Below are 72,089 nucleotides of genomic sequence, written 5' to 3' on the forward strand. Positions count from 1 at the left end.
TGTGGCATGCTCTGCTTTGAACCAAGGTGTCGTAGGTCCCTGGCCACTTCCCCAACCCCTGGGCCATACTTCTTCTTTAGTGAGGAGTCCAGTTTGACCCTGATTCTGCAGACACATGCTTAATGATTTGCAGGATTGGGCATATACCAGGTTGTCTTCTAACACAAATACCAAGAGATGAAGATGTAAGTTCTGATATGTAGGTTGTAGATGGAGGTTGTCCATTGGTCTAAGGAACTACTGTATTGAATGAGCTCATGCTCATATCTACTTATTAATTTAATTATCAATGGACAGAACTGCACATGAGAGAGTATCCCTGTGCTAAATTTATAACTACTGTTAAAGTTAAATAATAAACTACATACAACTGGAATAAAGCTGTTAAAAAGTTTAAAATCCCACTTCTGAAAATTAAAGTTAATTCAATAAGTAGAAATTGACAGCTAGTTAAACATTGCAGCAAAATCTATACTGAACAGCCATTCAGACTGCCAGAGACCAGTTGTTTCTAAAAGGTGATCTTCTGTTAAAGTGAAGCAGAAGTGTATCTTAAGACAAAAGGTTGCTATGAAGAATAGTCTGTTGTGCAGATTTCACTCTAATGTAGAATGCAGGTGAGTTAGAGCCAATAGAAAAAGGTACTATAGAATTTTCAAATAATCCAGTCCATTTATTTCACAAGATAAGGTATCACTGGAAAACATATAGGTTACTACAGTGGATATTCTGCTTTTTGTGCTCTTGGGTCTGTGATTCCAAACAAATTCTCATCATTCAATTTTTCTGAGCTGTTGGAGCATACACAGAGGGTGTCTTGCACACTTTTTTTAAGTTTCTCAGGCTGCACCCCAAATACCAAGGTGAGTTTCTTTCTGACATCTGTCAATAGAGAAGCTTCCCAGGATTTGTCAGCACTTCAGTGGTAAGGGTCTGCTTTGCAGTGATGCTGTACAGCATTTTTTTCCTGCATCTTTTTCCTTGGTCAGGCTTCTAATATTAAAGGCTTATTCTGCAACCAGTACTCACATTGGATAGTACTTGCTCATGTAAGTAGTTTCATGAACTCAATTTAGTGGGACTACTCAATTCAGTGGGACTACTATTGAACAAACATTAGTTGATTTGAGTAAGGAATACACAGTCGGGGGCCTAAAAAAGTAGTTTTGGTCTACAAAAAATTTCTGTGTATGGCTCCTACTTTTTGAGTGGTGCCCAATTACATTACTGACCCTTTTGGAACTTAGTTCCTACATTACTGCTCCATTTAGAGCATAGATGATTTCTGTGCCTTTAGTGCACTGGCCTTTTCTCGTTTCACCCGATTGTCTGGTGTTTCAACAAGGCATTGACTTATTGGCTTTCATGGTGCTGATTACACAATGAGATTAGGCCTCAACACATGGAATACTCAGTACCTTGAGCATCGAGTCATGAATCTCTTCAGCACAAAGATTGTTTCTTTTTAGATTTCAGATATTTCAGTATGCTAAGTGTTCATCTGCTCCCATCCCACAGTTCAACTCTTTAGATCTGAACATCAACACACTTGCTGCCTTATTCTCTTTTTGTCTTGCTGATCTCACTTATAGGATGGAGAAAGGAAGACACTTCAGTGGTTTCAGAAAATGCCCATATTATAATTGTGTTAAATTCTTCGTCAACAGACACAATTACCTCAGCAGGTTCAGCAAAGCCATGACTAACTGGAATGTGTGATTTTATGTCACCTGATGGCAGAAGTTCTAGATAGCATTTAAAAGCCTTCCATGCCCTGTTGAAATGGAAGGGACTTGAAGTCAGAGTTTCTCTTTACAGCAACCAGAAGCCCCAGTATTCTCTCCATTGCTCACCACTGTGTCAACAAAAATGGATAAGTACATTAGCTAAATGTCTCTGCTAAATGCTAAGCAGCAAAGTTGTTACAATTTTCACCACTTAATTTGTCATTACCGTCCAAGTAGCATAGCACTGACTTGTATGTTGCAGTTCACAGCTCTCAGAGCCATTTTTCAGGCTGTCTGTTTGAAGACTCAAGAAAAACACACTATTCCTGTTTAAATTGTATTTACATGGAAAGAGTTAAGGCAATCAAAAGGTCCAGAAACTTAACTTTTTAATGAAAGCTTAGATTTTACTGCACAATTCTGTGGCACAGGATGAACTGGGTTATACAACAGATTCTTCTGTCTTGGAATACACAGTGCACTGCCTTGAGTGATTTGTTGCACCATCCTGTTCATGCTTCACCCCACTTCCTCCTTGTGAAGTGAGAAATTTCCTTAAACTGTGCTTTTCAGCCTATGTCAGGAGGGGACCAGTTTTGTGTATTCGCTAGCACTCAACCAAGACTTCCAGTCACCCTGCTTGAAATAGTGCTACACAGGTACTGACGAAGTGGGTATTCACCCACGAAAGCTCACGCTCCAAAATGTCTGTTAGTCTATAAGGTGCCACAGGATTCTCTGCTGCTTTTAAAGGTACATGAGACAGTGGATCTTAAAAAGTAGCAGCAGGGGATATCACATGATTTGATCGCATCCGACGAAGTGGGTATTCACCCATGAAAGCTCATGCTCCAATACGTCTGTTAGTCTATAAGGTGCCACAGGACTCTTTGCTGCTTTTACAGATCCATACTAACATGACTACCCCTCTGATACTTTACATGATTTGATGTCTTCTTCCAGACAAATTACCTTGATGATAACATGGACCTTTGCACTGATATTGATACCTCAAAGCACTGTCTTGATGACAAGGCAGAAAAAAACACAGAGAGAGCTTTGTCTGTGTTTAGTGTTAAGACTTGTGCCCTGTTCCATCAGAACCTTTGTCACACAGCCAGTGCTAGTCTTAGCACACTTACCACTGGCACTCCTTGTGATGGTGTACCCAATGGCTCCTTGTGAGTGCCTGTGCTATTAATGCCAATCCTTCCATTGGCACTACAGTCTGTGATGCCTGTTTGGGACTGAAGGGACACCTGTGAGGAAGAAGACAAGGAGGAGTGCTATTATGACACAGAGGAAACTAGTGATTCTTCAGAGGTCAAATATATTTACACAAGGGAAGATAAGTGTAATGACTCTGCCCTCTAGGATCTCACTTTCCCAAGTTTTTTAATTGGATAGCTAGGTCACCAGTTTTCCTTTAAGACCTGATTCTGCCGCTGTTGTATGGTACTACTCAGTAGAAGTATTCAATAAATAGTCCCATTTTCTTCAATGGAACTTCTTGTGGAAAAGAACCCTACTCACTGGGAGTAAGAGTACAGAACTTGTTCCTTAGTCCCTCACTAGAAGACACTAGGACTGAGACTGATCAATTCTTAGATCATATTCCTCTTTGAATAGGATTTCACTAATAATTACAGTAGGGTGTAATATGCTATGGAGCAAACTCACAGAGCACCCCCTTGTGCCAGGACACAGCACTGCAGGGGTTCTTCTGCTCTAGACCCAATATTGTCCATCGTACTGGTGCTGTAGCAGTCTGCAGCTTCCGTAGACTGCCTTTGTCACCTCTCGGTTCACTCCCCTTCTGAGGGCAACAGAAAAGTCCAATGAGGAAAAAATCCAGAGTCCAATGTTCTTTATGCTAGGCCTTTGACCCCCATGTGGAACTCATCTGTCTTTTGCCTCTTTCAGTCCCATGGCCTACACCTTCCCTCTTGCTGCAAGAGAGAGGAGAACCCAGGCCTGCCCTCTCCTCTGGGTTCCAGCCCAGGGACCCTGTGTTAGGCAGCTAAGAACTGCTCTTTCTAATCCCTTGCTGCTTCTCCAGGCTAATCCTGCCTTTTCCTTGTCTTTCACAGGGGCTGCAGATTCCCTTATTTCTGCTCTGGAGTTCTGTCTCCTCATGTGGCTTTTCCCCAGTCAGTTATTCAGGTGCTTCCTCAAGGCTACTCCCAGCCTCTTTGGTAGCAGCTGGGTTGTACTTCATAAAGCCCATTTTTGTCTTGCTCTGTCCTTAAGATAGGAGTCCCCCGCAGCTGTCTCTGCCTGAAGCTGGAGTTGCAGTTCAGGCAATCCCTCATATCTCTTCTTAAGACAGGAGTCCCCAAACTCTTTTCCTTGTAAGTGGGGATTGTAATTTAGGTTAACTGTAGAGCCTTAGCCTGCTTTTACTTCAGCTGATCCCTTTTCCCCTACTAGGCTGCAAGCTTGGAGGGTTCAAGCAAGCGAGCCTTCAGCTGGTATGTCCCCTACTTTGAGGGAGAAGACAGCATGTATGCTGGTTTCCTTCCTCAAGCTTGTCCCTGTTGGCTGAGAGAGAGGTGAGTCTTGCCTTACCCACTCTGCAAGGCTCCTTGTCCCATGCCGTGAAAGAAATAGTAATGGGATTTCCTCCCAAACGTTGCTTCTTTTCAGAACCACTTCCTCTCTTTCAATATCTCCTATTTCCTCCATCCTTATATATATCAGACCTCCCAAAATCTTAAAGGGACATACCATGTGACGGGGTGGGCTGACTCTCCTAGGCCTTACTGCCCATAAGGGGACAGACTACCCCATCACACCTATTCTGACCCACTTTGTGGTTGCATCCTTATTCCATTCTAGCTGTTGCTAAGGCAGTAGATAGGAAATATATGCTTACTCAGATGCTTCTAGTTACATCCCCCAATGGCCTATTGAGAGTTTGGTATAGTCTGCTATAGCCAGGGCTAAAATGGGCTAGATTTGGGGGCAGCATCACCTGATCAAGCCTTGGGACACTAGTATACCCATGCAGAAAGACCACATGGTTGCTTTGCAAATCTCCTGCATGGAAAGAAATCCAGGGCTTCCTGCCATAGTGGATTTACCTCATACATAACAGGTTTTGACAAGTCCTTAGAGTTGCAGCCTTGCCATACCATAACAGCAGTTGATTTATTCAGACAACCACAGAGAGAGCATTCTCTTCTACTGTATTAATGTCAAATTTATGAAAAGATGAAGTCATACCAAATTAAACAAAAAGACTGACTTGTTAGCTGGTGTTTTTCATTGTGCCTTTATGATCTGAGTGGATGAAAGACTCAAGGAAGCAAAGGATGGATTTGTTTTCTTTGCTCTTGATCAAGCCTACACATTGTCCCTGAAAAAAATCAGATTTGGTATCTGTCATATCTTTTGTGTTACCTCCATATGAAGACCTTATGAGCACTATGTGTATCTAGAAAAATCAAAATTAGAGTCAGTTGCTCTTTCTCTAGATAGTTGCTGTGTTTGAGCTCTCTCAGAGAAGGTATTTAAATTTCTTGTGTTTTTCCTAGGTGAGAGAATCAACAAAGATATGAGCCATTTTCTACTAGATGTAACTGTCCTGTTACTGTAGGCTGTTTGTATTATTAGCTGTTGCCAATGCACACATTTACTAAGAACTATTAGATTTTTGTTTTAGAGAGGAATCAAATTATATTGCTGTTGGTTTAAGCAGATATAATTCCTCTGACATCAATGGACTTGCACCTGCATATGCCATTATTGAATTTGGCCCTTGGTATATCTTATCAGCATTATGGAAACTTTCTGTTCTAGGTTATCCAAAGTTTCGGTCCATGCCTCAGTAATTTTATTTTACTTTCTGGAATCTCTATTAGTCTCTCTTTTTTGTTTTTGTTTTAGAGGTGTTTATCCACGACCAGTCCCATTCATGGAGTCTTTCCCACTCTCCCTGCCTCATATTCTATTATATGTATATCTGTCTAGTTGTGATGATACAAATATATTCACAACAGTTTGTTGAGAATTTTTGGTGCTTTATTTTTATTTTAGAGACATCCCTGGAGAGTGGGGAATGTGCCAGAAATGTATTTAGATTAAAGAAAATTGCTTACTTGTAATTGCTATTTTCTAGCAATATGTGTTGTGATAGACCACCAGTAATCTGCCTTCCTGTTATGTATTTTGAGGTTTCTGCTGCTATTTTTTAATAAATAAATTGTAGAAGTATTTCATTTCCCCCTGAGAAGGAACTGGTAGCTGACCTGTAAAAAGATAGTATTGCAGGGATGGTGCAAGATGACCTCTGTGGAAACCAAGCTTGAGGGGTTCCCACCATGCCTGCATGCAGGAGCCTGCCTCCATGAACGATGATGTGTTGCAACATATATCTTGAAATATTAGTCATTTCAGGCAAGTCATCACCTAATGCATAGCTATCAAGAGGAAAATAAACTTCTAGAACAGGAAACTTTATTGGCTAGATTGTGATTTTAGGCACAGCTATGCATAATGTGCGATGTGTAAGCTTCACCATCCCAGGAGTAGTTCTCACAGACATTGTGCCTCAGAGACACCCCCATGAATCACATTTCCTCTTCTTCCTTGTTCCCTGGTAGTAGTGATTTTCTACTACTCTATACCAGTTGCAAATTTTGTGCCAGCCAGCAAGGAGCATAGGTGGAGCCAAAACTCTGCGCTATCTATCTGCTTTGGGTTGAAGTAAGTAAGCATGTATTATTCTTAGGAGTCCAGACCCAAAGGGAGTAAGAGGTGTTCTTATTCCACCTCTTTCTCTTCCATGGGTGTATTAGTTAAATTGGAGAAGATGGGGATTAGTACAAGAATCAAAGGGTGGGTAAGGAACTGGTTAAAGAGGAAACTACAACGGGTCATGCTGAAAAATGAACTGTCAGGCTGGAAGAAGGTTACTAGTAGAGTTCCTCAAGGATCAGTCTTGGAACCAGTCTTTTTGAACATTTTCGTTAGTGACCTTGGCACAAAAAGTGGACGTGCACTAATAAAAAATCTGTGGATGACACAAAGTTGGGAGGTATTGGCAGTATGGGGAAGAACCAGAATATTATACAAGACAATTTAGACAATCTTGAAAACTGAAGTAATAGAAATGAGATGAAATTTAGTAGTGCAAATTGACAGGTCAACAGCAAGAATTTCTGCTCTAAGGTGGGTACATATCAATTGGAAGCTACAGAGGAGGAGAAAGGTGTATTAGTCAACCACAAGATGACTATGAGCTGCCAATGTGATGTGGCCATGAAAAAGGCTAATGCAATCATAGGGTGCATTAGGTAAGGTATTTCCAATAGAGAGTATGAATTTTTATTACCGTTATACAAGGGATTGGTGAGGTGTCATCTGGAATAGTGTGTGCAATTCTGGTCTCCCATTTTTAAGAAAGATGAATTCAACCTGTAACAGGTGCAAAGAAGAGCTGCTGGGATGAACAGAAGAATGGAGTACCTATCTTACAAGAGGAAACTTAAGGAGCGTGGCTTATTTAGCCTAACAAAATGAAGGATATGGGGAGATATGATTGCTCTCTATAAATACATCAGAGGATAAATACCAGGAAGGAAGAGGAATTATTAAGTTAAGGCACAAGATGTTGGCACGAGAGCAAATGAATAAAAACTTGCCATCAATAAGTTTAGGCTTGAAATTAGACAAATGTTTCTAGCCATCAGAGGAGTAAAATTCTGGAACAGCCTTTCAAGGGGAGTAGTGGAGGCAAAAAATCTAACATTTCAAGATTTGAGCTTGATAAATTTATGAAGAGGATGGTATGATTAAATTGCCTACAATGGCAAGTAGACCATCTGTGAATGCTGTTAGCAAATATCTCAAATGACCAGAGATGGGACACTAGATTGAGAAGGCCCTGAGTTACCCAGAGAATTATTTCCCTGGCTGGTGGATCTCACCCACTTGCTCAGGGTCTAACTCTTTCTGGGTATGTCTTCACTACCGGCCATATCGGCGGTTAGCAATCAATTTCTCGGGGATCAATATATCGCGTCTCATCTAGACGCGATATATCGATCCCCGAACGTGCACCTGTTGACTCCAGAACTCCACCAATGTGAACGACGGTAGCGGAGTTGACAGGGGGAGCCACTGTCGTCGATCCCACGCCGTGAGGATGGTAGGTAACTCTATCTAAGATACTTCGACTTCAGCTAGGCTATTCACGTAGCTGAAGTTGCATATCTTAGATTGATCCTCTCCCCAGTGTAGACCAGCTCTCTGATATTAGGAGTCAAGAATGAATTATGCCTCAGATCAGACTGGCAGACACCCTGGGTTTTTGGGTTTTTCCCCACCTTTCTCTGTGGCACGGGGCATGGGTCACTTGCTGGTTTGAATTAGGGAAAATGGTGGAATCTCTGTAATTTTAAGTCTTTAAATCAAAATTTGAGGACTTCATTAACTTAGACAGAGGTTATGGGCCTATTACAGGACTAGTAGGTGAGGTTCTGTGGCCTGTGATGTGCAAGAGTCAGCCTAGATGATCATGATAGTTTTATCTAGCCTTAAAGTTTGTGAGTGTATGCTCCAAACCACCAAGCCCCAAATAATGATTTTTTTTAATTATAGCCATAAAAGCATTGAAGCATTTTAAAGGCAAGAATATCCCTCCTAACAAGAGCAAAGTCGGTGATGAAGGAAAAGAGAAACAGTGTTTTGAACATCAAGCAAAGGGGAATCGCCAGTTTCTGAAAACATGGCTAACGAAATACCCCTGGTTAAAGTATGATGATAAAAGAGGAATAATGTTCTGTGCCCTGTGTCGCAAGCATAATGTGAACTTGGGGGAAAACATACATAATTTTTGTTCTGGGACTGACATCTTTAAGCTTGAATTTATAAATGTACACCACAGCAGTGAAGCTCATGCCTGGGCTAGTTGCATGGAAGCTGCCAGCAGTGCTACAGGAGACCAAGCTTCTACTGAGCAGATGTTAAAGAGCATGAGCAAAGTAACTTTAGGACGAATAGAAAATATTTTTAGAACATGCCATGCTATAGCCAAGTGTGGACGTCCTTTCACAGACCTTGACTGGATGTGCAAACTGGATGACATGAAAGGTGTGGACATTGGTTCTATGTTTAGAAATGACAAGTCAGCAAGAACATTTATACATTATATTGCTGAAGTAGAACGTAGGGCCTTGAAAGAGAAACTCGAAAAATGTAAGTTCTTCTCCCTTATTAGTGATGGAGTGGCAGACAATGCAATCAAAGAAGGTGCAGTTGTATATATACGCTTTGCCTCTGAAGGAAAAGTCCACTGCCAGATTGTTGGGGTTCAATCAGTTGACAAGTCTGATGCTTCAACTATAAAAAATGCCATTGTGAAAACTTTGCAAATAAATCTTCAGGTCAATCTGTCAAGTCAAGACTGGTCAAGAAAATTAGTTGGGTTTGGGAGTGATGGTGCAGATGTCATGGTAGGAGAAAACAATGGGGTAGCTAAGCTCCTGAAGGAAATTCAGCCTTGTGTGCAATCTGTGCATTGTTTTGCTCATCGACTTGAACTGGCTTATAAGGGAGCACTGAAAAGCATTCAGCTATACACCACTCTAAGTGGTCTCTTGCAAAATATATATTACTTTTATCATAACTCACCTCTAAATAAGAGCAATCTCAAATCCATATATGAAACCCTTAAGCTACGTCCAGCGATTCCCTCTCGAATTGGAGGCACTCGATGGCTTTCTCGCCTGCAGACAGCTCTCCAGATCCTTCTTAAGGGTTACCCTGCAATTCTCCTGCATATGAATAAGGTAAGTACTTTAAAAATTGTATGTAACTTGACCAAAAAAAAAAAAAAGCAAGCTCATGGCTACTTGTTTGTCACCATTTTCACTGATGTATTATTTTTCTTGTTGAGTTCCAGATACAAGGAGACCCAAGTGCCTCAAACCACCAAAAAGCCAAATGCCTTCTAAAGCTTCTTCTGAAAATGGAGGTTGTCAAGTTCTCTCACTTCTTGCTGGATATCATTAATGTTCTCAACATTCTATCCCGTGTTACTCAGAATCGTAACTCTTCCATTGCAGATATATTTGCAACCATGCAGTCGACACTGGAAACACTCCAAATGTATAAAACAAGGTGACTGTTTAACCATTACACCAGACGTTTTGCCTCAAAGTTTAAGAAAACATTAATATTTGTTTTGTGTTCTACATTTTTCAGATCTGGTCCAAAGGAGCGCCTAGTTGATGCAGTTACACATTTTCATGGTCACCAGCTTGTAGGAAATGAAAATATCTTACCAGTACGAACCAAAGTATTAAGTAATCTGGTGAGGAGGCTACATGATTGCTTTTGTGATGCCAGCCAAGATGTTTTGAGAGCTACCACCATTGGAAGTTTTAGACTTTGGCCAGACAAGATCAAACAAGGTCTGGAAAACTATGCACTGACTATCTGAATAAATCTGCATTATTCGTGTTTTTCTTTAAGTTATGCAGATGTTTTCTTTCACCTTTGGTACAGAATTTGGTGAAAAGGAGGTCTCCATCCTAACTAAGCATTATCAACCAATACTGGAAGGTGCCAATGTAAAAGTTGATGAGGTTGACACTGAATGGAGCATGCTGAAATTAGAGCTATATGACAGGTAATAAAGAAATTGTGCAAGTTCATCAAACTAAAAATGTTTGAAGCCAATGTGTTTAAAGATTATGTAAAATCTACATGGCCATTTTTTAAATTTATTTTTTGCTATTCTTTTTAGATTTCAGAACATTCGGAGTTTGACATGGGATTCAGTGAATTCAGATTACTCTCACAAGTATCCTAACATCCTGATGCTGGTAGATTTGATCCTAACACTTCCTGCAAGTTCAGCTGAGGCAGAGCGTGGCTTCAGTCAAATGAAGCTTACCTTGATGCAACTGCACTCTAAAGGAATGTCTGAAAGTGTGACTGATCTCATGATAATTCAGCTGAATTCCCCAGACATCAAAAAGTTTGACCCAGAGAAGGCTATTCATTTGTGGAATAGTGCTTGGCAAAGACATAGAAGACTACAGACTGCCTATATGATAGCTAATGGAAGATCAGATTGCTCCTCAGACTCTGATTTTGATAGTCATTATGGGAGTGATTAGAGTTGTTCAAAATACCAAGTTTTCATTTTTGTATCTTGCATGGAGATTTTTGTAACATTCCTTGAAAATTTAGCCAAAGCAAAAATTACACTAAGTTCACAAAAATTTAGCATTGCCAAGATGGCGGCCATTATATGTCCACTACTGAATCTCCAACAGCTTCTCCGATCTGCCCATATACACTTGATATAAAACCAATACCAGGACCAAATCCAAAGATAATTTAAAAAATGCTACTGTAGAGGACTTCATGCCATTAGTGGCTCCTGGCTCCTCTCATATGGGGGAGAGTATGATGTCTTATAGTTTCTTTTAATTTATTATCCATGATTGAATTGTAGTACACTACATCCAATATGATTGTCTGTAATCTCAGCCGCAAACTTGATTTAAACAAGTGTCTTGAAATAGTTGTTTAAGAAAGATCATTGGTAAAGCCCTTACTTTTTTTTAAGAATCAAATGAGAAATATACCTCTATCCCGCTATAACACTGTCCTCAGGAGCAAAAAATCTTACCACGTTATGGGTGAAACCTCATTATATCGAACTTGATTTGATCCACTGGAGTGCACAGACCCGCCCCCCCAGAGCACTGCTTTACTGCTTTATATCCGAATTCGTGTTATATCAGGTCTCATTATATTGGGGTAGAGGTGTACTAAGTAACCATTCCTGTCAAATGATGCTTTCCCCCTGTATCCTGTGAATCTGGGCCACACTCTATCCAAAAAATTGTCTTTCAGTTTATTAGAAGTGGTATAGAATCATAAAAAAATGTAGGGCTGGAAGGTACCTTGAGAGGTCATCAATTCAGCCCCTGTGCTGAGGCAGGATTAAGTAAACCTAAGCCATCCTTAACAGATATTTGTTTAACCTGTTTTTAAAAACTTCCAAATGACAGGGATTCTAGAACTTTCCTGAGAGCCTATTCCAGATCTTAACTACCCTTATAGTTAGAAAGTTTCCTAATCATTGATCTACTACGTACTGCCCTGCCTGAGATTATTCATAGATTCATAGACTCAAGGCTGGAAGGGACCTCAAGAGGTCATCGAGTCCAGTCCCCTGCCCTCATGGCACGACACAATACGTCTAGACCATCCCTGATAGACATTATTCTAACTACTCTTAAATATCTCCAGAGATGGAGATTCCACAACCCCCTACGCAATTTATTTCCAGTGTTTAACTACCCTGGCAGTTAGGAACTTATTTCTAATAGTCAACTTAAATCTCCCTTGCTGCAATTTAAGCCCATTGCTTCTTGTTACTATCATTAGAGGCTAAAGGTGACAAGTTTTCTCCCTCCTCCTGATGACACCGCTTTTAAGATACCTGAAAACTGCTATCATGTCCCTCTCAGTCTTCTCTTTTCCAAACTAAAATAAACCCAGTTCTCTCAGCCTTCCTTCATAGGTCATGTTATCTAAGACTCTTATATCATTCTTGTTGCTCTTCTCTGGACCCTCTTTGAATTTCTCCACATCTTTCTTGAATGCGGTGCCCAAGAACTGGACACAATATCCAGTTGAGGCCTAACCAGCGCAGAGTAGAACGGAAGAATGATTCTCGTGTCTTGTTTACAACACACCTGTTAATGCATCCCAGAATCACGTTACTTTTTTTGCAACAGTATCACACTGTTGACTCATATTTAGCTGTGGTCCACTAGGCCCTAGATCCTTTCTGCCATACTCCTTCCTAGACAGTCATCTTCCCATTCTGTATGTGTGAAACTGATGTTCCTTCCTAAGTGGAGCACTGTGCATTTGTCTTTATTGAACTTCATCCGTTTACCTCAGACTATTTCTCCAATTTGTCCAGATCATTTTGAATTTTGACCCTGTCCTCCAAAGCATTTGCAATCCCTCCCAGTTGGTATCATCTGCAAACTTAATAGCATACTTTCTATGCAACATCTAAGTCGTTGATGAAATATTGACAAGAGCCGGTCCCAAAACAGACCCTTGTGGAACCCCACTTGTTATAACTTTCAGCAGGATTGGGAGCCATTAATAACTACTCTGAGTAATGGTTATCCAGCCAGTTATGCACCCGCCTTATAGTAGCCCATCTAAATTGTGTTGCCTGTTTATCGATAAGGATATCATGCGAGACCATATCAAATGCCTACTAAAGTCTAGGTGTACTACCACGCTTCTCCTTATCCACAAGGCTCGTTATCCTATCAAAGAAAGCTATCAGATTGGTGTTGACACGATTGTTCTTACAAATCCATGCTGGCTATTCCCTATCACCTTACACCTTCAAGTGTTTGCAGATGTTTTCTTTAATTACTTGCTCCATTATCTCCCTGGCACAGAAGTTAAACTAACCGGTCTGTAGTTTCCTGGGTTGTTTATGCTTCCCTTTTCTAGATGAGCACTATATTTGCCCTTTTCCAGTCTTCTGAATCTCCCATGACTTTCCAAAGATAATAGCTAGAGGCTCAGATCTCCTCATATTAATCCTGGGTATTCTAGGATGCATTTCATCAGGCCCTGGTGACTTGCAGGCATCTAACTTTTCTAAGTGATTTTTAACTTGCTCTTTTTTTATTTTATCTTCTAAACCTACCCATTACTTCTTGTCCTACCTCCAGTTAAGCCCATTACTTCTTGTCCTACCTCCAGTGGACATGGAGAACATTGGATCACAGTCCTCTTTATAACAGCCCTAAACATATTTGAAGACTGTTATCAGGTCACCCCTTGGTTTTCTTTTCTCATATCTAAACATGCCCAGTTTATTTTAACCTTTCCTCACAGGTCACATTTTCTAAACCATTTTTATTGCTCTTCCTTGGATTCTGTCCACATCTTTCCTAACTGGATTGATAATTATTTTTTCTGTTCTATCTTGGCTGACAACTACTGTGATCTCATTTAGGTTTAACGTTTGTCAAACTTACCCTGGAAAATACTTTTCTAGAGAGCTGTAATGATGCGGCCTCTGGCGGGACATAACTGAAAGTATCAGTTCAGGACAAATTGCTTAGAGCAGGGCAGTTACAGCTGAAGGCTGGGTTTTCTTTACTATGAAGGCACACCAAGCATGCCAGAGAGGACTTCGATTTTACCTCACTGGCTTGCCATATGTCACATAAGCAATTCCCTTAGACACACCAGTTTCCCAGTATCACCACCAGCACCACTCTTTATGGGGATGACTGGTTATGAAAACCAATAGCCCAGTAAAAGAAAAAGAGTTCTCCTGATCCCAAAGGACCAAGTTCCAGACCCAGGTCAATATAAAAATCAGATCTTACCCACAAATCACGCTATTACCTGTCCTTTAGAATCTAAAAACTAAAGGTTTATTTATAAAAAGAAAAAATATAGATAATAGCTAAAATTGGTTAAATTGAATCAATTACATAGAACAATGGCAAAGTTCTTGGTTCAGGCTTGTAGCAGTGATGGAATAAACTGCAGCCACAAATCAAGTCTCTGGAGGAAATCCACAGCTTGGATGGGTCATTCAGTCCTTTGTTCAGAGCTTCAGTGTAGCAAAGTTCCTCCAGGGGTAAGAAGCAGGATTGAAGACAAAATGGAGGGGTTTCCAGGGCCTTTTATATTCTTTCTCCTGTGGGCAGAAGCCCCTTTGTTCTTCTGTGCGAAGTCACAGTAAATAAGACGGAGTTTGTAGTCACATGGGCAAATCACATGTCCATGCATGACTCAGTTTTTTGCAAGCAGACACCATTGTTTATGTGTTAGTTTTGAATGTTCCCAGGAAAACTCAGATGTGAATTGGCATCTCCCAAAGTCCATTGTCATAGAATCATAGAATATCAAGAGGTCATCTAGCCCAACCCCCTGCTCAAAGCAGGACCAATCCCCAACTAAATCATCCAAGCCAGGCCTTTGTCAAGCCTGATCTTAAAAACCTCTAAGGATGGAGAGTCCACCACTTCCCTAGGTAACCCATTCGAATGCTTCATCACCCTCCTAGTGACGTTTTTCCTAATATCCAACCTAAACCTCCTCCACTCTGCAACTTGAGACCATTACTCCTTGGTTCTGTGATCTGCCACCACTGAAAACAGTCTAGATCATCTTTTTGGAACCCCTTTCAGGTAGTTGAAAGCAGCTATCAAATCCCCCCTCATTCTTCTGCAGACTAAACAATCCGTTCCTCTCATCCTCTTCCTCATAAATCATGTGCTCCAGCCCTCAATCATTTTTGTTGCTCCTGCTGGACTCTTTCAATTTTTCCACATCCTCTTGTAGTGTGGGGCCTCAAACTGGACCAGTACTCCAGACGAGGCCTCACCATGCCAAATAGAGGGGATGATCACATCCTCGATCTGCTGGCAGTGCTCACTACTTAGATCCAAAAGCAGTAGCCTTCTTGGCAACAGAGGCGACACATTAACTCATATCCAGCTTCTCATCTATTGTAAACCTTTATGTCCTTTCTGCAGAACATGACTTGCCCTTGCGTGAATCCATGCTGACTGTTCCTGATCACATTTTCCTACTCCTCTAAGTGCATCAGAATTGATCCTAAGAATCTGATGCCTGATTTTATCTGGACGAGGGTAGGCTGATCTGCCTGTAATCTCCCAGATCCCCTCCTTCATATTTTTTAAAGATGAGCACTACATTAGCCTTTTTCCAGGCTCTGGGTCCTCTCCGTGATCACCATGAGTTCTCTTAAGATATGCCAATGGCTCTGCAAGTCCCATGCTAACTCTTTAGCACCTCGGATGCAGCACAATCCAGCCTTGTGGACATGTGCTCGTCCAGCTTTTTCCAATAGTCCTGAAACACTTCTTTCTACACAGAGGGCTGGTCACCTTCTCCCCATGCTGTGTTGCCTACTGCCAGTTCGTCAGTGGATTGACCTCATTTGTGAAGATGAGGCAAGGAAGCAATGAGTACAGATGCTTTTTTCCACATCCTCTGTTCACTAGGTGCTCCTCCCTCATTCACTAAGGGCCCACACTTCCTTGACGTCTTCTTTGTTGCTAACATACGGAGAAAACCCTTCTTGTTACTGTTAACATCTCTTGCTAGCTGCAACTCCAATGTGTGATTTGGCCTTCCTCATTTAACTTCCGTGCTGCCCGAGCATATTTTTAATATCCTCCTTGATCATTTGTCCATTCTTCCACTTCTTGTAAGCTTCTTTTTTGTGTTTAGATCAGCGAGGATTTCACTGTTAAGCAAGCTGGTCGCCTGCCACATTTTTATTCTTTCTATAACATCAGGGTGGTTTGTTCCTGAAAACCTCAATAAGGATTTTTTAAAAAATACAGCCAGCTCTCCTGGACTCCTTTCCCTCATGTTATTCTCCAGGGGTCCTGCCCATCAGTTCCCTGAGGGAGTCAAGTCTGCTTGTCTGAATGCAGGGTAACATATTCTGCTCTCCTTTCTTCCTTGTGTCAGGATCCGACCTCGACCCATCTATGGTCACTGCCTCCAGTTCCATCCACTTTGCTCCCCTACTAATTCTTCCTGTTTGCTTGTGAGCAGCAGGTCAAGAAGAGCTCTGCCCCTAGTTGGTTCCTCCAGCACTTGGACCAGGAAATTGTCCCCTACACTTTCCAAAAACTTCCTGGATTGTCTGTGCACCGCTGAATTGCTCTCCCAGCAGATATCGGGGTGATCGAAGTCCCACATAAGAACCAGGGCCTGTGATCTAGTAACTTCTGTTAGTTGCCAGAAGAAAGCCTTGTCCACCTCATCCCTCTGGTTTGGTGGTCTGTAGCAGACTACCACTACGACATCACCCTTGTTGCTCAGACTTCTAAACTTAATCCAGAGACTCTTAGGTTTTTCTGCAATTTCATACTGGAGTTCTGAGCAGTCATACTGCTCTCTTACATACAATGCAACTCCTCCACCTTTTCTGCCCTGCATGTCCTTCCTGAACAGTTTATATCCATCCATGATAGTACTTCAGTCATGTGATTTATCCCACCAGGTCTCTGTTATTCCAGAGACCTGTAATCAGTTAAGCGTTTCTTGATTAGGCACTTACTGAGAATAGTCCTTTCTTAAGAAGCTGACCAAATGCTTCACTGAGGCTTCTTAGAATCAAACACATTGAGATACAAGTACATAGCCAATATTTGTAACTTCAAATACAAAAATGACACACACATACAGACAGCATAATCATAACCAGCAAATCATAACCTTGTCATAGACACCTCATTCGACAACTTTTGTACAATATTTGGTGCAACTATAGGACCTTAGTTGCAAAAATAATCAATACGGTCACAATTCATGTCAATAACGTCACAAGAGCCGAATTGGAGCCATTTATACCTATCTGATTGTTGATTGTCTCTGTCAGATGGACACTCAAAGAAGTCACAGAATTCATTCCTTAGAACTTTCTGCTAGAAGTTCAGTTCCAGTCAAGGAGAAAGACAACCAATATCAGAAACAGCTTCCAGAAAATTGAGTTTCTACTCTCATCCAATTTGTATTAGAAGAAAAATGGAGTGAGATTACTTATGATATTCATGGTCATCAAAACTTTCCTGGGGACTAAGACTCAGATAGGTCTTAAGAAAGTGAAACAACTTTGTGGTAAAAATGAATTTCAAGGTGTCACTCACTTCTAAATCAAGAAGATCAGCAGTGTACTCTGGATATAAGGTACTTCAAATGCAAAACTGCAGAAGGTATCTCAGATGTATATGTGTAGTATACACACAAAATACTTTAGATCTAAGCAGTTATCAGATTCAATAATGTAATAAACACAATTGTGTAATAGATATGCAGCCTTTGAATGCATGCTTACTCTAATGGATGATGGGCTGATCAAGTACAGCTCATTAATAGGAGTCAGAACAAGAGGTCAGCAATCATGCACCAGAAGATGGTAGAATACCTTTATAAAATATACATCTTTTATAAGATATGATTTTCAAACAATCACATCGATCAATTGGCTAAGCATTACTAATCCTGTTATTAAGGAACAAAACATGGAATGGTATGTGTTGTGCTAGGTGCATTATTTGGTACATAGTGTTGCCATTTCTCACAATTTTATCATGAGTTTCATGACGTGGTGTGTTTCTTAAAGCACCAGCTCCTGGAATTGTTAGATTCTCAGTGTTAATTTAATTTTTATTTTAAAGGAAGTTTCAAGCCTCCTGGTTGTGGAGGAAAGCTTGAAAATCTGACTGCAAAAGGCTCAAGCATCTAAAAACAAACCAACCTGAATTTTGCAGTTTTTTTAATCGCCTTATTTTTAAGTCAATCTCATGATTTTGGTGCAGGGGGGGCTGCTGGGTCATGATTTTTGAATGCTGGAGATTAGCAATACTGGGTACATTTCTTTAGGTGGATTGCTGCAGAACACTAAAGAAATGGTGCTGTCCCAACATGAAGCATACTCAGAAATGGTTGTAAGGTGATTCTGTACAAATATGATCTAAAATTAAATGAAGAAAAGTAATTAAATCCTTTTTGTTTTTTAAAATGTAATCTTACATTCAGAAGTAGTTTCATCATTCACCAAGTAAACAGGGAAATACATTAAAATTGGAAAAAGCTATCTGAAAAACGTAAACTATGTTTTAAAATCTTTTTTTGAATCTTATTTTCCTGCTCTTGACATTAGCCTCTCCCTGTCTCCCTGCTGATCTCTGTCCTAATGACACCATTTGGGGGCAGGGGTGGGTGAGGAAATAGGCCATGCTACATGTGGAGATACTGAAAGACTTAGTCTGGCTTAGAGAGTCAGTTCTGAAATCATCAGAAGAGATGGGGCTTTAGCCTATGTGAACAATGTGATTGCATAGCCCTGCTTACATAGGGACCACATGCACCCACATCTCACCAGCCAGTCATAGTGCTATTAATTGTGATTAGTGTTCTCTACTATGATTCTCTTTTCATCCCAGTTTGTATCTCCAATACTTATTGACTCAATTTCTTGAATTTCCTTGTCTCACAATCACATTCTAGGACTATCCAAGAAGGGGTGTTACATAACTCCATGTAGCTTTACAAAAGGTGAAACTAGGGGATAGCTACATCTTGGGACGTTGTTGCAGATAAGCAGGAGGCAATTGGGTTTTTAGGAACATGGAGCCAATTAGGGTCCTGTACATCTTACTTCACAGAGACCCTATGAGGAAGAGATATGGGAGGGAGAAGTAAACTAAGCCATGATGTGATGTAAGGGAAAACAGACAGCAGATGTCCAGAGCAGGAGTGACTAGAGCCAAAAGAGGAAAATGGCATAAATCAAGGTTAGGAAAAGTTGATAATGGGTTATTTAAAATTACTTAAAACAACCCAAATCATGGCCATGCTGGAAGAGGAAAGAAAAACCAACAACCTGAAAATAAGAATTCTGATATTCCAAATGTTCATGGTAAACCACTGGGAAGTTCTAGATTTTAATTGATTAAAATATATAAAAATATACTATATAGTCTTAGTGTGGTCTGCCTACTGCTTTTCTAAGGGACTTTGCTTCCCTCTCCCGTGCACCCACCCACAAACCAGTAACAGTAAATCTGTGGTAGAGTACCTGGTTATTAAATTTATTAAGAACATGCTGCATATGAAGCTTCCCATTAAGGAGCACTTCACGCCATAAATAATGGTGTAGGTTTTACCAAACTTATAAAGCTTCCTTTTGATCATGTGACTCTTGTAACCTTGAGTTTTTCCATCAAAGTTTATTTTTTTGGTGGGTAATAACTTCAAATTATGAAATCCACAAACTGGGATTCTATGTATGTTAGCAAATGGTCCACCAAATGCTAAATTTATAAGGTGTTTTTTCTCATAATATATATCCAAAATTATTCCAGAGGTGATATCAGAGCACCTTTATCTGTCTGTTATCCTGCAAATATTTCTTCTCTGTTCCCCGGTCTATTGGAATCACCTCTGGTGTTTAAATTCATGATGTGCCATTTAGGGGTTCAAGTTCTGGATTTCCTCTCTTACCTTGGCCTCTGCCAACAGACTTCATACTTGCCACAGCCTATTTCTTCCTTACCAAGACACGCATGCATGCACACATATGCGTGCGTGACTTCCTACTGGCCCCAGGCTACCTCTGTGCATTAGAACTTATGTAGTGCATTGCTCACCTGTTTTCAAGATTGAAGCCCAGCACACAGGTTGTCAGAAGTGCTGATTCCCATGATCAGGTAGATACTGAAAACTGTCAGGGCAGCTGGGCAGTATGCTGTGGTTGAAGCAGGAGCTGGCACAGGCTGGAGCAAGAGCAGGCACAGGCTTTGGCTGCAGCAGGAGTAATCTGTCAGAACTACCAGGGAGATGGGAGTATCCCCAACAAGGTAGTAATCTTGAGCAAACTGGAGTGGCTGCTTTCATTAGGAGCCAGTATACCTACTTGGGGATCACCTGGTTAGACCCTTGCTTGTGGATTGGCTGAACCCTCAGGACTTGCAGGGATTTACCTCCAATGACCTATCAGGCTCAGAACACTCAGACTCAAGGATGACTCATCAGGATCAGAGATGATTCATCCTCTGACTCTGAACACTCATTACAGTACACCCCCCTAACACCCGAAAAGTATATCTGGGTGTGACTGATGGAATTCTCTAAGTAGGGCAGGTGTATGTACATTGTCAGCCAGCCTCCACAAATGATCAGCTGGATCATAACCCTCCCAATCAACAAGGTACATAAGCTTCCTCAGAGAACTCTGGAGTCCAAGATCTGCTTAAACAGGTACTCCTCATGTCCCTGGACCATGACAGATGCTGGTGGAGGCTGAACTCATCTGGAAAAGGAGTTCTTGAGATGTGGAATACTGGATGCATTTTCATCATCTTGGGCAGTTGGAGTTTGAAGATTACAGAGACTGACTGATCTGTTGGATGGGCCAACAAATCGGTAATCCAGCTTTCATGAAGGTCAGGTAGAGTCAAAGTCAGCCTGGAGAGCCATACTTTATCTCCATCTGTTATGTAACAGGTTCCCTGCCAATGGAGAGTGGCGTACCATTTGAAATTCTGTTTCGTCGGTTTTAGGTGGGCTTTCAACTCTTCTTGGATGCAGTGCAGGTGTTCCACTAGGTTGGAGGTTGTGGGTACATGGGAGACTTGTGCTGTAGACAGATGGAACTGGGAGTGGAAGCCATAACTAATATAAAAAGAACTCTGGTGGGTTAATCTCTGACCAGAAATGTTATACACAAATTTGGCAAAAGGGAGGAGTCAAACCCAGTCATTCTGATGGTAATTGATTAAGCAGTGGAGGTTTAGGGCAAGAATTTGGTTTTTGTGTTCCGTCTGTCCATACGTCTAGCAGTGATAAGCTGAGGAGACCAATAAATCCACATCCAGGAGCTTGAACAACTCTAGCCGGAAATGTGAAATGAACTGTGATCTTCAGTCAGATGTAATGTTGGACAATAGACCATGGAGTTTGAAGACATGGTTGAAAAGCAGTCATTCTGTTACTTCCACTGTGGGAATTTGAAGGCACAGCATGAAATGGAACATTTTTGGAAATAGGTTTACAATGACTAGCACAGTTATGTGGCACTGGGCATCTGGAAGTTCAGTGATAAAGTCCTTGTAGATGGATTCCAAAGGTTGAGACAGAGTTCACAGTGGAATCAATGTGTCCAGAGGACTGGCACTGAAAGTCTTCAATTGCAGCTTTGACAACCAAATTTTTGAGACGCCAACCTCAACATTTTCCAATGACTGAACACAAATCATGACATAGCCAGAGTATTGCTAGAAGTGGTTGACCATCAGCAATATAAATCTGGTCTTTAACCAAGAGAATCTTGTTCCTGATGAAGAATTTTGAGTCAGGAGCTAGGTCCATTTCAGTCAACATAAGTTTAGCTGCAAGTGGATCAAGGGGTAGGAGGGACTTCACGAGAGATGGCAAGGGGTGTTGTTCACTGCCACATGGGCATAATGGCATGGTTTCAAGACTGTGTCCCATTTCCTTTGTCTTTGTGCTTACTGTTACAAGACAACCATTCTTGGCACCTGAGGGATAATTCAGGATGAAGTCAAACCTGAAAAAAGGGACCAATGAATCTGGCATTGATTGAGAGCTCTTGCAGTTCACAAGTATCCACGCATGCCTGGACTGGGAAAAGTTCACCTTCCAGGTGATGGCACCATTCTTCAACAGCAGCTTCGATGGCCAGCAGTTCTTTGTCACAGATTTCATGGTTTTGCTCCATGTGCATCAGTTTCCAGGATTAAAATGCACAAGGATGAAGCATACCCTGGGGCCCATGTCGCTGTGATCATACTACTGTAGTCACATAATTGGAGGCATCTGCTTCAACAGCAAAGGGTTTTGCTGGGTCCAGATGTACCAAGGTGCGTGCTGATGTAATTGATCAAAGGTGGCCTGGGCTTCTTGTGTACTAGCAAATATAGTATTCTTCCAGAGCAGCCAAGTAATCAGGGTCACCACCTTTGAAAACCCCTGGATGAATCACCAATAAAAATTGGCAAATCCCAGGAAATACTGGACATCAAAGACATTTCTTGGGCTACCCAGTCCATGATTGTGGATACTCCTGAGGTCCATACCTGTCTTGCTGAGGAAAATGACAGTTAAGAAGTTCACAGAAAGGTGGATGTAACGTCTCAGGTATAGGTATCCTGTACAGGCCATTTGCTTGTAGAAACTCAAGTACCAGGCAGACATGTTGGTTGTGTGAGGCTTGATTTTCTGAGAAGATGAGGATGTCATTGTCATGGATCCACAGGGTCTAGTGTATAGTCAGCCTGTTACCAGTCGCTTGCGAAGTGACCCCAGTAGGGACCGGGCGCCAAGTATCAACATGGTTCCACAGGGGCAGGCCAGGGTCCTCAAGACTCCAAGACTGTGCCTTACATCACCAGCAAACCATGTCTCTCTCCATGGCTCCCTACAGTGGATCCTGTGAAGGTAGACTCCTACAGGAGGCTTATCTTGTACCCCTTCAGAGATCAATACCCTTAGTATTTATAGCAACAGCAAGCAGCCTTTTCAAAAGATGGTAAGTTTTAGTCACTCGTTATACAGAAACTGAATAGTCTTTGGGATAGCACAGAGAGGCAAAAGTTAAGCTATAGTCCTTTCTGACCAAGCCAGTGTAAATGCCAGCCAAGCTGTGATGGTTACCATCTGTGTCCCTGTTTCTCTATTCCAGTTCCAGGTAAGAGCAGCAAGCCTCTTCCAGACGCCAGCCCTTTATCCTCGATGGTCACCTTTCAGTCCTTTCTTCTCCAAGCAGGGCCTTGCTGAGTTTCCAGCTGCACCTGAAGGAACTTCCCACTGTTGAGTATAGATTGTTCAGTCTCTGGGGCTTCCATTGTACTGCTGGATCCTCTGTTGATCTGGGTTGGTTTCAGCCAGTTCCTTAACAACCCATTCATTTCACCCAGACAACAAGGTGACACACACACCACATATCTTCTGCATTGTTCCAGAAGAAGTGTTAACCCTTCCCCTCCCCCTCCCGGGTGGCAATGCAAAGTACAGGAAGAAACTGAGGCACACATAGGACTTACAGAAATATTACCAAAAAAATCCCACTTCCTCACAGTCATCCAGGTAGATCACCATGAACTGGTCTAGATTAGAACATCCCTGAAAATGTCATTGACAACATTTGGAAATATGGCTGAGGTGAGAAACTCAGTTTGATTTGTCACCCTTTCAAATTCAGACTAGATTGTAAGCACTGCGACTATCAAGCCTGGTAAATAACTTGTCAGAACCTATCCTTCCCAACAACCTGTTGAACAAAGGAAAGGGATACTTGTTTTTAATAGTGATTTTGTTCAACACATGATAGCCTATGCAAAGACGCAAGGAGCCACCCTTTTTTTTAACAAACAGAATCAGAGCTCCAGCAGGAGACATGGACAGACAAATTAAATTCTGTGCAAGATTCTTGACAACATATTCTTATAAGGCCCTGAGTTCTGGTTCCGATAGGAAATAAATCCATCCAAATGGAATTCTGGCCCCTGGCTGGAGGTTGATGAGGCAGTCATAGAGTTTGTGTCAGTTGTCAGCAGCAGTAGCTTGACTCAAATCATTTCTTGCATCTTCCAAGAGATGTCAGGACCATGGTTCAGGGAATGCTGAACATGGTCAAGAACTGCAAAGTTTCCTGATGGTCTTGGATTTCAACCTGGAGGGGTGCAGTTTCATGTGTGACTGGACTTGAGGATGGCATGCTACCGTCAGTCAATTCCGTTAGGTCTGGAGTGATGTTTTTCCGCACTGCAAGTTGATTAGCTTTGGCGAACTCCATGAATTACTAGACATCAGAATCCACAAGCTTGGAATTGGATGCAGTTCACCTGAAGTATAGTTGGGATGCAGAGGCAGAGCAAGACCAGCAGGTATGGAAGGTAACAATTTGTGTCTTCCAAGATACGTGTTAGAAAGACAAGATGGGTGAGGTAATATCTTTTATTGGACCAACTTCTGTTGGTGAGAGAGATGAGCTTCTGAGCTTACACAGAGCTTTTCTTCAGGTAAGCTTGAAAGCTGATCTATCTCATCAACAGCAGTTGGTCCAATAAAAGATATCACCTCACCCACCTTGTCTCTCTAATATCATGGGACCAACACAGCTACAACAACAGTGCATATGAGATTCATGATGGCAGAAGAGGGGGTACATGTGAAGGACTTGACTCCATGGTTATGTCCAGCTGCAAACCCTCTAATGGGGCTGGACACAGTCATTTCCCAGGGATAGGATCTGGATTTAAAAGGGACATTCAGTAGTGAAATGGCCTTGTACACCACAGTGTACACAAAGTCTGTTCTGCCACCAATACTCCTTTTCCTAATCTGTGAAGTACCTTTGCCTCATTCTCGTCTGCATAGACTCTGGTCCTGGAACAGCCTCTGGGGATGACCAGAATGGAGCAGAGATAAACTGGGCATGTGGGTGTGTCCTCTTCTTGGCATTGCTCGGACAAATGGCTGGCAGTCCAGGTATACAATTCAATATATGAATTTAGAATGGGGCAGAAGTGGTAGATCTGGGCTGCCTGGTTCCACCCAGTATCAGCAACCATATGCCAAAAGTAAGCAGCATGTGCTAGTATGGCCAATGGCCTTGTTAGAGAAACTTCAGCAGTTTCAGAGGCTTTAATAGTACAAGTGCAATTCAGATAATCAAAAGTCAATGAAAAGGGGTGGATGAACTCACTGAAATTAGTAAGGATCAGGCTAACCTATTCCAAAAGTGGCAAGAACCAGTTAGGGGCTTCACCGGTCAATAAATTGATGATAAGCCCACCTTTGTCTGGTCATCAGGATACGTTATGGGACACATCAAGAACAAAAGGCAGCATTGGTTAACAAAATCACAAAATGTCTGGCAGTTCCCTTCAAACCTTTCCAGAAGTGAGCCTTTCCAGAAGGACCATAGCCAGCACTACTAGAGCTGCTGGGATTTGTGAGCAGACAAAGGCATTCTTCAGTTGCAGCTGGGCAAGTTGATCCTGAAGGCTCTGGACTAACTTCATCATCTCAGTGCTGAACATCCCAGGGGGTTTCCACCTCAGGCACTGGAGCCACACATATAAGGAGAAGTCTGCTCAAACTGTCAGGACAGCCAGCCAGCCAGCCATGGCTTGAATTACCAAACTGCTGGGGTTATCCCTGAGAAGGTAGTGGCTTTGAACAGACTGGAGTGGCTGCTTTCATTAGACGCCTATATACCTGCATTGGGTCACCTATTAGATTCTTGCTTGTGAATTGGTTGGACCCTTAGGACTCACAGGGAATTACCTTAAATGGGTTTATCAAGCTCAGAACAGTCAGGGTCAGGTATGACTCAACAGGCTCAAGGTTGACTCATCAAGCTCAGAACACTCATCACAAAAAGTCCCACAGTAGTGGGGAGTCACAGCCTGAAAGGAGGAAGGGGCATAGAGAGAGAATCAGTTCCTAAAACACACTAGTTATGCTATGTGGTAGTCAAACAGATTCTTAGTGCCCATTGCCACTGAAATTTTTCTTTATAAACTGCCTTCATAAAGAGTAAAGAATTGCCTGAAGTGAATAAAATCAGAACTAAAAAATCTATATAATTATGTGCGTGGTTTTTAAAAAAAATAAACAAGCACAAGAAGTCCAGGCTGTAGCTAAGGGTATGTCTACACTATGAAATTAGGTCCATTTAATAGAAGTCGATCTTTAGAAATCAGTTTTATACAGTAGATTGTGTATGTCCCCATTAAGCACATTAAGTCGACGGAGTGCATCCTCAATACCTGCTAGCATTGACTCACAGAGCGGTGCACTGTGGGTAGCTATCCCACAGTTCTCTCAGTCTCCAGTGCCCATTGGAATTCTGGGTTAAGCTCCCAATGCCTGATGTGGCAAAAACATAGTCATGTGTGGTTTTGAGTACATGTCATCAGTCTCCCTTCCCTCCCTCTGTGAAAGCAATGGCAGACAATCGTTTCATGCCTTTTTTCCTGGGTTACCCATGCAGGCGCCATAGCACAGCAAACATGGAGCCCGCTCAGCTCACCACTGCTGTGGTGAGCATTGTAAAGACCTTGCGCATTGTCCTGCAGTATGTGTAGAACTTGGCTAAGAGATGCCAGCACAAGGACGATTGTGAGGAGGACATGGACAAAGACGTTCCTGAAAGCACGGGCCATGGCAATTGGGACATCATGGCAGCAGTGGGGCTGGTTTATACAGTGGAACACTGATTTTCGGTCCGGCAAACAAGCACAGACTGGTGGGACTGGATAGTGTTGCAGGTATGGAATGATTCACAGTGGCTGCGAAACTTTTGCATGTGTAAGGCCACTTTCCTTGAACTTTTTGAGTTGCGTTCCCCTGCCCTGAAGCACAGGAATACCAAGATGAGAGCTGCCCTGACGGTTGAGAAGTGAGTAGCAATAGCCCTGTGGAAGCTTGCAATGCCTGACTGCTGCCAGTCAGTCCGGAATCAACTTGGAGTGGGCAAATCTACTGTGGAAACTGCTGTGATCCAAGTAGCCAGTGCAATCACTGATGTTCAGTTATCAAGGGTAGTGACTCTGGGAAATGTGCAGGTCATAGGGGATGGCTTTGCTGCAATGGGGTTCCCTAACTGTAATGGGACAATATATGGAATGCATATCCCTATCTTGGCACTAGACCACCTTGCCAACCAGTACGTAAACCACAAGGGGTACTTTTCAATAGTGCTGTAAGCACTGGTGGATCACAATGGACATTTCACCAACATCAACGTGGGGTGGCCAGGAAAGGTGCATGATGCTCACATCTTTAGGAACTCCGGGCTGTTCGAGCAGCTGCAAGAAGGGACTTACTTCCTAGACCAGAAAATTATCATTGGGGATGTTGAAATGTCAATAGTTATCCTTGGGGACCAAGCTTCCCCCTTGCTCCCATGGCTTATGAAGCCTTACACAGGCAGCCTGGACAGTAGTAAGGTGCAGTTCAACTATAGGTTGAGCAAGTGCAGAATGGTGGTAGAATGTGTCTTTGGACGTTTAAAAATTGGGCGTTCATAAATTGCACTGGAGGAATCAGCCCCATGTGTCCCTGTAACAATGCACAAGGTTAAAGGGGAGCTCAACTTGAGGCCTAACTAGAGCAGGCACCATCCCTTTAAATGCTCCCCTCCCTTGCCTTCTCCTTGTAGGTGAGGAGGGCTCAGGGCAGCCTTTTTTTTTTATTTATTTAGTTGGGAATTGGTCCTGCTTTGAGCAGGGGGTTGAACTAGATGACCTCCTGACATCCCTTCCAATCCTGATATTCTATGATTCTACGAAAAGTTTACTGGCGCTGTTTGCTGGCTAGATTAGATCTCAGTGCAACCAGTATTCTCATTGTTATTGCTGCTTGCTGTGTGCTCTATAATATCTGTGAGAGTAAGGGGGAGATATTTATGGTGGGGTGGGACGTTGAGGCAAATTGCCTAGCAGTTGTTTTGAGCAACCAGACACCAGAGCTATTAGAAGAGCACAGCTAGGCATGCTGCATACCAGAGAGGCTTTGAAAACCAGTTTCATGACTGGCCAGGCTACGGTGTGACAGTTGTGTGTGTTTCTCCTTGATGTCTTCACCCCTTTCCCCACCGCAGGGCTATTCTCCAGGATGATCCCTTTTAGCCAAGCACAAACAGCCCAGCATGAATGGGGTCCTTTTACTGTTCTCTTACAAAATTCCCCTATTTCAACCAGATGACCATGAATGATATCACTCTCCTGAGGCTAATACAGAAAGATATAGACTGAATGTTGCTTGAATGCGACCAAAACCCAGGACCATTTGCTGCCATGCTTTATGCTGCATTGATTCCAGACTACTTGCTTGATGTGGTAAAGTGTCCTACCATGGAGGATGAAATAAGGCAGCCCTCCCCAGAAACCTTCTGCAAAGGCTTTCAGAGTACCTCCAGGAGAGCTTCATAGAGATGTCCCTGGAGGATTCCCACTCCATCCCCAGACACATTAGCAGACTTTTCCAGTAGCTGTACTGGCTGCAAATGCATCCCAATTCTTCAGGGCAAATCACACATTAAACACTATTGCTTTTAAACCCTGTACTGTAGTTACAAGTGTGCACTCACCAGAGGTGCCTTCTCCAGCTTCGGGGTCGGGGATCCCGCCTTGGGAGGGTATGGGCTCCAGGGTGATGGAAAGATCCTTGCTGCCGGTGAGAATGGATTCACCGCTTGCCTGCTGCGCATTCTCGTCCTCCTCCTCCTCTTCCTCATCCACAAAATCCTCCTCCTTTTTGCGTGAGACTCCCACCTTGCTGGTGTCCACGGATAGTGGTGGGGTAGTAATAGGGTCCCCCCCTAGAATGCCATGCAGATGATCATAGAAGCAGCATGTATGGGGCTCTGACCTGGCCCAATTGTTTGCCTCCTTTGTCTTTTGGTAGGCTTGCCTGAGCTCCTCAACTTTCACATGGCACTGCTATGTGTCCCTGTTGTAGCCTTTGTCCACCATGCCCTATGTGATTTTGGTATATATATTAGCATTTCATCTTTTTGATCGGAGTTCGACCTCCACAGATTCTTCTCCCAATATAGCAATCAGATCCAGTGTCTCCCTTTTGGTCCATGCTGCAGCTCATTTGCTATTCTAGGGGGACTGCATGGTCACCTGTGCTGCTGAGCTCACCACGCTGACCAAACAAGAAATGAAGTTCAAAATTGCCCGGGGCTTTTCCTATGTACCTGGCTAGTGCATCAGAGTTCACAGAAGTCGCTCTGGACAGAATGCTGTCCAGAGCAGTCATATCGGTGCACTCTGGGATAGCTCCTGGAGGCCAATACCATCGAACTGAGTCCGCACTACTCCAAATTCGACCCTCACTGGAGAGGAGTACAGAAGTCAATTTTAAGAGCCCTTTAGATTGACAGAACGGGTTTGGTTGTGTAGACTCATTCATTTTAAAATCGACCAAACGCGGCTAAATTCGACCTAACCCCGTAGTGTAGACCAGGGCTAAGAGAAATGTAAGAAAATAGCTATTTTTCTGATGGTGTTTGGTGAAGATGTCACTTAGAGGCCCTATGAAAATCCAATCTTCTAGAAGCATGGCAGTAATACTCGCCAGACAAAGATCAGTTTTGCCTCTCAAAACTGAAGTCATATGAGGCTCAATCCATATTTTAAACTTTATTGCCTGAACAGTGATTGCACAATAAATCCTAATCTAGTTTGTCTGTATGTCAAAATCCAACTTTAAACTGAGGGGCTCAATTCATCTGTCTTATTTACCTCAGCAACCACAATCTTCCTTTTTTAAATATGAAATTTTTGCATATAATCTCAATTTTCTATTTATTCAAATAAAAGTACCTATTTGTTTATCAAAGATAAATAGACATAGTAATTTTTTTCTTTTAATTTCATTAGAAAACTTCTTTGCATTAGATATCTACAATTTTCAAAAGCTGGGCTTTCATAAAGAATTTTTATTTTGAAATAAAGTTAAATTATTTAACTGTAGCTGGAATTTTCTGCAAATGTATTGTGGTCTCCTCTAAAGTTCCACTCTTTCATTTCTACTTGCTTTCAGGAGTAAGCATCTGATGTTTTCTAATTAACCTAAACTGAAGAATATAGATCTTTTGAATCAAAAGAAAGCATTGGTAGCAATAATGATATTCATATACAAGACTATGTTGGTGTGTGGCAGCTAGCATCTGTGATGGCCTCTCTACTTATTAACTGTCAATATAATCTAGTCAAAGATGGATTAGTGATCACAGTACAGGCAAAGAGGTCAAACATGCAAAATAAATGCAATTTATCATATGGTTCTGAAGTTTATTAGGTAGCTATAAAATGGGTTATAAGGACCATGCATGTGGTGTAATTCACAACGTGTATATTTTATATATATAAATGTAAGAGCTTGAACAACAGAGGATACTTTTGTGAACTGCACTGATAGTACAAGTAATTTTTCTGTAATCATAGAAAGTAAATACTCGAAATGTAGTTTATTTTATACCAATATTCCCATTCAGAAATTGCAACTATGTCTTTTGCTATCCATTTGACACATTTTTATTTTTTCACTAGGTTTAATATCAAATAAAATATTTATTGACATTCTTCTTGACTTGATTACTTTGAACCTTGGAACAAACAGCCTTCCTGATGTATGGATGCGCCTCACAGTTTCAGATGTAAGTTTTAATTGATATTTTCATTTCTGTAGATCTCATCACTTGAACATTTTGCCAGTTTGGCTGGTGAATATGCAGTTCTGGGCTATACATAGTAAATGTGGCCTTATTCTTACCATAAGGAAGCAAAACAAATAATTTTAAAGGGTCTTCCCAGATATTACTCCCATCAATTACTTTCTGTAAGAGTAAGTTTGTGGATGCAGCTATGACAAGATTTAAATCCGTATTTTATTACTCTATTTATTTATGCTTTTCTCACTTATAGTATATGAGCATTTCGGACATTAATTTATTCTCACAACACCACTGTGGGGATAGGAATTATCGCCAGAGGGGGAACTGAGAATCAGTGACATTAAGTAACTTGACCAAGACTGAAGTAGACTCAATGGCAGAGGTGCAAATAGAACCTAAATCTCCTGGGTCAATTCAGTGCTTAACCATAAGACCAGCTTTGCTCTTTATTCAACTGTAAATCCAAAATATGAGAATAAGAGGTTGGACCTGCGTAGTGTTAAATATGTTTCTCCAAGATTCTTGTATTTTCTGTGTTAACATTAAATTTTCCAAATGATTATGTTTTTATTAACAGCACATGTGTCCAAATCCATGGGATAAGGAGGGTTACCAGATTTAGCAAATTTGGATTCTTTTAGGAAAAGGCTTAATCTCAGAGGATGAAATGCACTTACAGTGAAAGAGGGTTAACATTAAGGCTTTAATTGGGACTTAAGTGGTAGACAGAACTTTGTGTGGGCTCTTTGCACATGGGTGAATTTCACTGAGTACCTGATCAGTCCTAAAAGGTTCTGAGCAACAGGACCTCCCATTGACTTAAAAATTGGAATTGCAGATGCTCAGTACCTCTTGTAATCAGGCCATACATCTCTCTTTTTTTCATAGTAAAGAAATTAAATAGAAAGAATATGAGTCAGATGTCCAGATGTTAGTGTATGTTAGTAGTAGTGTTGTTAGTAGTTGACATGCATGCAGGCTGAATGGAGGATTACTTACATCACTAATATAAAATGTGTATCTATTTATGTATCCCGCAACACATTCTTAAGTACACCTCTACCTCGATATAACACGACCCAATATAACGTGGTTTCACCTATAACGCAGTTAAGATTTTTTGGCTCCCCAGGACAGTGTTATATCAGGTAGAGTGTATCTTTAGTCCTTACAGGTGTTAGATTTCCCAAACTAGGCTTTCATTTAAGTGCACCCCTAGACATTGCTGCTTGTTTGGTTTAGTACAGTGAAAACCTCATCTCCAAGAAGAAATAGGAAGAACCCTCAGCCCATCATCTATCTTAGAAATCTCATTGCAGGAGACCTCAGTGATGACTTGAGCTGGGAGATGATGCTGTAAGGCTACAAATCCAGTTTCTTAGGAATTTAGGAAAAGGATCTTACTCCTAACTGAGGAGCCCTATACTAGGTGCAATATATTACCCTCTTTGCTTTACACATAATGGGCACTACTGCAAATAGATAATAATTGACTTGTCTGTGGGTATGAACAGAACTGAGGATCCACCTACTCCTCCCCATCCACCATCTTAGAGGGGAGTACCAAGTACACAGCTTTCATCTTGCTGGGGGACTCAGGGTCTAAGGATGCCTAAAATGACTATGCAGGCTCTGAGGGATTATTTTACTCACCTGTGCAACCACATTAAGACATGGCACAATCTGATGCTAAGTGTCTAAAAGTGGAGAGTCAGGGTTTGATGGCTATCTTCTGTCAGAGTTAAGAAAATTCATTCTGTATAATTATATAAAATTGTATTGTGTTTTATTTTAATTATGTAAGAAATGTATATTCTTACACACAACTGTAGTCCAAACTATTTATAATTTTATTTTTATAGTTACAAAATCTGGCAGCTACATTAATGGTGAACTCAGAACTTATTGATTGGTGCAGATTCTTATTAACAGCAGCTCAACCATGGCCAGTTCCCTCTGTGATACAGCTCCTTAATACCCTGCACAGCTTTAAGGCTGTTGATGAAGCTGGATCAGGCTTTGTTACACAGGAATACTATAATCAGGTTATAATTGTTTCTTCTTTTGAATAATATTATTTTGTATTTTTTAATCAAAAGGCATATTAGTTTTGTTCATTTTGTTTTATAAACTCAATCTGAATTTTAATAGTTTTGGTATTTTGGGGAGCTCTTTTAGTGAAACTTGTCTTATGCAGAGAAAACAAAGAAACTTTGCTAGATTGAGTCCAATATTTGCAAATCGCATCCACAGTTTTTAATAACAAGAATCAGACTAATTAGGTGGATGCTGGACATTCATTTCTTTCTTTCCTTGGGAACTAGTTTCTAATGAAAATCCTCCTGTTCTAGAAAATCAGAAACTGACAGACTGTTATTTGATTCTTGTTATTTATTCTTTTTAATTTATCCAGATTTTTTTTGTTTTTGAGAGCTCCACTTTAGCTGTAAAATATTGGTAATTTTATCTTGACTTAGTTAAATAAACAATTTTAGCAAATGAAGATTGATTTTTCATCCTGCAGTGAGTGGGAAATAAGATTCTTTGGTTCAAATGCATAAGAAAATTTTAATTTGGGTCTTTGTTTTGCATAGTTCAGCAAGGTTTTTGGGAAGGGAGGTTTCATGAAAGTAAAAGAATTTTGGGGAAGGCAGCAGTTACCTTTCATAGGCATCTGTACTGCTCCTCTTGCAAAATTAAACGTTGGCAATAAAATTCCAGAAGCCTGTGATTTTCAGAATTTCTTTCTCCAAAGTCTCACCGATCCAACTACCTTCCAGCAGCAAGTGTCCCAAGACATTTGAAAAGAAACTAACCCTGCCAAAGCTGGAAAACCCACAAAAAGGTGTAGCTATAGATGTTGCACCCACCTACACATTATTGCGGTATTTTTCACTGAGGTACTAGAGATTAAAAATACACCAACAGCTCCAAAGTCAACAGAACGTTAATGCAGCATTTTTGACACAGGATGCTAGACTGAACATCCTTTTAACTCAGCATCTGATATGAGTGCTATGAAGTATGAGCATTCTGGCAGTTGCCCTGCAGCCATGTCAATGTGTCTGAACTAGCAAAACAAAACTAAGTTTACTGAGGTAAGAAGGTATTCTTTACAAAGGGTAAGACTATTATAATTTAGTGCTAAAAAGGTAGCATTCTCATCTTTTCCTCTCCCTTCCACCAAGTACTTTCTTGCATGGAGTGATCTTTGCAGATTTTTTTTTTAAATCCCTTGAGAAATGTAGCTCAACTAATTAATATGTCAGGGCTATAAAATTTTCTGCTAAGAGGTAATGATGTGTTATTCCAGACCTAGATTCCACCTGTCTCACTTTTCTATTGCAGAGAACATAGCACAAACCAAGAGCTATATATCAGTAAATACTATGGCTGTATATAGGCATGGAAGGATTAGAGCCCAAAATCAGCTGGCACAGGCCAGCTGCGGGTGTCTAATTGCAGTGTAGACGTACCCTAAGTGACTTCGGAGCTTCAGTCTCATCAAAAGTCAGTACCAGACTCCGAAGTACCTAAGTCACTTTTGAAAATGGATCTTAGGCTTCATTACTTAACTGCTTTTGAAAACTTTACCCAAAGTCTATTAAATTCTGCAGAACGCCTCCAAAAGCCTTAGGATACCACAAATCATACCAGAGAGATCCAATGATTTTAACGGACAGCACTGTATGTTGCAATTTTTGTAATTTTACAACATAAATACACATGGGAGAAAATGTGATCAAGCGTTTCAGACTTATGAAAACCAACACACAATTCTCCTGACAAAGTTTGAAATTAATAGGCATTTCTGCTCTCAGTTACACCTTGAAACTACACTGAAATCAATGGGATTGTATGGGGAAATAGAGGTCAGAATTTGCCTCACTGTATTTAAAGCTACCGTTTACAAACTTCATATCCTTCTCTTTGACATTTACAGATGTTTAGTCACTTTTACATGTTTAACTCTTTGATGTAGAATTACCGAGTCATCATCTGTAGAACAGAATGCACTATAGAGTTAATGAGTCAGTAGTTACAGTCTGGAAAGTAAGAAAAGAGCAATAGCACTGAGTTGGTAAAAGAGCTGTTCAGCCATGTAAGGCTGTGTTATCTGTAAAGAAAAGCCACTGAACTCTTTGTTAAGGAGGACCTGCAAAGCTAACATGAAAATCCACTTAATCTCTAAATTACCTGCTGAATTCTCCCTACTAACCTGTCTATAGAAAGCATCCAGTACAGAAATTTATTTTAACAATTTTTCCCCTCTGAAATTCTCTTGGCACTTCCTGTGTTTTTGAAAAAACAGCTTAATACTGTATATTAACTCTGACTCTTGCAAAAATATTTGTATTAAAATGCAGAGTATTGTATGTTGTGAATGGTGGAAAAGGTAATGATTCACCTAAAAGGGGAGAAAAGGACATGAAGAAGCTTTAATAAAGAAACAGTCCCAATAAGATTTGAACTTAGTATATACATTTATAGGCTATACAGTCTTTTGTCAACATTTCTGAAAATTTACAGGTATTATTTAGATGGCTTGAAAATGCCCATGTTGTTCTATTAATCCAATGAGAAATATATTCCGAATATTACTTTTAATTGAAAATAAGGTTTATAAAAGTTTAAACAAGGTTCGTTCTCTATTTCATACTCACGTCATGACAATCATATTTATTTACTCTATGTTGCTATTCCAAGAAGCAAACTATGAAAAAATAAACCTCAGTGAGACTAAAAACAAGAATATTCTGACATTATATCTATATGCACACACATTTTCCATAGACAGGCTACTGACCAAAATGAATTTTAAAATATCAGTGGGAATTTTGCCTAAATAAAAGGTGTAAGTTTTGGTCCATAACAAGTAGGGACTAGATTGTGGCTTGTCCTGCATGTCCATGCAGTAGAGGAATGGCTTATAAGGTGTCCCCTTACTTCTTGCTGCTGACCTCCATAAGCCATTATGGGCACCTTCCCCCGGTGTATGGACTGGGAGTGAGGCAGGAATGAGAACCCTTATCTCTGCCTCCCAAAATCCCAGCCAGCACAGTTTTATGGGTGCATCAGGAGGCTGTACAGTGTGTCAGTTATAGGGCTAGCAAAGGACACACCTCATCTGGTGAAGGGGGATACCAAGAGGCAGATTGCAATTCTGCATCACAAACAGCTTCCTAGTCAGCTCCTGGGGTAGTGCAACTATATGAAGAGGCATTTAGTAAATCCACAATTGACCCATAGGTATAGGCAAAAAGAATAAAGTTTCAGTGCTTGGTATTTTCAGGGGAATCTCTAAATACAAATTATTCGTATGTAGATAGTAGCAGTATAAGTACCATAACATTCAGTATTTACTTGCTCATGAAAAGATTTTGTTGCAAAGTGTCCAAGTATCTAATTAAATTATTCATGTTAAGCAGATTGTTACTTACAACAACAAATTCTGAACTTGAATAAAGGCAGAGACAGATTTTATACTTTGTCACCCTAGCTCTTTCTGTGATTTTTAGAACAGAACAGTCCAGTCCCCTTTATTTCTTTTTAAGGGGATGAAACTCAGTAACTTTTTTTTTTTTAGGTTGGTTTATGGTTTAAAGGTAGTGAAGATTTAAAAATGCCAGAAAATCCTACAGAGCCTTTGGCTTTTAATAGACAGGAGCATCTTATAATGGTAAATATTGAAAACTGTAAATAATTTAAGGTATCATTTGTCTTTTTTAACACAATGGTCCTTTTTCTCAGTTTGCATGACCTCTTCTTTTGCAATGTTAATGCCTACTTCTCTTACCTAGCCATATTTCTTTCCAGAAAACTATAAAAGAAGATCTTGGGAGCAGTTGAGTCATAAATGACCATAGCTATCACTGATAACATGACAGCATGCATCCGACAAAGTGGGTATCACCCACGAAAGTTCATGCTCCAATACATCTGTTAATCTATACAATGACATCCTATTATTTTTGTTACTTCTCCCAAATACTCCAGCACACTTGTTTGTCTCTCCAATTTTGCTAGGTCTTGTCTTTTAGACTTTAAACTCTCTGTCATTTACTCTGTATCTGTACAGTGTTAATCACAACAGGGCCCTGACCTGGTTGAGGCCTCTAAGCAATTGCACAATACAAGTGTTAAATAACAGTAATGAAAATATAATAAGCAATTGAAATGAGCTGAATAACAATGGCTCATTGAATCAGTATTTTTTTGTGATGGCTGCCATCTTATGTTCCAGAATCTAAGCTTTTATTTATTAAAAATTAAGTCCAAGATTTAAAAACTGGGTGTCTAACGTTAGACTTCTGAATCTATATTTAAGCACTTAAATCAAAGGGAAATCAGTCAGAACTACTTGATGCTCAAAACATTTGAAAATCAGGCCATGTATTTAGGCAGCTATAGGTATATTTAATAGCATATCTTTAGGCACCCATTTTTGACACCTTTGCCCAAACTCTAGCCCTTAAATTTGAAAAAAACAAAACAACCCAACCATTTCAAAATGTAAATAGGGTATAAAGTGACACAGTGTTGCCTGGTTCAGTCTGCAGACAGCCTAAAACAGTAGCTGTGAGAGGAAAAAAACAATCCCATGTACCTCAATGCTTTATTCATTCCTAAACCTAATTATGTTAATTTTTTGCAAAGGCCTCAGACATTGCTGGCACCTCAGTATCCCCTGTTTTCTGTCAGTAGCACACAGCAGTTTAGTCCCAGTGGGTTGAAATGCTTTAGTCTAACCCAAGTTATTGGTCTTAATATAATGGTAACTGGTTGAAATTTAATGGCTGGTGATATACAGACTAGATTATCTAATGGTCACTACTCATTACAGCACACACATAAAAAGAGACAATCCTTTCTGTAGAAGCTACTATGAATACTGTCTCATGTTGGTGTCAGGACTGGGCAGCACCTGATTTTACATAAGACATTGGAAGACTGTCACTGTTTTTCCAATTTGACACCTATTCGAGGATACTGTTTTCAGTATAGTTTGTGGTGAATACATTTTATTATTGATGAAGGGAGCTATGCAACAAATTCTTGGTGCACAGTATAAAAATAATAATTAACACAACTTTTGGGAGCAAAAGTTTTGAGTAAATAACTTTTTTAAGGAAAGAAAAAAATGTACTTGCAATAAAAAAATAAGAATAACCTGAGAATAGAAAGATGAAGCTCACACCCGTTAATTTTAAATATAGTGTATATATTCATAGAGAGAGACATAGTGTATGTATAAAGAAGAGGTAAAACGTCATAACTTTTTTGTGAGATTTTACAGATTCTTACTTGTTCTTTGAGAATTCTCAGTGCTGAAAACAAAATATTATAATGTAGATTTTCTTGATTTTCCCATAGGTTCTCAACGCTCTTTCTGAAAATATATTTCTCTTCAGCAGTCGCTACCTTGCATATACATTTAATCCTGTTCTCTATAGACTTTTGATTTAAATTGGCCAAATATCCTTTGCAGGAATTAATTTAAATGTTTTCCTTTTCTAGTTTTTCTTTATTTTATTTGCTGATGCCAGAAAAGATCCTTCACAACTTGACTACACTAAGATGCTGCTTTATTTTGCTTCACATCCTGATGCTGTTGAGGGAGTATACCGAGCACTTAGTATTGCTACGGGAACATACATCCAAAGAAGAAAAGAAGTTTCTCCTCCACATATGGTAAAATGTGATTATATGAATCAGTAAATAGAGCTATAATGGTGCTGGCAAGTTATAATGTCTGGTCTGATGACTTAGGGTCAGATTCTGATACACTTACTCATTTTGGGTAGCAACTTTCTTCAGAAATAGTACTATTGACTACACAATGCCAACTTCAGTAGAAATACTCAAAATAAGATGCTTCTCAATATGAGTAAGGCTATGAGGATCTATTTCTTGAGCAATAATAAAATTGCAGGGCATTTCCTGGTAATAAATGTCCAGTACAGGCGAACTGAGGGCATCTTTTGGTCTAACCTCAGACCACTAAAGCCAGCTAGCTATTAATCCCCAGTAGATAAACTGCATCATGGTTGTTACTATTGCTGTTATAAGCAAAACAATTTTTTTTCAATGTATCTGTGACACATGGCTAGAAAGGGTTAAAAATCCTGCAAAATAAATAACCTTCAAAAGACATGTGGGGAGATAATGTTTGTGGTTTTGTCTATTTACATAAGTATGAGTATGGTCGACAATATAATTAACAGTCTCAGTCTATGCTGTATTCTGAAAATTCAGAAGTCAAAAGAAGATCCTGGCATTTAAATGAATTGTAAACATGGGCTATCTCAGTATTCATCTCTCTTTGAAATGTACTGTGAATGGTGGAGGAACAAGCAAGTGGCCTAATGTTAATTCGTATAGCTAAGTACCGGTGATGGACCTCCTTCAGAGTCATCCTAATTACCTTTTGTTCTCTGAGGAACTCGAACTCGTCAAAAGACATTAAATTGTATAAAAGATCCTTGGATTCTGATTCTGTCATCTCAGATCTGCTTAGGCTTCATCAGGGGAAGTTTGAGTCACAAGACTGAGGTCCCAGTTATGCTGGTACGTCCTGAATATTATACTTGGACATTGGACTATAAATATGAACTATTTCTGAAAGAACTCATTGCAACTACAAAGCTTACCATCTCTACTATGAATCTGCACCTAAATGAATTTAACTCATGTCTTTATGTACATTGATCTTTTAACCATTCTCTATCTCTCTCTCGTTTTTTTACTAAATTTTAGTTTAGTTAATAAGACTTGTCTGTAGCATGTATTTGGGTAAGATCTGAAACATTCATTAACCTGGGAGGTAATATGTCCGATCCTTTGAGATTGGTAGAACCTTTTCTTTTATATGATGAAATAATATTTACAGACATTTTCATTATATTTGACGTGGGTACCTGGATGGAGGTCTGAGGCTAGATCACTTAAAGGGAACTGTGTTGTTTGGACTTCTGAGTGACCAGTAAGGTAATGAAGAAGCTGTTTTATGCCGGCTTGGTAAATCTAAGTATTGGAATATCCACCAGTTTTTTGGAGTTTGGCTGCCTCATTGTTTGCAGTCCAGCCTAATTGAGTGACCACAGCTAGCCCCCACTAGGACCCCAATCACAGTATCATTACCATTCTTATTAACTTTTTTTTCTGGTATGTTTCTTGGAGATCTTAAAAAGTTTATTTTGGTATGTTTTTTCAAATATTTCAGTTCACCTGTTAGTCAGATGGATTAGTAACATATTGCTGTAAGTTCAGTCATTTATGGCAAAGTTCAGTCTGAAAGTTCAAGACCATTATGAATATATTGACATATTAAATGAAGTCAACATTTTAACTATGTTCATATTTCTTTAGTGTGCTGAGCTGTTTTCCCAGTCTTTAATGACCCAAAGCTTTCAATACAATATGATTACTTTGTACTCTTTTTACAAACGTATAAAAATCATGACTGATCTTTTAAGGTATGAATGCCACAATGTATTTCTTTTCATACCTTTTAAAGAGCTCAGTACATGTACACATGATGAAATCGCTCACCACACTTGCACAACCACAGTGACTACTACTTCCTTAACCTACTTAAACTGCAGTTCGACTCTGAAAAGTTATTGTATAAAAATGGCATTGTTTTGTTCCGCAGATCTACCCCATGTATTCATAGTCACATCTTCTCACTTTTGTGACAAAAATTAGTTTTTTTACTACTCTTTACCCCTGCTAGTACTATAGACCCAGTACAGCTTTGGGAAAAGGAAGCGCAAGTATAACTGAGGCCAGAATTTGCAAGCAGAATCTTACATTTGGTAAAGAACACAGCTTGACTTTTAAGATTCCAGGGAGAGTCTGAAAGATTCGCAGTTAAGGGGGAAAAAAAAACTTTTTACTTGTAAGGTGAGAATACTTAATATGAAAATCTTTGAGACACTATAAATGTGGAACCACTCTCTCCTATTTTTTTAGTTATTTTTCTGAGTAGTTTACATTTTAAATAAATGTAAAGCTAATACTAATATAAAGTAGACATTTCCAAATGCATAATTGCATGATAATACATTTTTAATTATAGTTTCTGTAATTTCAGGATAAACATCTTGCAAAACACATGGTATTTTTACTGAATTTATGGAGAATTTAGATTGTAAAAGAAGATTGACATTGTCCCTAGTTGGCTGCTAGTTGAAGATATAGAGAGAATTTCTTTGTGGTTAAAGCTATCAAAGTTCAGACTTGGTTTTGTTGCAGGCTTCCTGTGTTACCTTGGACAGGTCACTTAATCTATTTGTAACTCAGTTCTTTATGTATAACTAAAAACAATAATGTTCATAGTTATAAAACAGAGGGCAAGCTTTCTACTGCCTCAGTACATTATTCTTCTTGGTATCAAGCAGAGGAAAACCTGAAGTCTGGCTTGCCAAAATTCTAATTAGCCCTTTCCTTCCCCCCCTTTCCTTTGTTATTGTATATATTCATAGGTAGGGATGTTGAGGGATGCATTCTGTTTGTGAGGCACTACATTATTGTTTGTGAGGTGCTTCGTTAGTGTAGTTGAGGGACACAGAAGTATCAAGACAGATATTTTTCTTTTAGATGGCATCAGGTTTTAAACAGTTTCACTTTATAACAGCTTTATTTTTATGAGTTAGTGTTCAAAGAATTGCAGTACTGGAAAAACATTCTTTCAGAATATCCCTTCATCTTATGTTCTTCTTTGCATACATCTACAGTTTATTAGTAGTGTTAAATATATAAAAAGAGTGAATAGTTGAAATCCTACTCTACTAAAGTCAGGAAGAGTTTTGCTACTGACTTCTGGTCCAAAATGTCACCCAATATGTTCAACAACCACCAAGGGGAATGGAATAAAAAATATATTGTGAGCTGTAGTTGTGATGTAGGAGAGTATATTTAAGTTAGTCAAACTCCATGAAGTAAAAAGGCTTATAAGAGAATTCTGAAGTCCTTACTTTGTTTTTACATAACTTTTTTAAAAATAACACCAGTTATAAATGATGTTACTTTAGCATCTGTGTCTAATTTGGATATCGTGTATAAAGAGAAGTTAGTAGAAGTTATGATTTAAACACATGTGCTGGAATATGTATTTACCCAATACATATTTCTTTTAGTCTATCAAGTCAATTATCTTTATACTGAAGCACATGGATACATACGTTTATTTGATAAAGAATTATGTCAACTGTTAGACTTGAATTAGCTAATTTTTTCACTTATTTGTTTCTCCCTTTCCACTAAAAAAAGTAAAATTAAAACTAAAAAGTTAAGTTGTGACACCAGTTAAAAGGCAAGAAAGTTCAGAGTTTTGAAAAATAGTTTAACTCGGATAAAGAAATCAGAAAAACACTCTATTCTGCTAGATGTTTCAAACATGCCAATCTCCACAATATCTAGTTGCCATATATAATAAATTTAAGGGAAGCATCATTTCTCCAAATGTGTCTCATGTATTCAAACAGAACATACTCTCAGCTCATTTGTTTTATGCTGGCATTTTAAGGACTTACAGTCAGCTGTTGCATACTCCAAGGTCATACTGCTGTGCCATAGTGCAAATGTTGCTGCTGATGGAAGGCTTGAACAGGCAGTTGCATCTTGCATCCCATCCTAATGATTGCCAGACTCAAACACATTTTGATTTTGTGTGGTAAGGAATTCCACAGCTGAGGGTCTTTCACTGAAAACGCTCAAAAACCAAGTCCCAAGAGTTTTGCCCTAGGGTTCTATTAGTAACAAAACCCCTGCTGATTGGAGGTAGGGAGAAAGAAAGATGGGCTCTGAGATAGGTGGGCTCTGAGCTGTTCAAGGCAAAGATAACAAAGACCCTAAGCCGCCTATACTGGAGAGAAAGCCAGTATAGGGTGCAGTATAGGAATCTCTCTTAATAAAAAAATGGGCTGAATGTTGAATTATTTGGAATTTCTTTGTGGCCTTAATGGTTAGCCCTAGATAGAGTGTATTGGGCAGTCTAATCTAGAGGTAGCTAAGTCATCAATCACCTTTGTGCTCACAAATCTCTACTCCTGGCCTTCCCTCTCTATCCGGGCTCTCCTCTGTTCCTGTATCTGATATTGCCTCATGGATGTCCCACCACTCCTTTATACTAAACCTGTCAAAACCCAAAAATTCTGATCTTTCCTCCTAAACTCTTTCTCCTTTCCCATTTCCATGGGAAGGCCTGGCAAGGCTACTGCAACCATCTGGCTAACGTAGCCTTCATGGAGCAGCTCAATGGCCTGGAGTAGAAGAATCCCTTCTTACCTTCATCATGTGAACATCCCCAGTGCCTGGAGAGGACTTCACCTTTAGTCTAATTCACAAAATTCTGTCATTTGTATTGGTCTAGCAGTCCCTAATGTAAATTAGTGATTAATATGAAGAACACAATATTAAAAACACAATAAAGCAAATAGCAGTTTACATCTATATATATAGTTAAGACTATTTTGAAAGCAGCTACTTCCTCCAGTGTTCTGAAAGATATTGCTATAACAGGGCTTTGGACCTGATCCTGGCTGAGTACTCACAACTTCCATTGATCTCAACAGAAGTTGTGGGTACCCATTACTCTCAAAAGCCATATATTCCAGTTACTGATTTTGTTTGTGTATGGTTATTTCCATCATAAGAATGGATATTTGGAAGTATATCCTCAATGATTCTTAATAAATGTCAAACTGAAATGTATGACTAAATGCTAGACCACGTACCACTGAATCATAATATATAAATGCTTTCTTTTCCCAGTCTCTTTCCCACACTGATATGCTGATAAAGAAGGAACCTTTGGTGGAAAAAGAAAAAATCTTATATTGCACAGATGAAGGAAGAATTTCTATGGCAACTCTACAAAGAGTGTTCCATCACGAAGAAAGTAAAGCTGGTGACAACCATAGATTCAGTAGTCAGCAGAAGGCAGGCAGTAATAATAAGGTTGGTTGGTTAAACTAAAGAAAGTTCTGTCTGTTGCGATATAAGGACAACATTTAGATTAAGCACATCATTGTAATTATGTTAACAGCATATTTTTAAAGTAATGTTTTAACCCTTCAGCAAGAATATCTTATAGAAATACACACTGTAATATCTGTTTTATGAAGTGATTCTTTTTCAGTTTTCCTGATAAATGAAGCGAGATTTTTTTTCTTGAAGCATTTCAGAAAAATATACGAGGAATTGGGCTCTGAGGATCTGAAACCCATTCCAGTTACCATTCTTTTGAAGCATCCTTTCATTCAGGACTTGATTAACAACTACCAGGGATACAAACTTCCTGTAAGTATTTCCTTTCTGAGAGGGTCTACTTTGTAAGTGTACAGAAATATGGAATATGTACTATTCTAGAAATTTAAATTTAATGGTAAGAAATACTTCAAATTCACAAGTGTAAACTCTTTATGGACTTTACAGATTGCTCAGTCCAGATTGTGTGTGGCCATTGCATGGGTGCCTGGTGTGGGAGAAGGTGCAAGGAGCCGTACCTTTCCCCATGCACAAGGGACATACATGCACTCAGAGGAGAGATGAACACCCCCATAGGCACAAGTCACACAAAAGCAGGCAGGGAAAAGACTGATCCTAGAGTTGGCCAGGTAGAGCTGGCAAGGCCAGCTAAAGGTATGGTGCAACATGCACATTCCTCCTGTGTGCTTGAGATCTAACGGAGAGACTGTGCCTGCTAAGGTACAGTCTCTCTAAGTTCCTTCTTGGGTAGAGTGACTTCACTCCACCTCCTACATAGTTAGTGTCTTAATGGCATGTTCTGGCCATAAGTCATTAAGGATAAGATAATCTACCCACTTCTATTTTGTATAGGATGCTGTAAACATCCACTGTTGGGTTTTGCCGCTCCCCGGGGTGGCTGGGAGCCAGGCTGCCTCACTGCATGAGTCCAGTGTGTTGGTGAATTAGCCGGGTGGGGCAGGAAACAGCCAGGAGCTCAGGCCCTCAGGCAGGGGCTAAGCAGACAGTCTCGTATTGGAAGCCCAGGCCCTAGGTCAGGGTGGGGCAACAAATGACAGTTCAGGGCTCAGACTTCAGGCAGGGACTGAGCAAACAGTTAAGTAATTTAAGCCCAGGCCCTAGATCAGGGCAGGGCAGCAAACAAGAGTTCAGGGCTCAGACCCTCGGGCAGGGGCTGAACAAACAGTTCAATAGTTTAAGAAGCCCAGGCTCCTGGGCCTGAGTGTCGGGCGAGGGGGAGACTGCCACCCATAAGTGGGGTGGCAGGGGAGACGCAGGCCCATCCACTCCTCTGCGTCTCCGCCTGGGGCCCTAACAGCAGCAGGCAGCCTGCTGCTGTGTCAGTGGGGATCCTGGCCGCAACACACTGACATTGGCCCTGGGTGTGCTGCAGCCAGACTAGGGTCGGCTGCCCCCAGGCTACTTCCAACCTCCCCCTCTACCGGTACCTCTGTCTCGGCAGTGTCTTCCACAGCGTCCCACACCATGGGCTCCTCAGGATACTGAGCGAGGGGTAAATTGGGCAGCTCCTTGGGGTTCCTTTGTACTGGTCGGCTTAGGGGCTCTTCCAGAGTCTGGTTGGCATCCAGTCTCCGCAGGTATGGCCAGTCCTCGGGTCAGTCACAGGTGGCAAGAGTCTCCCCAGCAGGAGCTAGGGCACCAGTGTCTGGCCTCTCCCGGCAGCCAGGCAGCTTCTGAGCCCTGGGGCTGGGCTTTTATACTTCCTGCCCTGCGCCTTGACCTCTGGGGGTGGGCGCAGGCTCCAGCAACTCCGCCCACTTTGGCGTACATAGAGACTCGTCGCTCTCTGGGGCAGCTGGGAGCCAGGCCACCTCACTACAGATGCCATATGAATGAAACCTTATAAATAACATAAAAAATTAAGTATTTAAAAAATAAAAACATGCTATGTAAATACAAAAAACATTGCTACTTTAGTGTTAAAGTTTAAATACTGAGCAAGATTGTGGCATTTAGCCATTGTCTTGAGTAAGGCAACACAAAACAAACAGCTGTGTCAGATTGTTGTACATCAAGCTACCAGAATGCTTTACCTGAATCCACATTATCCAAATAACCAAGAAAAAAACTGGTTAAAATGGGCACAGTAGGAAGGGGAACAACAGGCATCTTTGGTTCACATTTTAGGAGATGATCAATTGCCTTCTCTTCATCTTGTTCAGTAAAACTATTCTTCATGCTGAGAGAAAGGACCCAGCAGTGTGATAGTAAAACCCCACATCCCAACAAGTTGTATTAATGATGATGGTCCATGTGTTGGCGGTGATGCCACTCAATAAGTTTCTAAGTGCTCTCCAGAACAGAAAAATATAAAAGGATTGGTAAACTTATTTCATTAGAAGCTTCCAATTAAAATAAATTTATTTTTGATATTCCTTAAATGCCCATGTCCTCCCATTTTAAAAATAATTTGGCCTGTTATAACTAACAAGGATAAAAAAACTGAAATAAGCAATTCTGTAGGTCCAGTTAACCGATTAGAGGGAATTCCTTGGCTCCATGGTGCTTATATAAGTAAAACATTTTCTTGTAACTATATTTTAGTTCAAAAAGACCTCTCTCTGTCACTTTAGTCCAACTTTGGTCAGTTTAGGCCAGATTCCTATTGGCACTCCAGTCACTTTTCACTGCCAGACTGCTGTAAAGTGGCCTTAGAGTAAATGAAAATATGGCCCTACAAAATTTCAGCGCAGGAATGGATTTGCTACAGCCTTTGCTCTTGGTGCTAAATAAGTGCATTGGCTCTAGGCTCTGTGTCTGTTTCACTGGAAGATGCTATTCATCCTTTGCACTGTGGTTGAATTATGGGAAGGAACTATTTGTTTTCCATTTTCCTTTGCCCATTACTCCACAAGGGTCTCCAGTTTGGCATGCTTCTTTAGAACTGGTGGTTCACATTTGAGAGTTCTCTGGATCAGCCTCTGTGCCTGATGCAATGGAGTGTGAGACTCACCTGGGGATTCTCAGATCTGAGACACTCACCAGTGACTAGCCTTCCTCATTTAAACTTAGGGTTTGGTGTCTGTCTCACATTTCTGATGGTAAATGAGGTTATTGAAAGCTGAGATTACCCACCATTACCCATGGTGTTCTTCGGCCATATTAGAGTTTATAGGCTCTACCTTCTAGGACAGTGTTTCTCAAATATAGCCACCATAGCCACATGTGACCACCAGGGGCTTTTCTTGTGATCACAGCCTCCTGGGTACTGATTGGGAGGGGAGGTGGGGAGAAGCAATGGCCCCTCCCCCAGGGCTGCCAACAGGGGTTGAACCCTGCCCCCTCTGGAGACACAGAGTGGAGGAGTAGGCAGCCAGTGAGTTCCCCACCTTCCTGGGAGCGGTGGGGCTGGGCTTCATCCCTGGATGGCAGATGGCAGGCTGCAGCTGTGGGGCTTTAGGCTGCAGCCGCAGGGCTTTGGGCTCTGGCCAGCGGCCCTGGTCTCTGCCACAGGCCCCAGACTCCATCTGTGGGGTTTCAGGCTCCATCTCCTGACCACGTGGCAATGAGCTCCAGCCCCAGGCTCACTGCCACTTCTCTGTCACATCTGATCCCCAATGCCTTCTCCAGCCCTGGGCTTCAGCCATGCAGGGGTGGGTTCCATCCCCTGGCCACAAGGCTTCAGGCTCAGGCCCTGGGATCTTATCGTGGGGCTTCGGGCTCGAGCCCTGGGATCTGACCGTGGAGCTTCGGGCTCAGGCTCCAGGATCTGGCTCCAAGGCTTCAGGCTCAGGCCCTGGCCATGAGGCTTCAGGCTTGGCCCCCGGGCTTGGGCCTGGCTCCTGCCCCCAACCCCAGCTCTGGCTTTATGGTGGTGGCTCTGGCCCCAGGCTCACCCTCCCCCCTTTTGCCCCTGGCACCTGCTGCCTTTCCTGTCCTCCCATCCATGCCCCCATTGCCACTGACCCCTGATGTCTCCCTATGCACCTGCCCATTCAGGGCTTAATTCGGCCCTGGCCTTGCCAGGGCTGAGTAAATCTGCTGTGAAAAGTGATATTTGTATGTTTGTTAATATCACTTTTCACAACAGACTTAGTAGCTAGCTGGGAGGCTGTGAAAAGTGATATTAACGTACAAGTATCACTTTTCATAGCAGCAGACTTACTAACTAACAAGTCTAAAAATAAAAAGCAACCAAATAAACAACAAAAACAACAACAAAAAAGGCAAGAAAATGTAAAGCACCTTATTTGTGTTCCTTTTCTGTTAAGTAAATCCAGTAAAGAATGGAGACAACGGTACATTATTTTTATGATTGAGTCTACAAAAACAAAACCCACATAAATAAATTATGATGTTTTGGACATGCATTTGTGGATATTTATTTGTTTTTCCTAAATCTAAATAAGTATTGTTACGTGCCTGAGTGCTCTGCAAGGACGAGGCCACACACACAGTGAGTGATATGTCTTTTAATGAAGGTAAGGAAAACACACCCGCGACGGGGACTCCGCACGTTGCTAACACAAAGCAGGGAGCTGAGTCCAAAGCAGCAAAACTTTTTCTGGTAGATATAACTTTATGTTAATAGCATGTAAAGCAGCTCATACATAGGCATGTGGGAGCTTTCCCACAGCTGGGGCTATCTCTTGTGGCAAAGGGCCAAGGGCTCGTAACACTTTCCCAAACACACAGAGGCTTTCCAGGCAAAGCAGTTCTAACCAGTTACATACAGCATGCACTAGTACACAGCAACCTTTAATAACCTGTCCTTGACAAGGCGAACAGCCCTAGCTAAGCCGTAACAAAATCTTCCGCAGTGCCTTACAAGTATTTTAGGAAAAATTGTCTGAGTAGCCACCAGCAGGAGTTGGTGGTCGTACTCTGAGGCCACCAAAAAATTTGTGATGAGAACCACTAGGAGTCAGTTTTCCAAGGGAAGGTCTCCATGTGAAGATTTCTGAGAAGTCAGCTCCTTCAACTTCTTTCCCTCCTTAGAAAACTTTGAGTGTATTTATAGTCCATAGTATATCGATAAGCATTCTGGTTCTTCAGATGTAAATGGAGATGGTCAGGATCCTAAGAAGACCAATCAATCTTTCTCCCTGAATGCAAATGTAGGATCTGCTTTACTACACCATCTGATGATTTCTAGAACTTTAAAAACCTGTGTGAATATAATATGGAAGCTCTGAATATGGAATTTGTGGTGGGTCAAGGTGAGATTAGCTGATCACTCAATATGTTACAGTTGAACCAGAAAGGCATAGTAACATGTACAATAAACAAAGGTCTCCTGGAGGCCATCTTAAGACCTGTGGCTCACACCTGCATATATGCCAGCTGTATCAAAGTGGAGAGGTACGTAGTATCAAGTATCCCAATATAAATGTAAGTTTTTTCAGTGTTTGCAATGCTATTGTAGCCATGTTGGTCCCAGGATATTAGAGAGACAAGGTGGGTGAGGCAATATCTTTTACTGGACCAACTTCTGCTGGTGTAAGAGAAAAGCTTTGAAACTACACAGACCTCTTCTTCTGTTTATTGGCATCCTGCTTCTAGATCACTAAAAAGTCTTAACTGCCAACAAAAGAACCAAGCCAGGGAGAACTTTCAGATCAGTGCCAAAGGAGAAGTAGGCGAAGTCTATTGATGCACTAAGCAGCAAATCATCAGCAAGTCTATGATTCATAGGTTCCAAGGCAAGGAGTGACCATTGTGACCATCTAGTCTGATCTCCTATATAACAGAGCCTATAAAGCGTCCCAAAATAATTGCTTTTGAACTAGAACATATCTTATAAAACCAATCCAATCTTAATTTAAAAATTGCCAGTGATGGATAATTGTGCACTGCAAATTATCAGACATTGCTATGAAATACTATTTCTGTTTGTGGGACAAACTTCTACCACTGTTGGACCATCTGTGCAAGGAGGAGCATAGGAAGCTAGGACTATAGTAACCAAGGCCAAAATAAGTTGTTAACCAACATTGTTTCTTCCATCTTAACTAAACTGCTAACCTCCCAGTAGTCTAACCTTAGCAGCTGTCTTGATAGTACTAAATATATATAAATTGCCTACATTGTTTGTAGCTTGCAGGTTAAGTTCAAAATGGCACAATCTCCAAAGTTTGCCTAAGAAGATCAAACAATATATGCAAACTTGCATAGTACCTGAGGGTCTTAGGACATAGTCTCTAAACCAAAATTACTTCTGCAGCATGTCTCAGGAATACTTTTATTTCTGAAGATACATAAGGCGGTCTGGAGCTCAAGTAATACATTTATCTCTTAATCTGGCAGTTAGATCTGATGCATGCATATCTTGACTTGGCAGCTTGACTTGGCTTGATGCAGACCTGAAATCTTTATTTAACTATTACCCTCAGTCTTTTCTCTTTTGAGGGTTTTTATTGCTAATTAATCTCAACGGGCATGGTGATCTATACTCATAGTACTGAAAAAGAAAGCAAAGTTACATCCAGTAACAGTACTTACAGGTGTGGTTCCACAATCTCCAATTCTTTGGAATCTTTCTTTAAAATTCTGATCAAGTGGTCATACTAAGGTCATAGCTCCTTATACAACTTTGCCTTAATTGTGCATATTCATGAAGGAGCATACTCATGGTCCTTGTGGCCACTATATCCTTTCCATAGAATTCTGACCACAGTGTCCAAAACACATGCACTCTCAGGAATATAGTTCTATTCATACAACCTCTTCAAAGAACTACATTTGATAGGTAGGTAAACTTCCCTTTTCCAAGGAAGCAAAATTAAGAATACAGTAGTTTTAACATAAAAGATTTTTTCCATATATCCTCAAGTGAACATAAAAATCTTTATAAAAAATGAAGTTCAACCACAGTGCTGCTATTTCGAGATCTTTTGCAAGATAAGTATAGCAAAGCTAGGGTGTGGTTTCTAAGATTAAAATGTTGCTACTTCTGCTGTCATAAACACTAGTTGGAGAAAAATATTTAGGTAGATATAGATGAAATATTTTCTTTTAAATATAAAATTCAGGATTTTAAAATATACATGTTGGAGCACTGGCTGGCTTAGGAAACTGGTTATGAATTAGAAAGCCTTTCACTTCTGGGTCACCAGTTCAAATCAAACCAATGGTATCTTGATCAAAAATAATTATCCTCTGATAGGATGTTTGCTGACCTATTTGAAGTGAGTTGGTTGGCTCAGTCCAATTCCTTGTGGACCAGTAACCATATCATAAATCACCACCTCTGTTTGGTACCCTCTTTGTTAGCCTCAGCACAAAGACCAAGGACTGAATAGACACGAAGATTTTATTACTGTTGTATCTCTGGCCTTTTCTGTCCACGTTAGAACTGTGGACCAAGCTCTCTGTCGCAACCTATCCATTTTTTGGCTTATTAAACAACTTCATTCTTTAGTGTTGTCAGTCTACACTTGTCACCAGCACACGCAGCGTGTGTGTGTGTGTAAGCATTTATTTAAGTTCAGAACTGTTAAAAATTTCTATTGAATACATTTTTATTAATACTCTTTTCATTGTAATAAAATTACAAAAATAGTCTACAATAGATCTTTAACATCTACTAATACCTTTTACTGTTTAGAATAACCACTTATTTCCAGTGGAATATTTTGATCTTAGTTAGTTAGGTCAATGGGCACAGTTTGACAACTGGTATCTTTTTTTCCCCAGTTTGCCATTATCTTTTTTTGTCTCTCATCCAAAATAAAATGTACAGGTTTTTTTTATGTTTGCTATGTTATTGTAGCCATGTCAGTCCCAGGGTATTAGAGGGACAAGGTGGGTGAAGTGAAATCTCTTCTGTGCAAGCTTGCAAACAGAAGTTGGTTCAATGAAAGATATTACTTCACCCACTTCGCCTCTCAGTTTTTCCTAAAGCATTTGACACTGTTATGTTATTTATGCATAAAGATTATTTAAGTTCTTTTTTGTTCCAAATCTCTTAGTTTAGCATATCAAAGCACAGATTTCAAATACATTTAGATAGTATTTTATATATGTGTGTGTGTATACACACACACGTATATTTTAAATAAATGTAACTATTGAGGCACTGCCTTCCAGGGTGCTCCTCCTAAAGTAATTGTAATTTAATATTATTATTAAACATCGACATATCAGTAGCACCTAGAGGCCTTGTTAAATTCATAGTACCGTTGTGCTAGGTATTGTACTAATGTACAGGGAATGATAGTCCCTGCCCCAAAGAGTTTACATAGACCATTTCATGTAACATTTGTAAAATTTACATTAGCAGCAGTTTTTTAAACATACATGTGTCTTAATATGGATTCAACACTTGATATAACATTTGACAATGAAGAAATACCCTGCTTCAATTCATAAGGACAATTCCTGTAGTCCTTACTTAGTAAGGACAGCAAGCTGCCACCCCCTCTTCCCCTCCCACACCTCCCCCGTGCACAGTAGATAAGGTATTTAATACTTGGGGCAGGAGGAGCATTGATGAATCATTCTTAGCCCGTGCTCACGATACTTCTGAAACTTGAGAAACATTTTCTATGTGGTGTGGTGTATTGGTGCACAAAGAGTGGAAAATTTAACTCAACTCCTAAACGGGACTTTAAGTACATTTTCAAAAAGTGAGATCAATGTGTGTGGTCTCACGCCATCATGTGTTCCATCAAGGAGGACATAAGAAGTGTAAACATACATGAAAAAATATTTTTCTTCAGTTGCTAATAATAATGATAAACATTGGTTCAGATAACAAGAGATATTATTCTTGCACGAAACTGAAGAAAGGCACATTTCTGTCTGTTGGAGCTATTGATCAGGAGCAGAAAAAGTTAAGCTCTGCAGTGCATGTGAGGTCATTGAGAGCTTTGATTTCTTTTGTAATTGTTGGTTACATACACTGAAGTTGCCCAGAAGGAGGTTTCCTTTGTACATGTACCGTTTTCTTAAATGCTACACTGTCATTTTCCTTACTGCAGCAGATCATGGACCATATGAATCCTTGCTCATTTTTAGAGTAATATTATACTATACAACTATATTTTAATCTTATACTTAGAATTTCTGCTTCCTGCCCACGCAGCATGTCAGTGGTGCCCCTCTGCACTTTTTCCATGACAACAAATAGTAACTTCTTGCAGTTTTACTGATTTTTCACAACTGTATATTTTAAAGTGAAAACTTTAGTAATAAAACACGCTCTAGAGTGTCAGAAGCATTACAATTAACTGGTATCAGCATTTACCTCATGTGGTACTGATAAATACTGATAATGGACTTGCTGACGCTTCCGTTTGCTAACATTTTATTTCTGTATAACCGGAACTGAAACGTCAGTTTCTGACTCATTGTGCTGAAAAGAGGCTGTTTTAAACTGAACCATTCTTCCAGCTAGTCCTAAAGTGTTATCACTAACTTGTAAAACAAAAGGCCAGTGAAATGCTTTACTGCTTTTTGTCTAGTGAGCTATCAACAATTATGGATAATTTTGTGGTTGAAAAAAAGAGAAAAGCTGGACTTTAAAAATTTGGACAAAATATATTAGCTGAGAAAGAAGTATTTAAAGATAATCTGGTTTATTTTATAAAACCTGTGGATTTAGCCTAGAACATGAAAAAATATTTTTCACATATGTTTTCTGCTTAAGGTAAAATTGTAATCACCAATGTTTTAATATCAGACACTAGAAAGCTAATAGATTGCTATTCATGTTTTTACTGAAAACTCAGTACACTATGTCTTTAATGTAATTGTTCATCTTCTTTGCTATGTGAAAGGGGTACACCAGTACAGAAGTTTGAGAACCATTGGTTTATAGTTTAGTTAATGGGGGAGGGACAGGAAGAGAGAGAGAGAGGAAAAACAAAAACAGCAACAAAAGCCACATTTGTTCACATGCCAAGTAGAGCCTCCTCTCTTGGAAAAGAAGAGGAAAAGATTCATGAAGCCACCAGGCAGACCTAACCTACCAGGGAAGCACCTAGATACTGCTGTGGAGCGTACGCTAGGAAACCCGAAGATAGGCAGACAGATAAAAAATCTATGGTGAAAATTCATACCATTGTATCAAATATGTAGTGAGACAGATATATCAGTGGCATCAACATGGGACTTTCTTTTATTATTTTAGTTACACATTACATAAATAGGAAAGAAAGAGCCTTTTCACAAAGATTAACTGTCAAAATTGAACCAGCAAAAGGAAAAGTTCTGAGTCAGCCACCATTTCCTAAGCTCTTCTCTAGGTATTGTAGCATTTGTAGTACAAAACTCATACTGATTCAAGAACCCTCCTATGCCTAGATAAGAAGATAGATTTAAGCCTTAAGACTGAATTTCCTGGATTTGGTTACTTAAAATCCAAATTTGACATAAATTAAGAGCAATACACCTTGACATCCCCATCACATGCTTGAAGCACCACACCATGATTTATTTGGAACAATACATATAACAATTCCATAGTGGAAAATAAGTGATTGGTTTATTCTGTAATACTAGACAATTATTTTTGTAATTCATGACATGTTAACCTGTAATTGTTTGGTCTATAATATCATGTTACAGTAGTATGGAGCTGTGATATTGGCATTATACAAATGAAATAAAAAGATGTAATTTTCTTTACAAAATATTCTATTGAACCTTAGCCCAGTGACAGTGCCAATATTTCTTAAATAAATTAAATAAAGAGTATGTTGAGTATCTTATTTGATATCTGGAAAGAGAGATTTACATGACTAAATCCCAATTAAAATGCAAGTTATACACGTACACCTCCTTCTCATTAATAGGATAGTCAGCTTCTGGAAAGGCAGAGATTGTTACTTTCTAATTTATGACAGTTTTAATTGTGACCTAAAAGTTACTTGACATGTTCTTTTAACTTTGTTTTCAATTTTCTTGTGTGTAGGATATTAAAGTGATTCTACAAAGAGATGAACAGACACAATCAACTGATGGAGAAATATATAAAGATGTTAAAATATGAAAAAAAATTAAACAGTAAGGGAGGTTTTTGTAGAAATTAGGACTTGTGGTCTACTGATGTGAGTAAAGATTGCAGGTCAAGTCCTATAATAATTAAGCATATTACATGTTATCTATACTCTGTTTTAAATAAAAGTGCACTTGATTAAAGAAGTGTAGTTATTTCAGATAAAATATTCTGCTAAATAAAATGAAGCTGATCTTTAGTTGTTGACTAGTAATATGTTCTTTAATAATTTTATAGGAATAGAATATCTCCCAGTCCTATGTGCAAAGTCATCTTTTGTTAATACTGATAGAATATAACACAAACATTTGTTAATTGTATACAGCATCTCATAATTTCTAGTTAATAAACTAATAATGTAAATGAAAACAGAATTGTCTCTCAATTAAATGAGGACAAATTACTGAAAAGCCATAATGTATACAAAACATCTGAAACATGTGAAAGCCATAATGTATATGAAAGCATCTGACAAAGTGGGTATTCACCCCCAAAACTTATGCTCCAATACTTCTGTTAGTCTATAAGGTGCCACAGGTCTCTTTGCTTGTATACTTATTGATATTAGCAGAGATATCTAACCTTTGTTTCCTAATGTTTCAATTTTTAACATACTATATCTAGATAAATTCTAATTACAACCTTTTAGAGTATTTCCAGGCTCATTTTCAAGTGCAAAAACACAGTGTGAGCAATAGTAAAATAGTAAAATTCTCTGTGAACTTTCAAATAGCTGTCATGCTATATGGAATCATTGAATCAAAGTTCTTGAAGGGAGTCATTTATTAAATAATACTATATATTACAGTTACGAAAGGACAATCTTCTAGGCAACTGAGGTTCAGGCTTTGTTTACCTGGGATGGTGCTCTATCTAGCATTCTGTACAGCACAGAGCAACATGTACTTGCTGTATAACATACTCTTTGTTAGTACCAAATAAGATCTTGGTGAAACTTTCTTCTCTTTCACCTCTACAGAAGTTGCCCAACCTTTTTCTCCATCCAATTTTTTTACTGCATCTCCTGGTTGAAGTTTTGGAAAAGTTCTCATGGAATTATACTTGTCAAGATGACTTTTCTATCTTTTTATTGTTCTCTTATCAGCACGTTTTAAACTTTCTCCGTGTAGGATGCAAATTCTTCAAGGTGGGAACTATCTATAGTTTTTATTTGTCTATTGAGTGTCAGTAGAGCTGAATTGAATTTAGTCATTCCATTCAGCATTGCTCTGTAAATTTAATTAAGCTAAGAATGCCTTTTCCTACAAAATTTCTTTAGCTATCTAACTCTTTCAGCTTCTCCATTCTGTTAAGGATAATGAGAGCTAATAGTAATAGGAAGGGAACTGTATTTTTTCATGAAATTTGTATCTCTAAATTGTAGGCCATTGTCTGTAACTAGTTTCTCTGGAATTCCCCAATGATCAAATATATTCTTTAACTTTCCAATTATGCTCATTTTTGTGGCATATGCACATTTGTAAACATTCTGACTAATGGCTATAGCAGCTAGGTACTTGTGATTGTCTAACTCACACAGATCAATAAACTTACACTTTCAGGACATGACATGTAAAAGTGCCCTTCTTTCGTATTGGTTCATTAACCTGGAAGCATGCACAGTAGTATCCACTTTCTGGCTGTCTACTTATACCTGGCTAACATACTGTCATTTTGGCATTTTTTCTGCATTTGTTAATGCCCTAGTGACCATCCTGTATTTTATTCAAAAATTCCTCACTCAGGCCTGATTCAGCAAAGTGTTTAAGCATGAGTTTAACACTAAAAGGCTACTAATAAACTTAAAATGAAGCTCATGCTTAAGTGCTTTCCTGAATCAGGGCTATTTTATCAACACAGACTAAAAAGCCTTTGACCTCTGTTAAGCAATTTATCTCTGCATAGAATACTCTTTAATTTTTATATATATCTTTATTGCATTTTGGCCATATACCCTAGACATTTTGTAGTAGTAACTGAAGCTCATAACTGTGATTAGAATATTCTCTTTAAGGTTTGGGAAGTGGTTTGCTTGAAGTGTAAAGCAGTTATGTATCAAAAAGTAAATGAAGAGTATATCCAGCAGGAATTGTCAGTGTTTTAGACTAGAGCCTTACAGGACATCTGTAACAGTCTACATCAGGCTGTCATGATGACTTAATAAATATATTGCCTTATATTTTAGACTTTCTTGATAACAACACTAACCCTTCTTGTTTCTTAGCTGATTTTAGGCAATCCAAATTTGAAAGGAAAGTTGTAGACTAGTGGTAGCAGATCAAAGCATCTACCTGTGACATACAAAGCTCATCAGCTTTAAGCAAATAATGTTGTGTCTCTGCAGACTACATGCTTCATGCTAACCACACTGGTATATTGTAACTAGGTACTATCTTAGAAACAGCCGTAACCTTGTTGTGCCCCCGCAAACCATGCTGAAACCTCCACATCCTTGTTTTACTTGTGACAACAGTATGATGCATACAAACTAATCCACTCTATTACCAACATCTTTTCTTCCCTTACCACAGTGCAACTCAGTCAAAATCTCGTTTTATTTCATGCAGTATTCTTAAAACATTCTATTCCTATGTTTATAGCAAGCTTTTGGCTTTTCCCCCTTCATTTAAAGAATAGCCTCCACCTGCAACACAATTCTATTTCTTTTTCATAATGTGGGGAATCTCCATCTATTACTTTCATTCCAAATTTAGCTTCATTTGGTACAAGTTAGCTGTGATGCCAAAGGGTAAGGCTGTGATTTTACTGGAAAGCTTATACACCAAGGCTCTTCTAATAAAAATCAGTGGCCTTATTTTCATAAGTGCTGAGCATCCACAAATCCTGTTAGGTCAATGGGAGCATCAGGTACTCTGCACCTTTGAAAAATCAGACCAGAAATTCTTTGAACTAATGGTATGTACTCTCTGAGGTACACCTTATATTTCTACAGTCTAGTATTTTCCTAAATATTTTTCTGCTTTATGTTCTGCAGTCCTCTTTTATAATGTTATCTTCGGGTAGTCTTTTGTATTGAGCAAATGCAGAAGGACTGCACAGTGATTCCTTTAGGCCCTGATTCAGCAAAATACTACAGCATGTGCTTAAAATTAAAACAAGCGTCAGTCATTTGCTGAATGCTAGTCTTAATCTGTAGTGTGCCAATCATAAATATACATACGTTGGAATTTTCATAAAAAGTGATGGCCTCTTTCTACTTCTCAGCAAAGATTTAATAGTTCAGCACTATAATAAGCCCTCATATTCCTCACACAACTGTTGTTACAAAACCCAATACAGTGCTTTTATTAACTAATAGTCTCATTATAATTCAAACAAAACTATGGTTGTCAAAATAGCCCTACAGGAATGTCCATTCTAAAGAAAAAAGAACGAGGAGACCTTGTGGCACCTTAAAGACTAACAAATTTATTTGGGCATAAGCTTTCATGGGTTAAAACCCACATCATAAGATGCATGCAGTGGAAAAAGTGCATGCAGTAGGAAGGTATATATATATACAGAGAACATGAAAAAATGGGCGTTGCCATACCAACTCTAACGAGACTAATCAATTAAGGTGGACTATTATCAGCAGGAGAAAAAAAAACATTTGTAGTGATAATGAGGGTGGCCCATTTCAAACAGTTGACAAAAAAATGTGGGTAACAGTAGGGGGAAAAATAGCATGGGGAAATAGTTTTTAGTTTGTGTAATGATCCATCCACTTCCAGTCTTTATTCAATCCTAATTTAATGGTGTCCAGTTTGCAAATCAATTCCAGTTCTGCAGTTTCTCATTGGAGCCTGTTTTTGAAGTTTTTTTGTTGAAGAATTGTGACTTTTAGGTCTGTAATTGAGTGTCCAGGGAGGTTGAAGTGTTCTCCGGCTGGTTTTTTAATGTTATAATACTTGACATCTGATTTGTGTCCATTTATTCTTTTGCATAGAGGCTGTCTGGTTTGGCCAATGTACATGGCAGAGGTGCATTGCTGGCACATGGTGGCTTATATCACATTGGTAGATGTGCGGGTGAACGAGCCCCTGATGGTGTGGCTGATGTGATTAGGTCCTATGATGGTGTCCCTTGAATAGATATGTGAACAAAGTTGGCAACGGGCTTTGTTGTAAGGATAGGTTCCTGGGTTAGTATTTTTGCTGTGTGGTTGCTGGTGAGTATTTGCTTCAGGATGGGGGGCCTGTCTGTAAGTGAGGACTGGCCTGTCTCCCAAGATCTGTGAGAGTGAAGGATCATCCTTCAGGATAGGTTGTAGATCCTTGATGATGCGCTAGAGAGGTTGGGGGATGAAGGTGATAGCTAGTGGTGTTCTGTTACTTTCTTTGTTGGGCCTGTCTTGTAATAGGTAACTTCTGGGTACTCTTCTGGCTCTGTCAATCTATTTCTTCACTTCCCCAGGTGGGTAATGTAGTTTTAAGAACGCTTGATAGAGATCTTGTAGGTGTTCGTGTGAGAGATTGGAGCAAATGCGGTTGTATCTTAGAGCTTGGCTGTAGACAATGGATCGTGTGATGTGGTCTGGATGAAAGCTGGAAGCATGGAGGTAAGTATAATGGTTAGTAGGTTTACAGTATAGGGTGGTGGTTATGTGACCATCACTTATTAGAACTGTAGTGTCTAGGAAGTGGATCTTTTGTGTGGGCTGGTCCAGGCTGAGGTTGGTGGTGGGATGGAAATTGTTGAGAACCTGGTGGAATTCCTCAAGGGCCTCCTTCCCATGGGTCCAGATGATGAAGATATCATCAGTGTAGCACAAGCAGAGTAGGGGCATTAGGGGACAAGAGCTGAGGAAGCATTGTTCTAAGTTAGCCATAAAAAATGTTGGCATACTGTAAGGCCATGCGGGTACCCATAGCAGTCCTGCTGACATAAATCGTCCTCAAATCTGAAATAGTTGTGGGTGAGGAAAAGTCACAAAGTGCAGCCACCAGGTTTGCTGTGACACTGCAAAAGTGATTTTTTCTCCCTTGGTATTCTACTGTTAGTTGAATTGTCGTGTTAGACTGAATCCCCCACTTGGTAAGGCAACTCCTATTTATGATCCTATAGACCTCTCTTGCCCCCCTCCCCAGTCATTTCTTTTTTAAGCTGAACAGTACTAGTCTTTTTAATCTCTTGTCATGGAAGCTGTCCCATGCCCTTTTAATCATTAAATATACTATTTGGAGATATACTTATCTCATAGAACTGGAAGGGACCCTAAAAAGGTCATCAAGTCCAGCCCCCTGCCTTCACTAGCAGGACCAAGTACTGATTTTGCCCCAGATCCCTAATTGGCCCCCTCAAGGATTGAACTCACAACCTTGGGTTTAGCAGGCCAATGCTCAAACCACTGAGCTATCCCTTCTCCACCCCTGTTAAAGTTCTCTGCACCATTTCCAATTCTAGTATCATTTATGTGCTGAGTTGACTAGAACTGCACACATTATTCAGTGTGTGAGCATACCATGGATTTATATGGTGGCTTATATTTACTTGGCTGTAGACAATGGACCATGTGATGTGGTCTGGATGAAAGCTGGAGGTATGTAGGTAAGTATAACAGTCAGTAGATTTCTGATATAGGGTGGTGTTTATGTGACCATTGCTTATTAGCACTATAGTGTCCAGGATGTGGAGCTCTTGTGTGGACTAGTCCAGGCTGAGGTTGATGGTGGGATGGAAATTGTTAAAATCATGGTGGAATTCCTTAAGGGCTTCTTTTCCATGGGTCCAGATGATGAAGATGTCATCAATGTAGTGCAAATAGAGTATGGGTGTTAGGGGACAAGAGCTGAGGAAGTGTTGTTCTAAGTCAGCCATTAAAATGTTGGCATACTGTGGGGCCATGCGACTATCTGTAGCAGTGCCACTGATTTGAAAGTATACATTATCCCCAAATGTGAAATAGTTGTGGGTGAGGACAAAGTCACGAAGTTCAGCCACCAGGTTTGCCTTGACATTATCGGGGATACCGTTCCTGACAGCTTGTAGTCCATCTTCGTGTGGAATGTTGGTATGAAGGGCTTCTACATCCATAGTGGCCAGGATGGTGTTTTCTGGAAGATCAGCAATGGACTGTAGTTTCCTCAGGAAGTCAGTAGTGTCTCGAAGATAGCTAGTAGTGCTGGTAGTGTAGGGTTGGAGGAGGGAGTCCACATAGCCAGACAATCCTGCTGTCAGGGTGCCAATGCCTGAGATGATGGGGCATCCAGGATTTCCAGGTTTATGGATCTTGGGTAGACAATAGAATACCCCTGGTTGGAGTTCTAGGGGTGTGTCTGTGCAGATTTATTCCTACAGCCTATCAAAAACAGCCAGGATGAACTGAAACATTTTTTAAAAATGTAGCCATCTTCAAACCATAAACCTGTGAGCAAGGTGGGCATTTTGCCATATATTGTATATAGATTTCAGTGTGGCCTTGGTACCATCCAATCTTATTCCCACTGAAGTCAAAGGCGAAATTCCCTGTTGGAGATGCATTTCTCATCCAATGGAACAGAGGTCTCTTGTATGCATTTCCACTGATTCATCTAATATCCAAGATCCTTTTCAAGATAAAGAGAAAAAAAGCTAGGGTTATACTTGTAATTCTCATGTGGCCAAGACAAACACAGTTCCTCTACCTTACTCAACTCACTGTTTGCCAACCAGTTACTCTCCAGCCCATTACTCATCTTCTCTCCCAGGAGTCTGGTCATATTCATCACCCCAGACTCCAGGTACTCCAGCTCAAGGTGTGGCTGGTTGATGGTTCAGGAGAAAAGACCTGCCCCAATGACGTAAAGATAGTGCTGTTACAGAGCAGGCTCCACAGTCTTATCCTCAATTCTAGACTCACCTCTGAAATCTGACCCCACCCTTAAGGGTACTGCTGCAGACAGGGCCGACTCCAGGCACCAGCTAAGGAAGCAGGTGCTTGGAACGGCCAATACAAAAGGGCGGCTCTGGGTCGTCGGTGGGAATTCGGCGGCGGGTCCCTCAGTCCCTCTCTTCCTCTTTGAGCTGCTGCCAAAGTGCCATCAAAAAATGGAGTGGCATGACTGAGCTGCTACCGGAATGCCATGGGGTTTTTTTCTGCCGTATGGGGTGGCAGAAAACCTGGAGTCGGCCCTGGCTGCAGAGTCCCTACAGTGGAGCACATATAGGGATGCTACTTGAAGAAGAAGAGAGTGTTACTCACTCTGTGCAGTAACTGTGATTCTTCTAGATGCGTTCCCCCATGAGTGCTCCATTACCTGTCCTCCTCCCCTCTGCTTCAGAGTTCTTTCCAATGACCTCTGCGACAGAGAAGGAACTGAGGGTGGTTCACCTGTGCAGTGTTTTATAGGCTTGGTGCAGGGCACGGGATGGGTATGTATATGCACAGTCAAATGGACACTGCTACCTAAAATCTCCCATCTGAGGCACAGGGGACATGAATGCACCTAGAGTGGAGCACCCATAGGACGACACATCTCAAAGAGCCACAGTTACTGCGCAAGGTCAGAAACCCTCTCTTCAGACATCATGTAGGATGAAAGACACCAAAACAATCAGAATCTCTCTTGAGCAAAGTCTGAAAGCCTGTTTCCTGGTTCAGAGCATCCATAATAGCCCCAATAAAACACACTCCCTGTTTACAGAGCATGCTATAGAGTCAAGGTGATTAAGGCTGAAGGATGGTTTGAAAATTAAGCCAGGTTCTGGTCCTCCCTCTAGCACAAGATTTTTTACCAACATTTTCTGTATGTTCCTCTTTGAAACTTATTCAGTTTCTACCCTGTCTTGCTTAAGTGTAGCCCCAAGCTACTACACAGGAGACAGCTGGGAAGCCACTAGTGTTACCTGGCGCTATCTTCCCTCTTGTTCCCCTGCCTCGCCACTGCGAAAAGTCTCAAGTCCTGCCCTAGAGACCATTATGAGCACCAATAAACACACACTCCAGTCTTTGTAAAAGATGTTGTTAAATATTGTCTATTTGCTTGGGCTGCGGGTAACAGGCAAATGCACGCTACTTCCTTAACCTTCCTAGGCAAGTTCCCCTGCCTTATCAGTCTCAGTAAACATGCTAGTAACTCAGACATACTACTAAAATACAAATGGCCATCAGGGCTGTTCCTCCTCTCCCCTGTTCATGTCCATTGCTGCCCAGTTTCTTTCAGCTATGGCTGGCAACATTTTTTGATGCGGGAACCAGATTTTCAAAGGTATTTGGACACTTTAAAATGCAGATAGGCGCCTGGTGGGGTTTTCAAAATGCCTAAGAAGGCAGGCACCTATCTCCCCTTGAAATCAATTGATTTGAAATTGATTTCAATGTGATCTGGGTGCCCAACCTACTTGGGTGCCCAACCTGCCATGAGGCCCCACCCCTCTCTGTGGCCCTGTCCACTGTTCCTCAGATAAATGCCTGCCTCATCTCCTCCTCCCTCCTCCCCTGCAAGATCCTGCCCCCTGGACAGGTCAGAGGCCGGAAGCCAGAGCTGGGCAGTGCGGGGCAGCTGCTGTGCTGGTGGGTGCCATGGTGTGGGTGGCTGCAGCGCTCCCCTGTCTCCTCCTTCTGCTGCCGCTGGTGCTGAAAGCCCTGGGACTGTGACTGCTTCTCAGGTCCCTATTGCCCTTTGACTGTTCACAGCTAATTACAGCCATCCCGGGTGGACTCTGCTCTGAGGCCAGCAGAGACCTGGGAAAGCAGCAACTGTGGGAGCAGGGCTCAGCAACTGGGCTGGAGCCGGTCAGCCTGGGCCACTCTAGGGAGCCCCGGACCCTCCAACCCAGACCCGGACCCTCCACCTGCCCTGGACACAGGTTGGAGGCTGTTCTCAGACTCCTTAGATCCCTTCCCGAGTTTACTACTGTGCCGCTGCTGGCAGCAGAGCTGCCTTCAGAGCTGGGTGGCCAGAGCATGGCAACTGTTATGGGGCGGTCTAAGGCAAGGTTTGGGGTGACTATAGCCCCTGCAAGCCCCCTGCCCCGAGTGACATAGCTGTGTCAACTTCACTTTTTAGTGTAGACCTAGCCTGGTTCTTATAAATCACACAAACCTGGGAGGTGGGGTGTGAGGTACTCACTATTACAGCTCTGTCACTGTTCTCCACCCTCTTCCTCTGGCCAATTCTGACCACCCCTTGCCCTATGTGGAATGGACCTTGCAGAGAATCTTTCGCAGGCTTAGGGACGGTGATTTGGATGGTCCCTTCCTTCACACAGAGAAGGGGAGATCAGCATATGTAGGTTCCCTCCATATGCAAATCTAAGGGAGCATCATCTGGCCCAGTGGGAGGCAGAACACTCAAAAGGGAATACCTGGACTATTTTTCAAAACATTAGGGCCTTTTTCTCCCCTTAAAATATGACTGGATGCTGTCACACTGTTTCCATACTAGCAAGAAATGTTCCTTAGTTTGCTCTGTGGTTCATACCTCAAAATTTCCATTGAACTCAAGGTTCAACTACTGCTTTCTTCATACCGTTCACAAGAGAAGCATGCCAGCTTGTTAAAAACCACTTAGTTCTGTTTTATTCCATAATGAGTGAAAAGTGTAAATTAATCTTTATGTGCAGTTTTACTGCATGCATTGAAAGGACATAGTATGTTAACTAAAATTGAAAATTAAATGCAAACCACTAACATTAATGCAACATTATGGTGATGAATACAAACCAAACTCAGGAAAGTCTAACCACTGTAGTGTAGTTCAGCGGTGGAAATGCGATTGGTTGGTTCTATGTTTGTTGTCTGTCAGGGATTCCATTTCAAATGTGCTTGGATTACAAGTAATGATGTTTTTAATCATAGTATTGGTTTTACAAACTCTGCCTGGCTTTGGAGAACCAAACTGCTTTATTTTTTCCATCTTGTGTGTCATGACCTATAATAAAGGTTCTTCAGAGGAAATTTTCCCATCACCATATCTGGGCAACCTCATTGTTCTCAAATTATACCCTCGCAGTACAAATTCATTGACTTCACTGAGGTTCCCTGGGTGTGACTGATTGGAACTTAGGTCTTGTCTTCACTACTGTGGTAAGTTGACCTAAGTTACGCTACTTTAGCTACGTGAATAATGTAGCTGAAGTTGACATAGCTTAGGTTGACTTATGCCAGTGTCTTCACTGCACTGCGTCAACAGGAGATGCTCTCCAGTCGACTTCCTTTACTCTTCTCGGAGAGCTGGACTACTGTGGACAACCGGAGAGCTCTCTGCCATCAATTCAGTGAGTCTTTACTAGACCTGTTAAATTGATCCCTGCTGCATTGATTGCAGCAGTGTGGATCCCCCTAGTGAAGACAGCCCTTAGTAAACAATTCCATTGATGATACACAAGAAGGCATAGAATCCAACTCTCTCTCTAACCTGCCTTGGCTGTGCCATGCTAACAAGAATAAAAAGCAAGGCATGCTTAATGTTTGTTACTCAAGTCAGCAGATAGGAGGCTAGCAGGTCTGTTGAGAAAAAAAGGTGCCATTTTTTCCACAGCCACTTTTCAGAGTAAAAGTGTACTTTGGGTTTCTCCTAAAACTTTCCCATGGCCATACGACACATCCTGTATATTTTATTATATGAATTAATAACAATCAAGTACATGCAGTGAATTTTTAACAAGGAAAACAGGAATAGAAAATTCTATAGATGTGCAACATGACAGAGTTAATGCTGTATGTAAAGGTAATAATGTGGTGATTTTTCTGATCTTTGAATGCTTTATTCACAACCTCAACATTCTAGACATGCTAGATTTTAACATTTCATTTCCCTAGTTTCCTGTAGTTTTCACTTTACACACCCTTTAGGCTTTATGAGTGAAGCTTTTAATACTCTCAAACATCATAATAGCGGAGGTTGGATTTGTCACTGCCAATGGATTTGTGAAGCTGCTGTGTCAATAAAAGATAAGTGATTAACTATTCTTTAAAACTACTATATAAACTTCCCACTACAAAGAGCTCATTATGTTAGTTATCAGAGAGTGGTGATAACATTCATTGACAAAGAATGTGACTCTCACATTAATTTAACTTCCTTGTCTAAGTTATTTGTGTAAAACAGCTTGGTTCTTCTACTTCTGTCTTTTCTCATAGTAGTCATATATCAGTTCCTAGTTGTTGGTATGTGTTTACTTGTATATAAGTCATTCCTAACTTAAACTGTGTTTAGGATTTCATTTTTATTTGAATTATTTATGTACACATTCCAGCTAATATTTGATTAATTATTGTTATTGGCTTCTGCACCCTTACATTCGCCTTGATGACATTTCTCTATAACAACTGTTGAACGCCTCATCCAATCAAGTCCAACATTTCAGGGCATGTTTAGGCATCAATTGGCAGAACTCTATTGATTCTGTCGAAAAATCAGAAAACCGGAAGTGGGCAATAAGGGACACACAGAGCTCCTGATCTCTGGTTAGCACAGCCAGCAGCTTCAACCACCTCTGTAATTGTCTGTAGTCCAGGGATGGCCAAATTTACTGACCCTCCAAGCCACATAAGACAATATTCAGAAGTTCGAGAGCCAGGGTGCACCTGCTGCGGCTCAAGGCTTTAGCCCTGGGGGAGGAGCCTGATGGGTCTCGGGGCTTTATCCCTGCTCCTGCTGAACTCCTGAGTAATGGCATGTGTGCCCAACAGTGCTGAAGCCACAAGACCCCCTTCCCTCTGGGCAGAAGCCCCTACCCCACCACCCCGCTGCAAGGCAGAGATCCTCCCCCACCCCCAGTCTGGTAGGAGGAGAATGTGAGGAAGGAGGGCTCTGTGAGACGCACTTTGCTGGTAAAAGAACTGCATGTGGCTTCGAGCCACAGTTTGGCCACCCCTGCTATAGACCAAGGAATTGGTTGATACCATTAATACCTTCTGGTGTACTAATAGCCCCACCTCAGCTTTGCCCATAATCTCGATAGAGTTTAAAGTGCTGCGCCCCCGAATACAGTGTAGTTGGATAAAGTGCCAGGATATTAGAGAGACTAGGTGTGTGAGTAATATCACCCTGAATGAGACAGAAAGAAAAGAACTAAGAATGGGGAGGAAATGTGGGGTTGTACACAGAGCCCCTGGCATGCGGGGAGGGACACATAATGAGTGACCCTGGCAAGGGGGGAGAATTGGAAACTCCGATATGTGGGGGAGGGTAGCATGGGGCAATGAGGGAATGAATGGGGGGCACACAGAGCTCCTGGCATGTGATTGGGGAAGGAGGGAATGGGGAGGGCACATAGAACTGCTGGCATGGGTGGGAGAATAGGGTACAGTGGTATCGGGGAGAGGGACATGGGGGGACACAGAACCCCTGGCATGTGGCAGAAGGGGGAATGGCAGGCACACAGAGCCCCTGGCATGAGAGAAGTGGGGAATAAGGGGGCACATCGACGGGGGGGAATGGGAAACAATGGAGAGGGTGGAAGGGCACAGGGGGGCCATGTGGAGCCCCCAGCATGAGGGATGGGGAGGGTGAATTGCAGGGAGTCCCTGAAATACAGCAGGGGTTGGGAATGTGGCACACAGGGAGATTATGAGTGGGAGGGAATAGAGGGATGAAAGCAGCCCCTGGTGTGTGCAATGGGCCTGGCCTGCAGAAGCTGCAAAATGTGGAGCACCCCTGAGTGTATTTGTATGAGTGCCCCAGAAAAGATTAGAGTTCCCATTGTACCAGATGCTGTATAGATGAATACATGAATAGGGTTAATGAATATATGAATAAGCGACAGGGAATGGATGACTTGATGATTACCTGTTCTGTTCATTCCCTCTGGGGCAGCTGGCATTGGCTACTGTCGGTAGACAGGATACTGGGCTAGATAGACCTTTGGTCTGACCCAGTATGGCCATTCTTATGAATAACAAAGAAGACAGTCTCTGCCCCAAAGAACTCTGACTGAGGCTATGTCTACTCTTAAAGCACTACAACGGCACACCTGCAGTGTTGTAGCTGTAGCGCTTCAGTATATACACACACACACACACACCAGTGTCAGGAGTGACCCATCACTTTAGGTAATCCACCTTCCTGAGAGGTGGTGGCTAACTTGATGGAAGATTTCTTCTGTCATCCTTGCACTCTCTACACCAGTTTGGCATAGCCATATGTCTCGGAGCACGGAGTTTTCACACCCCAAAGTGACCTAGCTATGCTGATGAAAGTTTTCAGAGTAGAGCAGCACTGACTCAGGAGCTGGAGCAGAGGAGCAGTAGGTGCAGACTCAGAGCTATAATTGGCATCTAGAGGACCTTCTGCAACACTGAATGGATCTTGCTGTAGGAGAATCTAACCCAATAGACTCACATGAGCATAAAACTTGTGTAACAGAGTGAAAAGCTAGGCCCTGAGTTTGCTGACCTTAAGGGAGCATTGCACAGCCTGTTTTCCTATATGTTTCCCAAAGTGGGGAATTAGTGGGTAGAATCTTGGTCATTACTGTGGAATGTTCTTTTGCGCTATTATTGACACTATAGAAATACCTAAAGCATTATCATTTGCTGAGCCACATTAGGGTTATTATTGAGTGGTTTTAAATTTGTATTTGCATTGATCATATAAACAAACATTCTTGAAAAAGTAATATCATGGGTCCAGTCCTGCAAGCTCCCAAGGTGCTGAAATCAGCTGGAACCCAAAGTCCTGAAGACCCAGAGCTGGCAGGAAACTGACAAAGAAAAACTTTTTGTTGTACGGCAGCATTGCAGTTACACACCTGGACAGCTCGCAGTAAGCATTGCATTGGATGAAATGTTGCACAATGATTAATAGTGAGACTGAGCCTAGCGCTTTTTAAACCAGACCTGTCATTCACATTGCTTCTAGGAGGAAGTCTGAAGGGGAAGAAAGATGGTCTTGTGGTTAGGGCTGTGCACTAAGAGTGAAAAATCAATTATTTTAAAAATCTCGCCCATCTTTGCCACTTCCCCATTAGCAAAGGGCACAGGTAAAGGGAGGCTAAAGTTAGAGGCATTCCATATCACAGCACTCCAAAGGTTCACACCATGACAGCTGTTTGCCAAGAGAAAGGTGAATTAGCTGAGCAGTTTTACGTTGTAGAGCCCATTCCTTCCTTCCAGACAAAGTAATCTAGTTTGATGTTTCTCTCCTGAGCTGTGACGCACACTGAAAACCTCTCTTTCCTGGCATTCCTTCACTTTCCTTTTTGCCTGCCCCAAAATATCTGCAGTGAATGTTAGAAAGCAAACTGTGTAAAGGAGCCCACGTTGAGGAGTGGGAGGGCAATGGAGGCTTCTCAGAAACAGCTGAATTAGACCTAAGAAACAAGTTTCCTCTCCTCTGCCACTACCCACATCTGAACATTCAGACAACAAAACAATGGAACAAAATGAGGACAACCTTCTTTCTGAGACCTGCTACTTAGATAATATCAAAGATTGTTTCTGAGCAACAGTCCATTTTGAGGCCCAGAGTGTCACAGGGTGAAATCATGGCCCCACTGAACTCAATAGGAGTTTTGTCAGACATTGCAAGAGAGACACAATTTCAACCCTGCATTTTAAGGGCAGAACGGGCTAGTCTGATCACCTAGTCTTGCCTCCTGCAGAGTACAGGCCATAGAATTCACTCAATAATTCCTGTACAAAACACTGTCTCTGCTTGAATCAGAGCATCTCTTTGAGAATTATATTCATGCAAGATGTAAGGACTTGAGGGAACAGAGAGGTCACCACTTCACTTGGCAAATGATTCCAGAGTTTAATGACTCTCTGTTAAAAATTTGCACCTCATTTCCAGTTTGAATTCTAGCTTCAATTTCCAGCTGCTGGATCTTCCTATGCCTTTGTCTGTTAGAGCAAAAAGCCCTATTCTCCCTGTTTAAGTACTTATAGGCCTGGTCTACGGGGGGGGGGGGGGGGGGGGAATCGACCTAAGATACGCAACTTCAGCTACAAGCATAGCTGAAGTCGACGTATCTTCACATACAGTGCTACAGCAGCACAGCGCTGCACCACCATAGAACTTTATTGAAGACGCGCATATGCGTTGGTGTAGTTAATCCATTCCCCAAGAGGCAGTAACTATGTCAGCAGGAGAAGCTCTTCCACCAACATAGCACTTTCTACACAGGGATTAGGCTGGTATAACTATGTCGCTCAGGGGTGTGGAGTTTTCATACCCTGAGCAACGTCGTTATACTGATATAGGTCTGTTGTGTAGACCTGGCCAGAGTTTCTTAATTCTTCCAAGGTAAGGCAGGTTTTCCAGACTTCACATAATTCTTGTGGCTCTTTTCTGAACCCTTTCCAATTTTTCAACTTCTGTTTTAAAGTGTTGACACCAGAATGGTACAGGATATTCCAGCAATTCACCAGGAGGTGATACCTCCTCCCCATAGAACATGGTTTTGCAATTTCATAAATAGATTGGATTGACAGGAGTTGGTCTGGTACACAAGCCTTTCTAACTATTTTATTACTGAGATTTTAAAGCCATTGCTATTATTACTTTGATGGGTTCTTGTTGGTAAAGCTCAGATTTTGTCACGGATATTTTCAGTAAAAATCATAGACAAGTCAAGGGCAATACACAAAAATTCACAGAAGCCCGTGCACCTGTCCGTGATTTTTACTAAAAATATCCTAACAAAATGGGGAGGGAGGAGGGTCTAGCACCCAGCGTGGCTGGGGTCCCCTTGCTGCCCGCTGCGTCTGAGCCATTGTGGGGTCCCCTCACCACGCACCCCAGTTGGGTCAAAAAGGTGTCAATCTGTTGCATTTCACTGAAGGTAGTGCATAGCACCCACTAACTCTTTGGTGGACCCAAACAAACTGTATTTAAGAAGATACACAGTGAGCATGTGCCAATACAGAGAAACAGCTAAAGGATTTGCATGCTTATCATTTTATATGCTTAGTTTAAATCTTGAGTCATGTAAGTTGCTTAAAATCAAAATGGTTACTCAACATTCTCTATAATTTGGTGTGCTTCATGCAGGGTCGGCTCTAGGTTTTTTGTCGCCCCAAGATCCGAGATCGCAACTGCCCAAGCAAAAAAATACAAAAAGAATGGCTGGAATGCCGCCCCTGTAATTGTGCCACCCCAAGCACGTGCTTGCTTTGCTGGTGCCTAGAGCCGGTAATGTTAGTGTCCAGTTTTGCGGATGATTTGGCTGCTGGGTCCCCCACCTCCCCAAAAAATCAGTTTCCTTCCATTGCCTTGTACTGTTAAACTGAGAGGGACTAATGACCGGGTGAATCACTGAACTTATTGAGACTGATGGCTGTGAACTTAGCCTTACTTATGTTAATTGAAGGGTATGTTAATCACAAGCCCCCACTTAGCACAAAGGAGTGTTGGACCAAGTAACTGGAGATTGCTATAATTTGTGACTCAATTTGTGGAGTTGCAATTTTATTTGGGGGAGGGGAATATAATCAGGGTTTTTTTGGGGGGTGATTATACATGTGAATGCTTCCTGGGAGGTGAGAGCTGTTAGGGTGTGAGGAAGTGGGGGACTAGGAAGAGAGAGAGGTTATGGGGAAGAGGAGAAATGCAGATTGGTGAGTGGTGAGGGGAGAGAGCTTATGGGTTCAGGTGAGGGGGGTAGGAGGAATGGAGAGGTGGGACACTGGGAAGGTGGTGTGGGAGTGAGTGCCAAAGGGACCGGAGAAGAATAGAGGCAGGATCCCCTGTCAGCCCCACATTCCCCCCTCCTGTGTGTGTGCCCAGATCTGGGTGGCTCTTGCTCCTCTGAGCAAGGGAGTCAGAACCTCATTTTCTGCCCCCTCATATGAATTGGGATATGGGGCCAATTCACCCTTTTGGGGGTGTCTGAGACTCTCTTACTGCTCCCATATGCCAGGATCTCGGGGGTGGGGCTGTACCCATCTACAGGGGTTTGACCTACCACGATCCTCTCCCTCATTTGAACCAGGTTTGGAGGGCTTGCTCTTTTGGGAGTATCTGAGGCCCCTCTCTGTCCCCCGTGTAAGCCAGGAGCTGCGAAAGTCCTGCCTCTTTGCGTGGGAGCTGCGAACAGGCATACTTCATGCATATCACAGGCTCTAAAGCACTTGGGGTGGATGGGAACACCATCTGAGGTGAATGAAACAGTTCACAATTCTCATAGCTATTGTTTCAAGTTGTATTCATTTTCATGAGGTGTTCTCATTCAGCTTTACACCTTTCATTGCCTTCACACGATTCAGAGTTTCAGGTCTTTCAGAGCCTCCTAAACTGGAGATGGAGGAGTAGAGGAGCCCTTCTCTCCATTGTTCTGAAACCTTCTCTCCATTGTTCCTCTATTCTTCCTGTTTAAAGGATGATGTTTCTTAGTGCTCTAAAATACACATTCTTGCACAGATTTTCTTGAAATTTGCTAAGTAGAGTGCAGAGTAGAGTTAGTGATCCAAGTCTGAGGTAATTTGAGCAAGAGGTTCCAGAGATACAAGCCCCAAAGAAATGGCTATATTTTAAAAAAGTTTCTAGGTGGGGTTGTTTTTTAACAGTGCTAGAGGTCAAACTACTGCTGTGATGGAGGGTGCAGGGGGTCTCGTTAGTTTATACCTAAGGTAGTCCCTGGCACCCACTAAGTCTTTGGCAGACCCAAATGGTGAGCAGTATTTAAGAAAAAGTTCACTTCACTTACAGAGGTGCAACCAGAACACAGTGGAGTGGTATTTTGACCCTGTGGACCAGGTCGC

At 41.0% G+C, this 72,089-nt stretch overlaps 2 protein-coding genes across 2 annotated transcripts in view; both read left to right on the forward strand.

The window, feature by feature from the left end:
• The window catches only part of LOC116824569 (sperm flagellar protein 2-like), a 96,366-nt gene extending 85,005 nt beyond the window's left edge, over positions 1 to 11,361 (forward strand). The window contains exons 22-26 of the mRNA XM_032779921.2: positions 8,331 to 9,520; positions 9,628 to 9,851; positions 9,936 to 10,144; positions 10,239 to 10,362; positions 10,480 to 11,361. Coding sequence (XP_032635812.1) covers positions 8,331 to 9,520; positions 9,628 to 9,851; positions 9,936 to 10,144; positions 10,239 to 10,362; positions 10,480 to 10,855 — 2,123 coding nt within the window. The 3' untranslated portion in view covers positions 10,856 to 11,361. The remainder of the gene's footprint in view (positions 1 to 8,330; positions 9,521 to 9,627; positions 9,852 to 9,935; positions 10,145 to 10,238; positions 10,363 to 10,479) is intronic.
• A 4,973-nt stretch (positions 11,362 to 16,334) lies between these two features.
• On the forward strand, positions 16,335 to 56,018 carry LOC116824566 (sperm flagellar protein 2-like). Its single transcript, XM_075066912.1, has 8 exons — positions 16,335 to 17,474; positions 30,383 to 30,489; positions 32,370 to 32,552; positions 36,095 to 36,187; positions 38,026 to 38,199; positions 43,285 to 43,470; positions 43,690 to 43,812; positions 55,440 to 56,018. The coding sequence occupies exons 2-8, from the start codon at positions 30,469 to 30,471 to the stop codon at positions 55,650 to 55,652; spliced, it is 993 nt and encodes a 330-aa protein (XP_074923013.1). The 5' UTR covers positions 16,335 to 17,474; positions 30,383 to 30,468; the 3' UTR covers positions 55,653 to 56,018.
• The last annotated feature ends 16,071 nt before the right edge of the window (positions 56,019 to 72,089 follow it).

Source organism: Chelonoidis abingdonii, chromosome 6 (assembly GCF_003597395.2).
Source record: "Chelonoidis abingdonii isolate Lonesome George chromosome 6, CheloAbing_2.0, whole genome shotgun sequence".
Classification (NCBI taxonomy): Eukaryota; Metazoa; Chordata; order Testudines; family Testudinidae; genus Chelonoidis; species Chelonoidis abingdonii.

Coding starts and splice junctions, on each gene's coding strand:
- LOC116824566 (XM_075066912.1), top strand. CDS start 30,469: ATGCGCCTCACAGTTTCAGAT. Junction 36,188..38,025: donor GACAGGAGCATCTTATAATG/GTAAATATTGAA, acceptor TTCCTTTTCTAG/TTTTTCTTTATTTTATTTGC. Junction 43,813..55,439: donor ACCAGGGATACAAACTTCCT/GTAAGTATTTCC, acceptor TCACCTCTACAG/AAGTTGCCCAACCTTTTTCT.